This window comes from Syzygium oleosum, unplaced genomic scaffold (assembly GCF_021117445.2).
Source record: "Syzygium oleosum isolate NSW1041296 unplaced genomic scaffold, Sole_v2.1 Sole_v2.02, whole genome shotgun sequence".
NCBI lineage: Eukaryota > Viridiplantae > Streptophyta > Magnoliopsida > Myrtales > Myrtaceae > Syzygium > Syzygium oleosum.
The window spans coordinates 9,927,790-9,998,792 of record NW_026607486.1 but is presented as its reverse complement, the minus strand read 5'-3'; the positions used below and the strand labels follow the sequence as shown (position 1 = coordinate 9,998,792).

General features: G+C 39.8%; 5 protein-coding genes and 1 pseudogene across 9 annotated transcripts; 3 read left to right on the top strand and 3 right to left on the bottom strand.

The window, feature by feature from the left end:
- Window positions 1-15,402: 15,402 nt before the first annotated feature.
- Window positions 15,403-18,981, top strand: LOC115689182 (probable ribosome-binding factor A, chloroplastic). Of its 2 annotated transcripts, none has more exons than XM_056308766.1 (4): window positions 15,403-15,780; window positions 16,963-17,136; window positions 17,711-17,917; window positions 18,637-18,981. In XM_056308766.1, the coding sequence occupies exons 1-3, from the start codon at window positions 15,430-15,432 to the stop codon at window positions 17,855-17,857; spliced, it is 672 nt and encodes a 223-aa protein (XP_056164741.1). In that variant the 5' UTR covers window positions 15,403-15,429; the 3' UTR covers window positions 17,858-17,917; window positions 18,637-18,981. The 2 variants fall into 2 exon arrangements, with proteins under 2 accessions (XP_056164741.1, XP_056164740.1); XM_056308765.1 differs by having other exon boundaries at window positions 18,601-18,981.
- Window positions 18,982-19,984: 1,003 nt separating this feature from the next.
- LOC115689781 (uncharacterized) lies at window positions 19,985-22,933 on the bottom strand. Of its 2 annotated transcripts, XM_056308767.1 has the most exons (4): window positions 22,773-22,933; window positions 22,540-22,605; window positions 22,349-22,449; window positions 19,985-20,385 (listed from the first exon to the last, which is right to left on the bottom strand). In XM_056308767.1, the coding sequence occupies exons 1-3, from the start codon at window positions 22,818-22,820 to the stop codon at window positions 22,396-22,398; spliced, it is 168 nt and encodes a 55-aa protein (XP_056164742.1). In that variant the 5' UTR covers window positions 22,821-22,933; the 3' UTR covers window positions 19,985-20,385; window positions 22,349-22,395. The 2 variants fall into 2 exon arrangements, with proteins under 2 accessions (XP_056164742.1, XP_030471794.1); XM_030615934.2 differs by lacking the exon at window positions 22,349-22,449 and having other exon boundaries at window positions 22,773-22,931.
- A 10,221-nt stretch (window positions 22,934-33,154) lies between these two features.
- Window positions 33,155-35,366, top strand: LOC115690025 (amidophosphoribosyltransferase, chloroplastic-like). Its single transcript, XM_030616249.2, has one exon. It carries the CDS (start codon window positions 33,243-33,245, stop codon window positions 35,013-35,015), a length of 1,773 nt encoding a protein of 590 aa, XP_030472109.1. The 5' UTR covers window positions 33,155-33,242; the 3' UTR covers window positions 35,016-35,366.
- Window positions 35,367-36,127: 761 nt separating this feature from the next.
- On the bottom strand, window positions 36,128-40,932 carry LOC115689728 (tRNA-dihydrouridine(47) synthase [NAD(P)(+)]-like). Its single transcript, XM_030615874.2, has 10 exons — window positions 40,548-40,932; window positions 39,586-39,702; window positions 39,254-39,490; window positions 38,816-39,077; window positions 38,471-38,727; window positions 37,716-37,988; window positions 37,215-37,496; window positions 36,948-37,068; window positions 36,633-36,802; window positions 36,128-36,532 (listed from the first exon to the last, which is right to left on the bottom strand). Exons 1-10 carry the CDS (start codon window positions 40,821-40,823, stop codon window positions 36,434-36,436), a joined length of 2,094 nt encoding a protein of 697 aa, XP_030471734.1. The 5' UTR covers window positions 40,824-40,932; the 3' UTR covers window positions 36,128-36,433.
- An 8,427-nt stretch (window positions 40,933-49,359) lies between these two features.
- LOC115690336 (polyprenol reductase 2-like) lies at window positions 49,360-54,504 on the top strand. Of its 3 annotated transcripts, XR_008814755.1 has the most exons (7): window positions 49,362-49,816; window positions 51,201-51,550; window positions 52,354-52,588; window positions 52,923-53,021; window positions 53,192-53,263; window positions 53,371-53,528; window positions 54,377-54,504. XR_008814755.1 is itself a non-coding variant. In XM_056304176.1 (6 exons), the coding sequence occupies exons 1-6, from the start codon at window positions 49,696-49,698 to the stop codon at window positions 53,473-53,475; spliced, it is 921 nt and encodes a 306-aa protein (XP_056160151.1). In that variant the 5' UTR covers window positions 49,360-49,695; the 3' UTR covers window positions 53,476-53,646. The 3 variants fall into 3 exon arrangements, 2 of the variants coding, with proteins under 2 accessions (XP_056160151.1, XP_030472528.1); XM_056304176.1 differs by lacking the exon at window positions 54,377-54,504 and having other exon boundaries at window positions 49,360-49,816; window positions 51,262-51,550; window positions 53,371-53,646; XM_030616668.2 differs by lacking the exon at window positions 54,377-54,504 and having other exon boundaries at window positions 49,363-49,816; window positions 53,371-53,646.
- Window positions 54,505-54,630: 126 nt separating this feature from the next.
- On the bottom strand, window positions 54,631-58,132 carry LOC115690345 (NADP-dependent D-sorbitol-6-phosphate dehydrogenase-like; annotated as a pseudogene).
- Between the last annotated feature and the right edge of the window lie 12,871 nt (window positions 58,133-71,003).

Here is a 71,003-nt window from a genome sequence, read left to right as displayed (position 1 = left end):
ATACGCGATCACACTTAATTATACGTACGCCATACGCATGCTCATACTCATTAGTGCCTGCCTCACATACGAGTCACCGATACGCACATGCTTGCACAACTGCCAATGCACTCTTGCATATTGCCAATTTCCAATTAAGAGTTCGACCCGCGTAAAACGCATCAGGTCTATAACAATTCCAACACTTCCTGGCCCGCGTAAAATGCATCAGGCCCAGTGTCTCTAGCCCGCGTAAAACGCATCATGCGCAACACCAATCTCCATATACGGACCAAAACCCGCGTAAAACACATCAGGTTGGCCGTCTTCCGGTAGAACCGGGCATCGTCCCGCGTAAAACGCATCATGACTCATAATGATCACATGCTCATGTCAGGCACGCATACTCGCACGAGTCTCGTCTCAAGCCAATGCTCAGCATGCGAAATGCGTGGCCATGCAATCTGGCACTCGGGCAACAATGCAACTCACAATGAGCACACAATTCCAATCATAGGCACATAATCAAATCATGCCAAGTCATGCTCAAACAATGCCACGGCTAACTTGCCCACTTAATCCAATAATTCAATTCAGCCAATTCAATACCATTCGGCACAACACACAATTGGCACTCACAATTCATATACTTGGTCAATGGAATTCACCCCAATTATTGGCCAATCATACATCATACCTTTCGGCCACATAAATCACACGGCATGGCATAATCACATTGACCACAATCAAGCACAATTAACCACCACATCAACCAAACAAGGCACACCCGGGAATTTCCATAATTAAACCCTAAACTACTCGAACTTAGGCCAACTAAACACAACATGGCAGCCACCCATTTAAGATCAAATTAGGCTATAATCAACTTCAAAATATTCCATTAAGCTCCCCAATTAATCACCAAATCAGCCACCAATCAACATGCCACTAATCAACCTTCAAATACCTTAATGAACCCTTAATTAACCCTAATCCTATCTAGAAATGCTTAATTAGCCTAATTAGGGTTTATGGACTAATACTCACTTAATCCTAAGCTCCAAAGAGTGGATGAACCGGTGGGGGAACGGCAGACCGAGCGATTCACGGCGGCGCAAGCGGCAGCGACGAGCAGCGGCCGGCGGCAACAGGCGGTTCAACGGCGACAAGGGGTGCTGGTCGGTGGTGATGGAGGACAGGGGAGAGAGAGAATGGTGGTCGGGTGGTGGTGGCGACGGCTCACACGGACGGCAGCGGCGATCGGCCTTGGCGAGCGGCGGTCCGGTGAGCGGCGGCGGTGGCTCTTCCCACGCGACCGAGGGAAAGGAAAGAAGGAGAGAGAATCGGCGAGAGGGTGAGGGAGAGGAGAGGGGAAGTGGCCGAAGGTGGTGAGGAATGAAGGAGAGAGAGTGAGTAGAGAGATAATTATTGGTCTTAGGGGGGTTTGACCAAACTTTCCAATTTGCCCATCTTACCCTTCACTCAAGGGTTGAGATAATCCAAAACCAAAATATCCAAGAGTGAATTAGTCCCAAAATTCTGAATTATTGGGGCGATATTATCCAATTAAATCCCCAAAATAACTTCCAATAATTTTCCCAAAATTCGGAATACTAAAAATAGACTTAGGGGCAAAATCGTAATTTTCCGATTCCGGGCCGAATTTCCATTTTTCGACCGAATTGATCCCAAATATAGTTGGCCACACTAAAATGATGTCGTCCTCACAAAATAGTCGTGCACGCCCATGAAATTCGACGTCCAAGTCCGGATCCAATTTCGCGATCAAATTTGCTCAATTACAATTTTAGGGTCTCTCACTAACGGGCGGCTGTTTAGGGGTTACGCGTATCGACCTAGGGTTACTCAAATCACGACGGTCTCGATTACCGGGAGAACGTGAGGAATTATCGCTAGTTCCGGAGGTCGCGATCGTTCCGATTAAGTTCGGGATTTGTTTGCCACGCATACTCTCGGTCATGCGGAATCACCCGCGATCCGATCATACGTCATTGGCCAAACTAAAGGCGTCACCTTCCTAGCATCGGCCCACATTGGCCCAAAATATTTCCTCGTCATTTCTCGGAATCGGTGCCCGATTCGCGATCGGGTCCCTAATCCACATACCGTTTTCCTAGTTAGCCATTCCCTATCGGTTAGTATCCCGAGAGTGATGAGTTCCGGGCGAGACTTACTAAAATTAAATGAGAAATAATATCTATTTCATTGATTCCGAAAATGGGTCGAAATTCAGGATGTTACACCTTTGTAGTATAATGTAATATAGAGATAGGTGATCTTGACCTACCCAGACTTGTGTTTTTATGATCAATAACGTAGTTGTAAATTTGATACTTAATATAAATAAAGATAATATCCATGTTTAACTCGTGCGATTTTCTTGTATGGGATTTTGTTGGAGAAATTTTATTGAGCTTCTGCATGCTATTACTAAATAAAGTATATAATTAAAAAGGACACATGTCGCGTGTGACATTCTAGGGCGTCACAAATCTGTATGTGCTTAAGGCTTAATGATGTGCAAAGGTGTCCGAATAAATGGTGATTATGGAGTGGGCATAATGATGAACGAATCCGTCAATAACTACGTCGTTATTGATGAATCCGATTCCTAATTTCATAGAATTCATGGATGACTTTTATGAGGTCAAAACTAGTTATCTATAAAAATGCTTTTAAAAGGATTCACAAAAATTCATTGGCATCCTACGATTGCAAGATGATGGGGTTTGCCATGTATGGCCTTGGGAAAAGAGGCTATTTGTCTACTAAGAAATGCATGTGTTCATTCGAATCTCTTCATGGTTAATCTTGTTTATTTGTGCCTCTAAATTGTGTTCATGTCGCTTTACTAGTAGATGGCAACTAAGGTATTTTGGAGCTCGAAAGATGTAGAAACCTTTTGTAAGTTGTGTATTGAACAAATTGAAAAAGATAATCGTCCTGAAAACAACGAAAGGGATGGATGGACAGTCATTATTAGCACGTTTGAAGAGCTAAAAGGTAAAAAATATGATAAAAATAAAATGAAGAGTAAGTGGAGTAATCTTAAGGAAGAATGGAAAAGATGGAGGACATTGGCAGTGAAACAGAATTAGGATGGGATTCAAAGAAGAAAATCGTTGATGCAAGTGATGAATGATAAGAGAAAAAAAAACTCAGGTTTGTATCTCTTTCTCTTTTACTTTTGTGTCTAGTTTATCTTCAATTATACAACTTAAGAAAATGCCACATAATAACAAGCCAATCCTAAGCTTAAGGTTTTTAGGGTGAAAGGCATATATCCTGATCTTACAATTTTGTTAGATAGGATGTTCAAAGATGTTGACATCTGATTTTTTGCTCATTTTTTAAATTTTCCTAAAAATTACAAAATTAGGATTAGGAACCTTGGCCATCCTTAGGAACCTATTTCTAGAACCAAAAATAAATTTTTAGAATTTTCGTGAATTTTTCCTTATTTTCTTTTGGCCAAAATGAGTGAAAAATCAAGAAAAATACCAAATGGAACTAAAAAATTCCACAAAAATATCCATTGGCCTTATTTTAATTCCAATTTTATCACTACAGCTTCAATTTTATAAAATTTCCGCTGGGGATATGTTTTCTCAAAATTGGGTAAATTCATACCCTAATTGAACCAAAAATTCAATTGAGTCATTTTTAGTCATTTTTAGGCCATAGTGTCTTCACAAAAATTGATTCTAGGACCTTGAATTGCATATTGGTCGGTCCAATTTCACAATTTAACAAAATAATTGAAAAGCCCCAAAAATTAATTGAAAATTAGGGATTTTAAGACCCAAATTGAGGATCTTATTCAATTTGAGATTTTCAATCAAGACCCATACCTTCCCTAGGGTTAATAAGTCATGGGTAATTCAATTTTGGCCTCAATTTTTCCTAATTAGGTCATTTGGACATTGAATTAAACAAAAGCCCAATTGATCCGAATTCAAAATTTGGGAATTTTAGGTCTAATTGAAATAAAAATTCAAATTGATGTCATATTTTGATGTAAAGTGTATCAAGGAGTCGAAATTCGGGGTCAAAATTGAAAATTTGGTTCAAAATGGGGCTTAATTTGCAAGTTTAGACCAACCCGGGTCTGCCGAGTTGGTCATCTTCTTCACCCGGCCAAGCTGCACACGCGAGAAAGGAAAAAATCTGACTTATTCCGCTACTTTGCCGACTCAAATCTCGATTTCCATCACGTGTTAAACAAGATGGACAGCTAGAGAATCTCCAGCTGTCCATCCTCATCCATTCTAATCGATTAGGAAGTCGGTTAGAGGCCGGAACCGACTCGAGGGAGAGGATAAAAATCATAAAAAGTTGTTATCCAATTATACAACACATGCTCGACCAAATGCCTAAGAGAGAGAGAGAGAGAAATTGAGTGAAACAAAAGAGAGAAAACTAGAGAGAGAGGGTCAAAGGTCCCTTCTCAAGCGTCCGGCGCCGCCTTAGACGACGGAGCATCGGCAAATCATGAATTGGCCGAGACCTCCCTTCCTCATTTTAGCAGAATCGACTGACCGTGAGGGCCTGAAATCGAAGCCTTTCCGGCCGACCGGGGACCTTCCCGATGAGATGAGCACCACCAGCTTGAAGAGGGTGTGACGGTGAACCATCTCGTAGCCTGCGTTCAGCTCGGAATTTCCAGTTCGACCTCCATTGAAGAAGGTAAACATCCTTGTTACTTGCATGTTAACTATTTGACAAACTGTCCAAGTGATTGCTTAGAGTTTTCCGAGTGTATTTCGACAATTTTCTTGATATATTTGTGATTGTTACTCTCTCTTATATGTTTCTGATCAATCATTTGTTCAAACGATCAATTTTTTATCGATGAAACAAACCTTGCATTGAGTCGGCTTCGACAAATACCCACACCGGAGCTTCCAGACCCTACCGGAGTGTTCTCGATGGCCAATGGTCATTTCAAGTTAGTTTTCCTTATTCTCCGATTGCTTTGATTGTTGTGTGAGTGCCAGAAACTGCTAGGACAATCTGCGTGCTGATCTGGATATTAGAAAAGCTTATTAGATTAGTTGCAGATTAGTGTTTTTGGATTGGTTTTTCGCCGGCCAATGGTAATCTGGCGACGAACTAATTAGGCCAGAAGATTAGAGAATGATAAGAGGTTAGCATAGAAGTCAAAATCATCGTCGGAAACTCACCAGAAGGTTGCCGGAGCTTGGTCCGAAGTCGCAGCCTTGAAAACGCAAAACAAGAAATCACGCTCACCAGGTGTTCGGCGCCATTTTGGTGTTGTGCTCGTTGGATCATTGGCCGGCTCCGATGCCGGCCGGTCCGACCAAATCGGACCGGTCTGAACCAGTTCGGCCCGATCTGATTTCCAACGAGAAAATTCAAAAAAATAAAAAAAAATCATAAAAAAAAATTCAGAAAATTAGGAAATTCATAAAAAATCAAAAAATTCCAAAAAAATATTTAAAAATTAGAAAATTACAGAAAAATTATAATAAAAAAATAGCAAAATCATAAAAAAAATCAATAAAAAAATCAGAAAGTCATAAAAAATCGAAAAATTTAGAAAACCTCTAAAAAATTGGAAATTCTAGAAAATCCATAAAAAATATAATAAAATTTCAGAAAATGTAAAAAATAGATTTCGGGAAAGTGAAAATACTCAGAAAAATTTTTCTAAAAAAAAGAATTCACATAATGGCTTAGAAACCCCGTGGCCATCCAATTTGAGTGAAATTTGAATTTTTTGAAGTGCATAAGTGGTATTTTTAGGAGCTCCTTAGTTTAGGAGTTAAAATGGGTCATATCCCCTAAAAAACCCTAAAAGGGGTTTAACCCCCAAAAGGATTCTCAACCCATAAAAAACCCTAAAAGGGGTTTAACGCAATTCATTGAATAAATAAGCCTTTAGGGCTTTACTAGAGTTTAGGTGTTTTGACTGATTTTCATTTTAGAGACCATTTTAGGAAAGTTGTGTTTGATTGAAATTGATTGCGCATTTTCTTACTAATTGATTGATTTCTCTTGATTAGAATGGTAAGAATTAGTGTATAGGCCTTGCGAACTCGCGTGACACGTTAGACACTTCGTATCGTTTTAGGTACCGAAAGGGCGTTAGAGATCTCGATTTGAGATCATTAGTATAACCAAGTCCCATTACTCATGTAATCTCTAGTTCGTAGAATCATGGTATTTCTCCCATACCTCAATTAGGTTTCTAGTCAACCTACCAATAGTAACTAGTGGCGACTCCAAATTAAAACTTAGGCTAAATAGAAAAGATTAAAAAACAAATACCCACTGTCTCGTGAGGTATGGTCTGGGAAAGACCCTCGTTTGTCTAGTGATGGGATGTCTTTGGGATGTTTGGGCGAAATATCCGTTTCAAACCTTAGTAGCCCATTCAGGGGCAGTTTCCTCATTCGTGACGAATGAAAGTACCTCTTCAGCTCGCGAAAGCGCGGCGTGACAAGAGATACAGTTGCTAATAGAGGAATCACATGGAATCCTAGACAAGGTTTATGTATTGATGAGGATATTGTTGAGGCCACACAACCTAGTATCGATGATGGCGTGGGATCTACTAATGAAAATTTGGAGTGTCATGTGAGTGAAACCATTGTTGAATCAATTGGAACTCAGAGCCATAAAAGAGCAGCGCAAACTTCAATGAGGCAAGCTTGAGGAAAGAAAGAGAAGAGATTGACCATGGCAGAGTAGCTTGGAACGCAAATTGGTTATCAAGCAATGTACCTTTGCAAAAAACCTTACATGACCTCATTATATACAGGTTATGCATAGTTAAGAGAGTTGATAGGCGAAGATGTTCATCCAATAAGGTGTTATCATATGTTTAGAATGCACATGGATGTATTAAATAATTTAACGCATGACTTTATAACAAGCTATGGTCTTCAAGGATCTAGGAATACTGATGTTATAGAAATGCTCGGTATGTTTCTTCATATTTTGGAACATGGTCTATGTAATAGGTTAGTACAAAGACACTTCCAGTGCTCTGGGAAAACTATAAGTAGGCAGTTTAGCTTAGTTTTAGATAAAGTGTGTGATATAGGAAAAGATTTGATCTAACCGACTAATCGGCAATTTAAGGAAGTTCTAGAGAAGATCAAGAAAGATCAATGATTTTAACCACATTTTAAGGTAAGTTACGATTATATAATATAAAGAAAAAACTAAATGTAAATCACATAATATTTCGTTCTTTGTTTTTAGGATTGTATTGGAGCTATGCATGGTACACATATCCCAGTAGTGGTACCCACATACGATCAAATTCGTTTTATTAGTCGAAAAGGAATAGCAACTCAAAATGTGTTAGCCGTATGTAATTTTAACATGGAATTTATCTATACTTGCACCGATTGGGAGGGACAAGCTCATAATACCCGTATCTTCTACAAAGCCACTAGAAGACATGATGCACAATTTCCTCATCCTCTTCGAGGTTCGTTAATTAAATGTTTAGATACATCCATATGTATCTATGTGGCATATGTTGATTAATTTACATTATATTTGTAGGTAAATATTATTTAGTAGATGTTAGATATCCAAATCTCACAGATTATTTGGGGCCATATAAAGATGTTAGATATCATTTGCTAGAATTTCGACAAGGTCCTACACTTACGGGTTATCGAGAAGTGTTTAATCGTGCTCATTCCTTCCTATGCTCGGTAATTGAGCGAGCCTTTGGCCTATTAAAAAATAAGTGGAAGATTCTTACAAATATGTCAAGTTATCCATATGAAAAGCATGTGCAAATTGTCATAGCGACAATGGCTTTGCACAATTATATATGAAGAAATGCCGTGATCAATACGGATTTTAAAAGTGCAGAATTGGATCCTGATTATGGATATTCGGTTGATCATGATGATGTAAATGAGGGGATGAGTGATTTAAATGATAATGTATCTTCTGACATGATACATTACGTGATCAAATAGACATGAGTTTATAAAGTTGTTAAGGATGTTTGTAATATTTAAGAATAATGTGTTTTATTCTTACGGACATGTGATCATATGTATTATAATGAAATGACTCTTTTTTCAAAAAGCAATTTGTTAATATATTTCTATTACATTATTCTCAACGCGTAAATATAAAGGTAACCATCATTGTTTTTTTTAATTTTAATTTCAAACAATTAGAATTAAAAAACTTAAATTGGTCACGCCAAAGGACTTTCCATAAATATGTTCACCAAATAGCTTGTATTTCTCCAAAGCACTTGTCAATTACAGTTTTCCAAACAATCTTGCATTTTGCATTTCCCCAAAGTCCTTTATGCTAAATGCTTTTACATTTGGCCAAAGACTTTTTCCAAATGCCAAACCAAACGAGCCTATTGTCAACACCGGCCAGGACTTGAGACCCAGAACAAGCATCTATTCAAACATAGCTACTATTCTCTCTACTTCTATTGGCAATAGAATTTCTTATTGGAGATCAACGGCCATGGTGGAAGGAATATTGACGGAACAGAAAGAAAGGAGCGTGCATTTGCGTACCATTGTGAAACTCATTTGAGTCCTCAAACAAATGAGCAATCTACACCCTAAATTGGCAAATAATATAAAGTCTCCGTGCCTAGCAATTAGTTACCTTTTGCATTTTTACACGCATGTTAATGTTCACATTGATACTACAATAGAGTCTTGAATAATATAATGTGGGATGCCAACGTGGTTAGTCAATCACATTTTGGAATTGTCGAGAGGATATAGTATCTTCCACGATCAACTTAAATCAAAGAATGTATTTGGTCAACGGCCACCCCAATCTATGACACAACAATTTTCAAATATTGCCTTAAGGGTTTGGGATTGTGTTACCAAACACCTTAACTTTGTAAGTGTTTTCTTTCTTTGTTCTTTGTCTACTCATTCCCCTTTTTACTTATGATGGAACCTCGTCACACTCGAGCCAGTGACCACGGTACCATATTTGGCTCTTCAGGGTAGAGCGAGATGTCGCTCCACGAGCAGCTAATCATAAGGGTCAGCATGGTCCGGGTTGGGCCGGTCCTGCACCTAACCTTGGGACCAACCCACATAGTGTTGGTCCTTAATTTTTGGGACCGAGGACCGACCCAAGCTCAACCCAAGACCAACCGATTATTTTTTTTGTTTCATTTTTTGTATTCCTTGAAAGTACAAGCATACTTTGCAAATTTTATATCCATCAACAATGCAACATTGAGTAACCAGACTATGAACACCGGTACGTATCAAATATAAATCTAAGATAAGATAACAACAAAAATCTCTATTTGCTAAAAGCAACAAACTATAAAAAACGAACACGTGAAAGCGAGGCCAAGGCGCGCAAAGAGGCGAGAGGCGAGCAACATGAGCGAATAGAGCTAAGAGCGAGACGAGCGATGTGAGGTGAGGAATAGGGTTTCCCAAGCAAGCGGCGAACAAACAAAGCAAGACAACAAGCGAGGAAGAGGGTTTCTATTTTTTTTGGTCAAATCAAGGCTTGGTTAACCGGTTAAGTAGGCTTCTTTTGACTAAAAAAAAAGTGGGTTTCTACTTTCTAATTTACAATTGTACACGGCAGAACCGTATAAGAAACAGAAATAACAAAGGCAGAGTTGCTGGGGTAGGGTTTAAAGTAAACAAAAAAATATAATATATTATATGATATATAATAATTATATAATATATACGGGGTTGGTCTTGGTTAGACCAACCCTAAAGTCTCAAGACCAAGAATCAACCCGTATAGTGCAAGGTCCAGGGGTCTCAGGACCAAGGACAGACCCAGTCCCCCTGGGAACTGGACCAGGACCAGCTGGGTTGAGCCAGTCTAAGGTCGGTCTAGGGTCAACCCCTAGCCGATCATCGTTAACGGCAGAGAGAGGGGGGGACAATGGTCATGTGTCATGCCCCGAACCCACAAGCGCGTAAACATCCTTCATTGGTCAAGGAAATGCGACGTCCCAGGATGCGTCACCGACTCATTCTTTTCATCTTTCAATTAAACACATGCAGAAGCGTACTCAAACTCCCCAATAACAATCAACAAAGTGGGATAGCAAGGAAAACGCTTTGAGATACGAACAACTAAGCTATTTTATAAACATTTCGTTAACCCTAGGAATATTCATAATTACAAGCCTATATACCTAGGCTACTTCCTGGAAGACCACACATACAAAAAGGGATTCGATGGTCGGGTTAACCTAACTTAGGCTAGGGCGGTCAAAAAGATGGGACATCCAAATCCATCACCAAAGCTAATGGTATCCAGGCGGCGTCTCCGGATCAAACTCCATGTCATCCGAATCGGTCTCCGGATTAGAAACAGTTCCATCCGGAGGGTCGAGATCCATAGGGTCCTAAACCTCCTCTCCAACTCCACCATTAGGGGGTCCGTCAAAACCTCTAATTAGACCACACAGCTCATCTCCTTCTCTTGTGAACCAAGCAAGAAATTCGTGTGGTTTCCACGTAACTAACTCCTCATCAACCCAGATGGTTGTCGAATGCTTCTGATACACTTTATCCAGTCCAACTGGATACTCCGCTACTATCGTGCCCATGTCCATTGGCACCCCGAACCGTGTAGGAGGTCGATTCATAATCGGGGCTCTGAAAACGGTTAACAAATAATAATGAGAATAACTCAGCAAATAAACTCCCTAAACCTCGTTTGAGAGAATACGTTGCCTCCGGATCGCCCTATTCTAGCATCGATGGAAGTTCAATAGCAAGCGGTCATCGCTTCGCATTAGCTACGCACAAGTTCAAGCAACTCAAACCAGCATGAACAACAAGCCGTCAAGCAACCACAAGCATCCTTACCTCACCTTGGCACACACACCTTGCACAATATAACTCAGTACATGCCACAGCAATGCGATCATGCGTGTTCCGATTATTACAACCTCATAGGCCACGACACAACCCGCATAAAACGCATCAGGTTGGCGGTCTTCCAGCATGACCGGGCATCGTCCCGCCCTATCGGGCATGGCAACATCCCGCGTTAAACGCATCAAGATGGCATTCCATAAGGAGCATTGGTCCGGCCTCTACCGCGGCTCGACATCTAGATACTCTCCAGGCATCCGATAAATCGAGCATCGTCCCACGTAAAATGCATCAGGACATATTCAATCCCCGCTTAAAACGCATCAGGATATTATGTGATCATACAAGCACAACCACCACATAATTCATTATCATCTCCGCATTTAGTCAAATATAAACGTGGTTCGTACTCACACAACAAAGTACTGCAACTTTCGCACGTAAAAATATAGTAATAAATTCATACATGATCACATACACACAATGAACCCATTAAACTTTGCAAGCTTCCATCTTCAAACACCTTTGCCCCATTCGACTCACGAAAATGGACATTTAAACCCAACATCTCGAGGTTTTCACTTATATATCCATAAAACCCTTGTAAAAATTTGCAAACAAGGTTTATAAATTGGGTAACCAATTTCCATAGTATAATAAGCTCCAAAGCACATAAAGCATGCACAACTCATCCTTATACACATGAAGAATTAAACCTTATCATATGATAACCTATCACCGTATAAAACAAGTGTGTATGATAAGTTATCACTCAATTTAAGATAAGCTATCAACCAACTAATGATCAGCTATCAACTAACTCATCATAAGCTATCAACCAAAACGTGGTAAGCTATCGACTAATCCACCTATAATCACCCCAATCAGCCCCTAAACCAAGTCCATTAACAACCTCTCATGCTAACCAAGGTTTAGAGAGTAACTTACTCTTAAACCAAAGAAAAACTAAGCAACGGCGGCGGCGGCAAACAGCTGCGGCGGCGAACGGTTGCGACAGTAGCAAACAGCTGCGGCGGCAAACGGTCGCAGCGGCGAAGTGGTGGACGGCTTGGCAACAATGGTCACGGCGGTGGACGGCGACGACGGTGGCTAGTGGCGACGGTGATGGTGGCCGGCGGTGGTCGACCGAACAAGGATAGTTAGGGAAAGTGGGCATGAGAGAGAGAGAGAGAGAGAGAGAGAGAGAGAGAGAGAAAACAAAGGAAGAGAGTGAAAGAAAAACAAAAGTGAGAGAGAGAGTGTGTGTGTGTGTGTCCTTGGCAAGACACACCCAAGATGGATAGCCAAGATCACTTCTTACCCAACAAGCCAAGATCAATGGCTATGATTAAATCTTGTAAAACAAGCTTCACAAATATCTAAGGGTAAAAATGGAATAAAGATAAGATGAGAGGTGCAATTTCGTAAATTCAGCCCTTGACACTATGCACAGCACTATTCACCTGGGCTTGGGCCAACAAACTTGGACTTAGGCTTGAACGGGCCCAATTGGAAGAGAAAGGGCTTGAAAGGCTTAATGGGCTTACAAATGGGCTAAGCCCATTTTCTTTCTCCTCATGGCTTAATTTCCTCGTGGCTTCTCAATTTCGATCCGAATTTCACTTTTTCAAGAATTTCGAGCAAATCGATAAATAGATGGTTTAATGAGGCAACATCCAATAGATTAATCTTGAAATCCTTGAAAGTTCGATACCCAAATTCGGATTCTAATTCATGATCAAAATCGATCAATTGCAACTTTAGTATATCTCAAACTAACGAGCGGCCTTTAGAAGTTACGCGTATTCAACCCGTGGTTGGTTCAATATTAACCTACGTTTAAGCTTTCTTGAGTCATGGGTGACCTCGGTTGTCATGTAATTGCGAGGGTCAATCGCTAGTTCCGAAGTACACGATTATTAGGAATTGGTTTAGGGTAGTTCGCAATCCATACAATAGTCAGGTAGAATCACCCGCGATCCGATTGTATACTATTGGCGAATCATTTTGTAACCATTCCTTGATCGGTCTATAATGGCTTAAAATTGTCCCTCGTCAATCCTTATGGTCGAATTGTCAATCCATGGTCGAGTTCTCAGGTCGTGCGTACTTAATTCCTCAATAACCTTTCCCCATTGGTTAATCCTCTCATGAGTGATCAATTCAAAGCGAGATTTAACTAACATCGCATCGATGAAATAATCATTTCATATATCTTGAAAAGGCTCGAATTTTAGGATGTCACATCATGTCTTGGTGACTAGGTTGCGCGCGGCAACTTTCTATTGATAAATAGAACACGTCAGTAGACAAAAGAGCATGACTCATTTCACTAGTCTATTTAATAATTTTGATTGGTTAATTATTTCTGACATGGAGCAACTATCAACGAAAATAATGACCTAAATGTGAATATTGATAAATGATTAATGAATACATTTTTATGAATTATGTGGAGTAATTCTGAATTTATAATATCGCTATTGAAAACCAGGTTTTTTTAGTGTTAAGATATCTAAACAACTTACTTCGAGAATTAAATAAATCAATTTGGGATTTGCGCTTGTATTTATTATATCACATGAAACGAGCTCTTTACTTGTATACTGTCTATATAAAAAATACCAAATGAAGACCACAACTAGACGTTAAGTAGTGAGATTTTCGATTATGAACATCTGTATGATGACTTTTATTAGTTGAGACAGATATGTCAGATTCAATTACTCGAATTTGGAATCGGAGAGACTTTATTAAAAAGGTTATGCAAAACCAAAAACTCAATTAAAAGGAAGTAAAATTTTAAGGATTTGATTGGAAAAAGAGTGCATAAGCTCAAGAAAAAATGTCCAAGTATACCTTGAACTATCTAATAAAAAGTTACTTATCGACTTTTCTGCTAAAATCTAAAAGTATTAGATAACCAAAATTATTTTTAAAAAAATAGTTCATTTCATTGCCAAAGGTCCGTAAATACAAATTCCATAAATGTATACCAACAATCATCGTATATCTCACTTTGTCAATTCTTTCAAATTTGTCGACCAAAAAAAAAATTCTTTGAAATTTTACTCCTACATATAGAGAAAAGTGGATTAGAGGTTCATGTTTAAAAAGTGAATTGATTACTTCTCAAAATTTCAAAATTTACCCACACTTAAAGAGGGTTACATATCAGACGAAGGTTTTTGTCTGTGCTTTTTTTTTGGGACAACTACCTTAATATATATTTTAGCAACATTCAGAATTTCACTATAGTTGTTGGATATTTTTGTAGTTTTGAAATATTATAATAGCTCTAATAGAAGTTATGACCGCCATGAATGCCATTATTTTTTTAACGGTTTTGCAACGGCCCTATAACGGATTTTTAATATTTGATTTATTTCTTCGTAAACTCTTCATTATTTTATAACAGCTATATAACGGTCATATTCTTCTTTAATTACCAATTGATTTATAAAGTTTTCTAAACAACTTTCTCTTTCTTTTACCTATAAATAGTTACTTTGAATATAATTGAAAAGTGATATCGATATATTAAAACAAGAATATTCTTGGGAGGATAGTCACTAAAGCCTTATGCATAACATTGTTCATGTTTCTTCTAATATTTGGTGTGAGGTATAGAAGAAGGTTTGTTGTATCTTGGGAGGATAGCCGTTAGAGCCTTACGCACTGAGTTTCGTACTCCGAGAAGCGAAATTATCCTTTAGGTCAGTGCTTGCATGCCTCAAACAATTAATTTTATATTTCTCATCTTTTCCAATAGATTTCCAACAATTGTTATTTTTGCATGTTATCTAACAAATTTTCCAACAAAAATACCCTTAAAATTGCAATATAGCGTAACTTGATCGAATAATTAAGAAGCAATCTCACACATATTCATGAAAAATGTTCTCGAATTCACATGATGGCAATTTGAGTGAGGATGGAATCCAAGGGATGGAAAAGGTAATAAAGAAAAAAGAAAAAAATACTTTGATTATCGTGTTCCAAGGCGTGTTAAAGTAAAAAAGATAATTATACAAATGGTCATTGAACTCTAGTCTAATATATAATGTTATCCCTAAAATTTTAATTTTTTTTTTTGTCACTGAACTTTAGCCTAATCTATAATGTCATTTCTGAATTTTTTATTTATTCAATTTGGTCCCCAAACTTTTGGTATACGTTTAATCTAATCCATAAACTATATTAGAATGTTCAATATTATCCCTGAACTTAAATTAATTGAAGGATGACATTGAATATTTTCATATAATTCATAAAATAAATTAACCATGTATCAAAGTTTCAGAGATCATATTGAACAAATTAATAATTCGGATTTGGCTTTGCACTTTGGACTAAAGTGGAGAAACTACATTGAACAAATTTAAAAGTTCAAAAACGATATTGCACATTAAAATTCAAGGATCATTGATGTCATTTTCTCAAACAAAAAAGGGAAGTAAACTAATAAGTAAAAATAAAAGGTCGTAAAAAGAAAATAAACGTGTGAATAGACTAAAACGACCTTCTTCGTCTTCTTCATAATCAATCCTCAGCCATCACCGTCCCCCGGAAACGGTCGCCAGCGATGCCAAGCCTCATCCTCCACCATGCGCCGCCCATCGGCCGTCCGCCCCCGCCGGCCGTCTCCCGCCTCGCCGCGGCGTCCCCTCCGCACGTCCGCCTAGCCAGGCCGCACGGTGGGCCGCCTCCCGCGAGCGCGTTCCCGGCCGCGAGGGTGGCTCCGGCGGTGAAGTGCATGGCGAACCCGAGGAGGGTGAAGATGGTGGCGAAGCAGATAAGGAGGGAGCTCTCGGACATGCTGCTCACGGACAAGGTGCTGCAGTATGCGATTCTGCCCGAGGCCGCCCTGGGCGCTGATCGCTACCTGTCGTCGCTCACCACCATCAGCGACGTCGAGGTCTCTTCCGATTTGCAGGTGAAGCGTGGGTGGAACAAGTTTTGACTTTTTGAATGCCTAGTTGATTCTTAGCTGCAATGAGCCCTGATTAGCTTATGGTGTTAGTCATTATCCTGTAATGAAACGAAATAGAGAACTAGCGTTCCTGAGATTTGCCAGATGATTGATGTTTTGCTCCTTCCAGAGGGGTCATTAGCCTATAGGCTGCTGATCAGTGTGGAGTAATGGAATCAGTTTCAGAGTTGATTGTTCTAGCAATTTCATGTAATGCTTTGTAAAGATGGAGTATAGGGGTTGCGATGAGGGCATGGAGAGGCGGAAATAGCAGTGCTTGGTTTGTTCTCCACCTCAATCTTCCTTTGCGGTGAACTGGGTTGGTGGATTGTCCTTTGGATTCTGCTCCTGCCTTTTTATTGTAGAAGCTGGATGAGTCAGAATTCTAAATTAGCTACTAATCACTGGTCTTTTGGTTCTTTTTGGCCGGTTCGTGCACCTTGGAGAGATGGAATATCGAAAGATAAAATGCTGGCTAGTGGCTTGTCTTACCCTGCAGTCTTTTGTTGTTGTAGGATCGTGTGACTTGGTTCGTAATGCAAGCTCGTTTTTGTACTTGATTTGTCTGATTGTCAGTCTAATTTTGTAGAATGCTGCATAGTATTGGCATTTAAGATATCTGCAGACTTGTCTAGAGAGCTGATTTGCGTTCTTGATGTTTAGGCTGAGAATGACCACCTATGTCGCATCTAACTCTGTAAATGCATTGTTGACCTTCATTTTAACCTGCTTCAAAGGATTTTCTTTGCACAGTTTTGTGCATCTATTGACCTATCCTACTGGATCAATCAGATGAGTTCATAGTTCTTTGAGTTTCCCTCCCTTCATTGAGGATACGTTATACTATCTTAGACAATGTATATCATGCAACTTGTGCATACTTTACTTATGTGTATGTCATGAGTTACATGAGGGCACTATACTATATCTCATCTTTCCACTATCGTTCTTCTAATTATATCATATGGGAGGGGTTTTCATCAGAACACTGGCTGCCACCCACTCAAGGTGAAACTTTGGCTTAAATTTGAGAGAGTTAACATTTTTATTAGGTTAACATCATTGTACTGCTTGTGTCTCCATTTCTTAATACAATTAAGATCCGGAAGCCTCTGAATTCTTCCCTTTGTTTCGTGACTCATACAGGTGGTTAAAGTGTATGTATCAGTCTTTGGTGATGAAAGAGGAAGAGAAATTGCAATTGCTGGATTGAAATCAAAAGCTAAATATGTTCGTAGTGAGCTGGGAAGACGTATGAAGTTACGTCTCACTCCTGAAATACGTTTCATAGAAGATGAATCCCTAGAAAGGGGAAGCAGGGTAAGAATTGCTTTTTATTTTTAATTCTATGTTCTTCTTGGTTTGTGAACGCAGATTTTACTTATGTAAGCTCTTTATTCATTTCTATAGGAGGCTTGAACTATCTACAATCAGGCTTCTTTTTACTTGTTTTGATGTGTGAAAACATTAAGACGAGCAGAAGCCCTCTTGTTTTTTTGCAATATTAATAATTTAGAACATGATCCGCTATCACAATTCCCACACCCAGATTGGCAACTTAAGCCCTAGTTTGCATATATGGTAGGTGGTTTCTCAGCAGGATTACACTGCCTTCTGACGGTTCTCTTGAAATGTCTCCTGAGAAACAAGATTTAGGGGATCTTGCAATTTCAGAAAACTTCTTTTAATTTCTTTTGTGACATAGTGTTACAAGGCAGCAATAGGAAATAGTACAGTTTCTTATTGATTTCCTCATCTATAGTGATCTCAATGCTACGATTCTCCTGGTATATGTTTTCTTGAATGATATCATCTAGCAAATTCCCTCATGAAGTTGAAGGTTCATACATCTGCTTTTAAATTGTTAACAGTCCATTTAATTATATTTCTTCAGGTTATTGCTATACTAGATAAAATAAAGGCCGAGAAAAAGACAGCAGAAGGTCAGGATGAAGAGCAATTTGAGGCATCAGATCATCCTCAAGATGAAAGAGATTGGGAAGGCGAGGACCCTGATGGAGACATTATTTATGTGGAGTAGGTCTAACTGCTGCATATCAACAGATTATGTTGCTGGACTGAGCATATTGCTGCTTCACCGGTTAGTTTTGAGTTGTCTTTGTAAGGAAGAGAATTCTTTTTCTTCTCTTTAATAAAATACAATAGCAATTGTATTATAGGTGTAGCTCAGCCATATTCTAGATCTTGTTGGAACAAGTTGTTTATGTACTATACTTCCATAAGATTGTATATATTTTTTAAATGAGTCTACTAAAGGAATTGCCAATGTGCCTAAATTACTTGCCACTGTATCTAAATTATTTGCCACTCTACTCAACACTGCCCAATTGGGGTTAAGAATCTTCAGCTCATATTGATGTGACCATCTTCTTTTGCCGGCCTGAAATAGGAAAAAATTACCAGCCATTTGATTCTCTAGTTAAATGCTAAAACCAATAGACAAGCTGAATCCTGCTGTTGAGGCTGTCTGCAATACATGCAGTCCAGGTCATAGAACACTTATAAGTGTGTTCATGCTGTCGTAATTGGTAAATCTAAATCTCAAGCATCTAACTAAGAAAACGGTGATTTTTGACATCTTCCACTAGTTTACGGCACAATGAACGCATTTGCTAGTGTTTACTTGTCCCAGGAATAGATACATTCACCGAAGCATCATACGCATGCTCTTGTTGGGTTTTACCTTTCAAGTTGTTCTTTCAATGATGCTAGTTGTTATTTCCAGAATGACGCTAACTGAAAAGTCAGTCTCTCTTCATGCAGGTTTAAGGCAGTAACGATAAACCGCACTTTGTGCAGGAATGGAGGTTTTATAACATCATCTGGACTTGAAATATATCATGCCGATCTTCATTGCAACTCTCACAGTTTTGTCCTTGCATTTGCCGACCGCACGCCATGGCAAGCTATATTGAGCATGTACTGTGGATCTGAGCATGTGGCCGTAACTTCTTGAGAAGAGCGGATAGCAACCTTAAAGAAGGTAAGAGCCTGATTCGAATCCCGTCGGTTGAGAATTGCCTGTGTTGAAAATTTTATTCATGTATAACCAACTGTTTTTATTTGGTGAGGATACTATTGTCTTTGACTTGGCAAAACAAAACTCTCTTAAAGCATAGGGATATCCCCGCCTGTTTTCTTTGATCTGGGTCATTAGTTCTCTTTTGATCGATTGGCCTTTTCAACTTCTTTCAAGCACAAGTTCAAATTACAATAGGATCGAGCAAGTCTCTTATGCGCATGTATGTCCAGTGTGTATATTCATCTCATTGACAATGAAAACGGATACTACTATAGTTCTTGGACGGTGGACAGATTTTGCTGACATGGACCAATCCACGTCAACCATTTCTTTTTTTGAAGTTGACGTGGACTCTCTCTCTCTCTCTCTCTCTCTCTCTCTCTCTCTCTCTCTCTCTCTCTCTCTCTCTCTCTGCGCGCAAATTAATTAGAGAACCATCATCTGCCACTTGCGGCGTACGACAATCGGGATGTGGTCACAACACTGGCAGCCTAGATATGAAGCACCAGACCTTGCGGGTGACCATGGCAGACTCCGTGGTGATCAAAACCATAGCAGGACACGATCAATGGCTACCACAGCACAGTGGTCACCAGCACACTCTCTCTCTAAAACATATACACATCCACAGTCGGCTCTCGAATATGAGATTTGAGAGTGCGACAACCACCTCACAGTGGCCGCTCAAGGAATGCAGTCGCAGGGAGGCGATTGAGGCCTCAGGCGATGGCGGCCGTCTCTCGCTTTTGTGTTTTTACATTTCTGATGTTGTTTGCACCATGTAACTCACATTAGTACAATCCCAATGCGTGCCAACGAGACTGTGACATGTTCTCAATTTGTCCAACTCAGCACTCCGACCTCCACCTCGGCACTCTAGTGAGCGAGGGATTTTGATAGAGGGGGCCAACGGCAACACTTTTTAAAAAACAATACAAGGACCATTTTGAGTAAAAAGAAGAATAGAAGTACGATGTTGACTTACGAGCAAAAGTACCACGGTCACTGGTAGAATTAGCCGCCAACGAAAAACTAATCTTTTAGATCATCTTATTGTGACAATATCTGCATTGAGGTGCCAGAGAATGGGCTTCGGAATCTGGGCACAAGCCGTGCACCGTAAGATAAAAAAAATACTGGGCGCACCAGCACGATGAATCAATACTTAGCCAGTAATGCAAACTAAGTAAGCAAATTATCCCAGCATTCTAAGTGGGAAACAACTTCTCCCAAGTCCCAAAATTTCTAAGCAAGAGCAATTATTTTCCAAGGGAATGGACTAACATGTCTGTCGGGACAATTTGGCAAGCCGTGAAAGGTGGAATGCCGTGACAATAGCCGAACCAAGGTTCAAGTAAATTTCACGAAACATGTAGATTGTTGGAGACGCAGCGAATGCTCATGGTAAAATCTACCAGCGGATTATTCAATCCCTAATTCTAGAAATTGAGACTTCCAATCGAAAGGAGCTGTAACAGTCAATGATGAGCCTTGGCCTCGGCTTTCCTTTGGGACTTGGCCTTCGCCTGGAAAAACAACAACAGGTTTAGTTACCAAAACAGATGCTTACGTTGCTGGAGAGGGTATTAAAATCTCTGAGGGAAACACTTAAAGAATGTCGATGAGCATCACTCTCTAGAGTGAAAAGTTCTACAGCGTCCTTCGTCATTAATATGTTCTACATATCATTAATATAAAGGTGAGTTTTTGCCTTCTGCTAAATTCTTCCCAATTTATACTGAAACTTGAAACCTAACAGAAACCATGATATGAGGTTGAGCACATCACAGGTCAAGCACCACATCTGAGAACCATTTTTCACATGTCCCCTATGTCATAGGCTGATTTAGTTATATGTCACGATTCCCCTTTCACTTACTTCAACACTAACGCCAGTTCTAGTTAAATAGCAGCACCTTCCCTTCATTGGAAACACTCCAGAGCCAAAGAAATGGTGTCCCTTGCATACAAAAGCTACTTCTACATTCAAAATCATATAGTTTTGAGACTAACATCCACAAGGAACAATATCACGATGAATAAAACGTAACCAGGACTTTGCGGAGATCTGATTCTGCTTTTGTAATTACAATATTATCCTGAAACTTAAACTTTAGCAATTCACTAAGACATCTGGCGTTCTTCAAACCCCACAGTAAAATGAGGAGAAAAGTATTGTCCGAGTCCTAAAAACTATTTTATCTACTAAACTCAATTATTAACTCCCAAAACTTTTTAAAGATGGCTCAATGAACTATCTCCAGCAATTTATCTCGCTGGAAAATTCTCCATGACATTATTTTAATAATAAATGTCCTACGAGTCATTTTTTTTGTTGAATTCATCCTTATGCGAGTACTTTCTTTACCAGAAAGAGAAGATCAGAAAAATCAAGTGTCGCGACCCGCTGAAAAAATTTATAATTAATTTTGGGCAAAATTAAAAATTAGGTGTCAACATTAAGGAAAAGAAATCATCCCAGCATGCCATCTTCTCCACCAACCACCACCATTTCTACATTGTTGGCACCACCATCGCATTTTCCATCATTTTCAGAAAAGCCATTTTATCTCCAAAAGGCAAGCACCAAGAACACCAAAAGAAGTTGAGCAGCGAAAACCAGGAAGAAATTTCGGCATTTCTACATGAAGGGTGAAGGGTGAAAATCCCAGAGCAATTTTGTTTCACTTGTCACCTATGAACTGGAATTCACTGGACTTTTAGGATGCTCGGTCAAGAGTTTTGGCTTTGAGCCTTTGAATAGTGTTAATGTGAACATTTAATTACAGTGAAAAGTAAGTGTTCCTTCACTCCCACTTCTCTCATTTAATTCTTCAAAGACAATGCAATGCTTAGTTTCCTTCCTTATTTTTTCTTTCCTCAAAAGTTCAGCACACCCTCATCTGACCTATGTGGTGGCTCACGAGTGCTCGATTTTCAAAATATAAGGACAGACTTCAAAATGGGTTAATAGGAGTGTGTTAGGAGTTATTCCACCACCATCTAAAGTGTGGCAGGTGTCATTCATCGCCCGGTAGCTTGCTGGTAGTTGTGTTTTAAGCTTGTGGCGGGGCTATAGATGGTAGTGAAGGAAAACACGGACGAAAAAGGTAAAGCAAAAGTTCTAGAAAAATGCCAAACTATATAAATTCCATTTTCTATCCCTTCAGGAGAGAGAGGAGTTCCAATTTGAAGCCATTGGAAGCTTCTAAAATGTAAAGCACATCTACTACAACATAAATCACTTTCCACAAACAATAAATTCCATTCACAAACAGCCTCAAGATTCAGTGAGAACTACTTCTCCGGCAAAAGAAAAAAATCAAAGCATGAGAGACCAAAAACACGAGCACAGCCATATAGATCATCCCGCCACGGTCATTTTGCAAGCAATGCAGTAATCTTAGGCTCATGTTTTGGTTGCGCAACACTACGAGGAATAAATAACGAAGCAATATAAACAAGGATCCTTCAATTAGAATCCACTACCTCACTAAAAGGAGAATAAATTCCAGACCCAGTCCAGAAAATCCACACTAACAGTCATTTCCACAAGCTACTCGTGCGCTCCCTAAACACCCATGAAAGCACTGACCCACCAACCATCAAACCATCATAGCTAAAATTCATACCACTCTATACTCGAAAATGCACAGCAGAGAGTCCAAGTTTTTCCATACCTTGAGATACTTCAACTTGACGCTTCCATAGACAGCTCCGAAAGAAAAGGCCGAAACACGAGCCACCTACCCATCAGCCCCATCAAACACAAACAGCCCAGATCAGTCAAAGTGCAGATCGATTTCTTGTTTTTTATTTTTTCCCTCCCCTCTTTCCCTTTCCCTTTCCCCCTTCCCCTGTTGCATTCGCAGAGAAAATGAATCAAACACAAAGGGAGGCGAATTGGGTTTACCAGGGCGAGAGTGCTGGTCCCGGAGAATGGTCCTGGAGGCGGCGCCATTGGAGATGCCCCGTGCTCGGTAAACGGAAGCGCGTCGCTTTGCGAGGTCGATCGGAGGAAGAAGAGGAGGGTAGAGAGAGAGGAGAGAGAGAGAGAGAGAATACTTTGCTTCGTGAAATGCCACGGGCGGGCCGGATACCCGAAACCCGAATTTGACCCGGTACGAGGAGTGGAAACGGGCCGGGTTTGAGACCGTCGAATGTGACTAAACCCAAAGTCCACTTCTCCCCGGTGATATAAGCCAAGCCCGTCCCAAATCTAAGATGAGTTTTGTAAATTTCTTCCCCAAATCCTTTTTTTTTTTTAAGCCCATAGATTTTCAAATTAGCTAAACTAAAGGATATAATTACCAGACTAAATAGCTTGAATGTTTTGTAACGGTAAAATAACACAAACAGTCCATGAACTTTGGCTCTATGTGCAATTCGGTCCCTGAACTTTTAATTTGTTTATCGTAGTCCATGAACTTTAGTCTAATGTTTAATATGGTCTCTAAACTTTTAATTTGTTCAATGTAGTCCATGAACTTTTGGTATATGTTCAATTTAGTCCCTAAACTATATGAAAATGTTCAATATAATCCTTCTATTAATTCAAGTTCAGAGACTACATTGAGCATTTTCATATAGTTCAGGGACTAAATTGAACATGTACCAAAAGTCTAGGGACCATATTAAATAAATTAAAAGTTCATGGACCACATTAAACATTAGGCTAAAGTTCAAGGACTATATTGAACAAATTAAAAGTTCATGAACAGAATTGCACATTAGATCAAAGTTCAGGGATTGTTTGCGTCATTATCCCTTTTGTAAAAGTAACGATAATTTAGTAATTTGATTAGCTAACTGGGCTTAGATTTTAAAATGGGTCTTGTTGACGAGGTTAACTAGAAATATAAATGATATTGTTCAAGGCGCCTTTGAGAATGAAAGAAATGCGTGTTATAATAAATTAGCTTATTTAAAAGAAAAAAAATTTATATATCAAAAACACATTTAATAATACTTAACAAGTGTTTTAATGATACTCTTTAACATTTTCGTTTATGAAATATTCACAGATTCAATCATCCTCCAAGGCTTTCCTGATTGATCAGAGAGGTTGCCTGAGACGAACTATTAGCTGCACGGATTTTGCCGGCTTCTAAAGTCGCAATTGCAATGTTTTCCAAGGCACGATACTGCATGAGCTAGGACTTAGCCTTGGAATCGAACTGAACTGGCTAGTTCTAGACGGTTCTCAGTTTTCAAAATTTGGAACCGGTGATACTCGGTCCAAAACTTGGTTCCAAGTGTGGATTGGACTGCCCGGACCAGACCGATAGTTTTTTTTTATTTCTTATTATTACAAAACATTTCTTGAAAGATGATTGGAAGGTGGTACGTGAAATTTCGCATTCCCTTTGAACCAAAACCCTAATTTCCCATTCTCGCCGCTCAGTCCCTCGGCTCTCACTCAATCTCACAACTCTCACTTCTCAATCTCATGCGGTCACGCCTCCCTCGGTAGCTGTCGCTCGACACCTCCCTCTCGCTCGACGCCATGTAATATCTTGCAAACTCAAACTGTACAAAGGTATTCTCGTGATCGCAACAAGAAATAGATAGGAAGGAATATATTTTACATCCACAACTTCGAGTCTTTTTGGGAGTGCTAGGTCAGGGCTGACGATTTTAGAAGCAGAAACGTGTAGTCGGAAGTTTCCCAGTGGTTCTGATTCCATTTGCTTTATCTTTGGCCTTCAGCTCTTCATTCCTTTGCCTTTCCTCTGCCTATGCTCTTGCTCCGACCGCGATCTGTTCAATCCTCCCCATGTCGGCCGCATATGTTTGCAATGTTTTGGCTTTTTTCCTCCCCAGTTCACACTGGCAATCTTGCAGGGAATAGGGAAAAAAAAAAAAAAGGAAAGAGAGAAATCTCACCAATCGGTCCGGTTCTAGGACCAAGTGGACCGGTTCCCGATTTCACAAACGGGGAACTGACCTTATCGATACGATTTCCGATTCCAAGATGAGAACCGACCCACCTTGAAATCGATTACCCCAACACGAGCGACAATCACGGCCAAGAGGCCGAGAAAGAGAAGAGAGAGATTTGTGGTTAGTGTTTACGAGTACACGCGTGCGCGCAACGCAATTTTTCTATTAGCGTGCGACATTTTGGTAAGGTAAAATTCCCCCCCACGTCTCTAAAATTTTCAAACGTTAGAAAAGAGGGATTCCCAACTTCTCAAGGCCGAAAAAGTCAAAGTCGTCTCGTTGAGACCCCCACTAACTCCCTCTTTAAAAACTCCACACGTCGCTCTCCAAACTCAAAACGCTAGATTTACGTAAGGGCAGGGTCACGAGCCGATGATGCCTCGAGACCTTAAAAAATCGCAAGAAAATAATAATGTCGCAACTTTCGAATACTCTGATGGGAAGAAGAGATAACGGGGAGCGATGATGGGTGGTGGCGGATGTGGAGTTTTATAGGTCCCTCCTCTTCTTTTTAATCCCCCCTTTTTTTTTTATGTTAATACCTAGAAAAACCCCAAATCGATATACACGTGACAAATTTATCCCAAATTGATTTTTTGACCCTCAAAAATCCCAAACTGGTACATCTGTGACAATTTTACCCTCCGTTAGTTTCCGTTAATACCTCGAAAAACCCCAAACCGGTACACATGTGATAAATTTATCCAAAATTAATTTTGTGACCCTCAAAAACCCCAAACTGGTACACCTGTGATAATTTTACCCTCTATTAGTTTCCGTTAAATTTTACTATCAAATTTCTGAGTTGGATGACACGTGACAGCTGACGGATCTACCGGTTTAGGGTTTTTACCTTCCGTTTGTCACACGTGTACCGATTTGTGATTTTTCGCGGTATTAATTCAATTTAACGGGGGGTAAATTTATCACACGTGTATCAGTTTGGGGTTTTTTGTGATCAAAAAATTAATTTAGGATAAAATGATCACAGGTGTATCAGTTTGGAGTTTTTCGTGGTATTAATTTTTTTCCTTAAAAGTGATTTCTTTTGGGTCTTTTTGACTTGTAAAAAGCGTTACAGCTAAACGACAAGATTGCTAGATGATGTGGAATAATTTTGTGTTTTTCTGGGGGGTCAAAGATTACATGGAATAATAAACAAAGGTTTCCCCCCCACCCAAATTCTCCGCGGTCCGTACGAATATTAGCCGTTCCTCTTGGCGCTCCGTGGCTCGGCACTCACTTTCGAGAGAAAAAGAAGAAAGAAAGGGAAAGGGAAAGGCAAAGGGAATCTATGGAAAATTAGCTTTATCCTGTTGAAATTCTAAGAAGTGGGAACAAAACGACTGAGAAGTTGACACGTACGCGATGGGAATTTAATTTAGGACGATATATACAACGTTTTTTTCTCTTATAATGCATGGGCATGGACACAGCTATCCAGAAATTTTTGAATTTCCAAGTTAATTGTGGTACCGGAATAATATTTTAGCTTTGTGTGTACTTAAAATAAAGAAATCTCATTAAATAAATCCGAATCGGCTGAAAGTGCCAGACCCGACAAAAAAAAATCAGCTGAAAATGCCCACAAGAAATGCCTTCTTTTCATAATTTTATTTTAAAAAAAGAGGGTTTATTATAATTTGATTTTCATAATTTTTTTTTATGTTACGTCTATTAAGGGAGATAGGTTGATAATTCTATTTATATAGAGTTTATTTATTATTTTAACTTAATACTTGCTTAGTTTTAATTGAATTTGATGCCTACTTTATTTATTTTAATTAATTTTTGTAGGTAATTGAAGTTAAAGGAAGCTTAGGGACTAATTATGTAATTTGCCGGCTTTCCACGCGTTTTGTCCTCCTAAGCTGCGTGAAAGTATCCAAAACAATCCAATTATTCCTAAATCGTGTAGAAGCTTCCCAAATTGGAGATCAAAGCTATGCAAATCTGAAATCAAGAATAATCAAGCCTATTTTGTGAAGAAAATCAAAGTCCAAGCTAAAAAAAGAGTTTTATTATTGAGAGGAGTCATAATTTGGAGGAACCTTCAATTGCAATCCTATTGTGATTAAGGTTTCTTCAAAAGCAAGAGGAGGTAAAAAACGTGACTTCAGAAGAGAGAAAAAGAAGAAGAAGAAGAAGGAGGCGACTTAAAAATCAAGCATTTTGATTATTCTTGGTGAATCTGTTCTAGTTCTTCATCATGTTTAGTTTAGTTATTGTTTTTAGTTTAATGTTCATTATGTTCTAGACTACTTGTTGTTAAAGCTACGATGTAGCTTAACTATGATTGATTAATTTTCAAGACTTGTTGATGCAATTCTAGATCTCGTATGTGTGAGTTATATATCATGTTCTTAATGCTTTGAAGTGCTTGATCACCACTTGCATGATTTTTATTGCATGATGAAACCGAAAGGAGATTCTATGCAAGTGCTTTATGATATATAGCCATGAATTTAACTTAGATAGAGATATACTAGGTTGTTTGTGTGGTTTCGGTAGTAAGTAAATCGAGGGTGGTTTATTGAATCCGGGAACATTCATAGATTTTAATGCACTTAGGTTTACTTAAATTCACATGGACCAAGTGTGGGTTGCTAAATCTAAGTAGGGCTGCTATACCGGACTAAGGATAGTAATTTAAATTAGGAAGTTCTACCATCACACTATGATTTCAATTTGATTGCATGACGAGCTTGGTTAATTAATCTTGATTGGTTAAGTGAAATCGGATGCTCTAACGTTTTTAATTCTTGATCAAAGTCCTTTGCTTCTTGCTTCTTTATGTTCGAAATTTCTAGGTTTAGTTTGTGAATTTCTATTTTCGATTTTGGTTTGCTGCCTTGGTTAATTTAGCTTTTGGAAATTTCAATCTTAATAGGTTAATTTAGTTTTCTTTAGAATTTTGATTGTTTTATTAAATCTTTAATTGGTTAGATAAAGTTGAGAATTGTTCACCTTTAGTAAGTAATTTGATTGATTTGTCTACAATCTCCGTGGGAACGATACTTTAATTCATCACTTTATTACTTGTTCGATACGTACACTTGCGTTGCTAATTTAGAGAACATAGATTCTCTGTTGCGTAATGATTTATTTGATTTTGTTATAGGATAAAAAAGGGAAATAATAAGAACTTCCACTAACCTATTATCTTATTCTTGGTTACCGTCATCAACTACTTCTTAAAACTCACATCCACATCGTTTCTCTTCATGATCCATCATGTTTAATTTTTTAAAAAATATATAATTTTCGTATATAGCAATTGTTGGAATGCCAGGAACACACGTATAATGCGGGTTTTATGCCGGTATTATTTGTGAAAAGACGGGATAAAAAAAAAACAAACAACTTTGGGTTTGTATCTGGACTCTCCTATTTTTCCAATCTACTAAATGTGCTTATGTATAACATACTTCATAGAAGAAGTCAAATTTTTGTCTCTCCATATTATAAAGTAACGAGAAAATACATAAAAAAATCCTAAATAATGCTTATTGTAATATTAATACCCCAATATTTTTTGTGTCGCCAAAACTTCAAAACTTATACCAATGTGACAAAAATACTCTCTATATACAACAAAAAATCATAAACTTGGCTCTCTGTGATATTTATATCCCAAACTTTTTCTCTCGTGTTACCTATACCCTAAACTTGTATTGGTTTGACAAAAAATTACTATTTTTTGTCATATCGTTACAAGTTCTAAGGTTTTGGTGACACAAGAAAAATTTTGAATACTGGTGTAACAGTAGATATAGTTTATGATTTTTTTGTAACACATTGGGGTGTTGCAATTACAGTGCTTTTTGTTTAAAAAATTTTGAGGTATTAACCCTTTAGTAAATGTCGACCGCATATTCTTATTTGAAAATCCGTTAATTCAAAAATTGTATCGTGAAAGAAGGCACATAATTCTTAGCTTGCCAAAGGTTAATTTCACTCCGACCAAAAATAAAAAGAAGAAGAAGTTAACTTCATTCCTAGATTAGAAAAATAAATCACAAATCTAAAGAGAAGAGAAAAAAGGGAATTAATAAGAAGACACAAATTTAAAAATATCTTTTAAATCTTAAGTTTTCCGTGAAACAAATTAATATAATTTAACTTTAGTGGGGTTCAAAACCAAGATTTTTGTGGGTTCAAATTGCTAAATTAAGAGAACCTTAATTAATGGTGCGATAAAAAGAAATTATGGGAGTGGGCTCGACAACAAGCTGTAGAGTCACCGCTGCCACCGAACGTGATGGATCCCACTAATTCCAAAGGTGTAGATCGGTCTAACAATTCTTAGAGGCACGCCATAATCGTGATTAGCATTCGTGTTGGTATGTGTTAGCATAAGATGTCGTGCTTTTGATTTTGTGTGCCTGCCAAATAACTGAATAACGATGTAAACGTGTTTAATTCGTGTCGACCTATGGAATTAAGCATCCCATCGTATTTGAATTTTCTAGGGAAAATTGTCCAAAAAAGTCCTAAACCTATTGCACACCGACCAATTCAGTCTTAAACCTTTCAACTGTGTCAATTTAATCTTAAACATTTTGATGATTTGTCAATCTAGTCATTCCAGTCAATTTCGGTCGACAATTGTTGAGGTGGATGCCAACCGTCCCACGTGACACGGCTAGCGCTGACATGGATAATGTTTTGCAATTTTTTATTCTGCCTTTTCTTTTCTTTCATTTTCTTTCTTTTTTCCTTCTTCCTTTGCCAATCGCCATGGTCGGCGAGGTCAAAACTTAGTTGAAGCAGTCGAGGTTCAACTCTCGACAATGGGCGGGGGAAGAAAGGTAAAAAAAAGAAAGAGAAGAAAAGGAAAAAAATAAATAAAAAAAATTCCACACCAGCAACTGCCAGCTTTCACGTCAGGGATTGCTGGCCAAAGTTGACAAATCATTAAAAGATTTAAGAATAAATTAGCTAAATTAAAAGTTTTAAATACTGAATTCACATCCGTACAATATATTTATGACTTTTTTTTATAATTTAAACGAATTTTCTCTCTAGAATTTGTGTTTTGCCTCGTTCTTTGTTCATATCATGCAAGCGAGTCTATGTCCGACATTGCCAGCTTAAGTATATGGAGGGATGAGATCCTCTATCTCCGCCGGTGTCGTCATTCGGCATCTCGTCAATCCAATCCATTAATCCAAGCTAGCAAGGGTAGTTGTGAAATTTTATTATTAATACATCAACGGTTAAGATCTATTGGGATATTAATACAACTACCGAGCGAGCGGGATAGAGTATCCTCATCCTAAGTATATACGTATTTTAATACCAATTCAATACTCCCGCAATACTTTCTCACGTACAGTTAGCAGTTGCAATTGAGGAAAGTGAGATGCTCAAGTCACTATCACGATGGCCTATGGCTCCTTCTATCTGATTTCCTGGAACCTTCGACCGGTCAAGAAGTGCAACTTAAATACTGCGTGATTGACGGTCCATGTACGGCGATGGTCGCCATCCTTTCGATCAGCTTCCATGCTTTATTCGGACTGAAAATTAAATGATTCTTATAATTTTCATATCCACTCCCAACTTGTTTGTATGACTTTTAGGGCGGTGATGACCATTATTTATTAAAAAAACGAATACTGACACAAACAATACATGAACTTTGATCAAATGTGTAATTTGGCCCATAAACTTTTAATTTGTTTTAATGTAGTCCATGAACTTTAGCCTAATGTTCAATTTGGTCCATGGACTTATAACTTGTTCAAAGTGATCCTTAAATTTTTGGTACGTGATCAATTTAGTCCATGAACTATATAATAATATTAAATATAGTCCTTCCATTAATTCAAGTTCATGGGCTATATTGAACAAATTAAAAGCTCATTGACCATTTAAACATTGGGTAACAGTTCAGGTACTGTTTGTGTCATTTTTCCTTAAAAAAAATCATATATGTCTTTTTTCGAATTTTGCTACTATAATAATTTGATTTTTTTAAATATGAAATTCCCGAGACCTTTGAAAGTATATGATTACGCCTTGTAGTATTATACATGTTTTTTTTTTTTAGTTTTCAAAAATTTTAAAATATTATTTTCGTTCTTAAACTATTGGAGAGAAAGAAACATATAGTTTGTTTCTACTATCTAGGAGGTCCAATGAAGACTATCAGTAAGAAACTTATCATTGAGACATGAATTCTATCTCTATACATAACTTTTTCAATATAACGTCACATATATTGTGCAAGGACTATAGTTTATTTAAAGGAACAAAAAATAAATAAAAATTGTCAAAATTTTTCTTGAAATCTTTTTAATTATTTATCAAGCGTATTAATTCCGTGCAACCCATGGATTTCCATCTAGTTATGTTGTATAACGTAATTGTATTTTATGTTAAATGCATAAGTAGTTTACCTTTTGGAGGTATATTTTCATTTGATAATTCATTAGAAATTATATTCCCTCAAAGTTACCTAAAATGTACTCGTAATTACTATTTTGGAATCACCCGTTCTTCAATTAATGGTAGCATTATTTCTACCTTCTATATGGCTAAATACACTCGTTTTATACAAGATAGACGAAATTTCCCTCGATGGATTCTACATTTATACAATTTTCCTCAATTTAGTCTTTTTCTAATGTGGGTTCCCTTCAAATTTAAACCCTTTGTTGTTAAAAAGGAAAAATGGACATTTTCTTTGCCAAATCCAAATTGAATGAAATCAAGCTTTCATTAACATATTTCTTTTACTTTAGGCAGAGTTTTGATTTAACTTAATTTTATCTTTCAAGTTTCCGTTGTACTGTGAAAAGGTTTTCTGGTATTGTCTTTAAAGGGGCTCTGCAGTAAAATTTTATCTTTCATTAACATTGTCGGGACTTTGTAGTAAAATTTTTAAAGGGGCTTCTTTTTGTGTTATTCCATTTTACTTATATAAAATCAACAAATTAAAATTTTCGGGTATTTTTCTATATTACAAACATCGTTTGCATTCAGATTTTTCTTATATAGAAGAAAACTGATAAGAAAGGGTTTGATGGTGATATGCACAATAAAAGTGAAAAATTGTAAACAAGTGATCATGTTAAAAGATTTTCCATATATATTTTTTTTCTAAATTCTATTTGACAATTTATCCTTAAATTTGCTTGACAAAGTAAAAAAAAAAAACTAGGTTTCTTGGAAATTTGTTTTTTTCGAAAAAAAACTAATTTTTATGAAAGTAAAATCTAACAATGAAAAAAAAACACATAGTGCCTGTAATATGTCCGAGATATCTACAATAAAGAAAAACTAAACACGTGAAATTTTTTATTATGGTAACTAGATCCTGTACATAAATAAACAAAATAAAAAAAGGAAAGTTAATAAATGTGGGGCCGCCACTTAAATTGCAATGCAATGATGTGAGGTAATTTTGTCTTTTTTATGAAAATTGGGTGAATTTAGTTATACAAGAGATGAATATAGCCCTGCCCTTACCTGTCATGTGACAAAATCTAAGTAATTTCTCTACTGGGCAAAATTATCAACATGCATGGAGGAGTAAAAAATGAAGGAAAGATAGGCTTACGATATATATGGTAATATCCACTTAAATATGTTATTCTTGGATATGGTAACCATATCCTACATAAGGAAGAAAGTATGTAAACGTGATTCACTACTTTAAAGTTTCAATTCATTAAATAAAAAGGAAAACTCCATCTCTTTAAAGAAAATCGGGTGGAAATACAAGGTGGGAAGATAAAACTTTCCTCTTTTGAAAGTGTTCAACTCAGTCCAAAAGTTCCATTTTATTCGTGGCATAATGACATAAACAGTTTCTGAACTTTGGCTCGATGCACAATGTGGTCTCCGAACTTTTAATCCATTCAATACGGTACCTGAACTTTAGCCTAATGTTTAATGTGATCCTTGAACTTTTAATTTATTCAATGTGGTCCATGAACTTTTGGTGCATGTTCAATATAGTCCTCGAACTATATGAAATTATTCAATATAGTCCATGCATTGAAATTAATGGAAGGACTACATTTAACATCTTGATATAGTTCAGGGATTAAATTGAGCGTATATCAAAAGTTCAGGAATTACATTACAAATTGGATTACAATTCAGGGATCATATTGAACAAATTAAAAGTTCAGGGGCGATATTACGTATCGAATTAAAGTTCAAAGATCATTTGTGTCAGTTTCCGTATATTCATAGATGTTTTTTGGGGTAATTCCGCCCAATCTCACCGGCAGGAAATCCAATTTTTCTCCCACCTTCTTTGATATTATTTTGTGATATTTTCTTCCCTCGACAAAAATAATAAAAGAACTATTCCTTAAAAACCTAGACGAGCCAACTTTCTCCCCTTAGGCTCGAGCAAGTCGTCGTCGTCGTCGGCTTCTTCTTCTTCGTCTTCCTCGCTCTCTCTGCGAAACCACCCCCTCACATGGCTTCCGCCGCCCCAGCCCCGGCCTCCCCGGCCCCGGCCCGCCGCTCCCCTCTCTCTTCCAAGCCCTCCGCCTCCGCCTCCGCCTCCGCCGCCCTCTCCCTCCGCCTCCGCGCCCGCCTCCCCCCGACAACCCTCTCTAAACCCCTCTTCCCCCTCAAGCCATCCCTCGCTCCCCACACCCACAGGCTTCCCTCCTCCGCCGCCGCAGGGAGCCCTCTCTCCGGCTTCTTCTCCCCCGGCGGCGACCGCCCCCTCCACGACGACGACGCCCTCCGCGACGAGTCCGACGACAAGCCCCGCGAGGAGTGCGGCGTCGTGGGCATCTACGGCGACCCGGAGGCGTCGCGGCTCTGCTACCTGGCCCTCCACGCGCTCCAGCACCGCGGCCAGGAGGGCGCCGGCATCGTGGCCGTCCACGACAACGTTCTCCAGTCCATAACGGGCGTCGGGCTCGTGTCCGAGGTGTTCAACCAGCCGAAGCTCGACCAGCTGCCGGGGAGCTCCGCGATCGGGCACGTGCGGTACTCCACCGCCGGCTCCTCCATGCTCAAGAACGTCCAGCCCTTCGTCGCCGGCTACCGGTTCGGCTCCGTCGGGGTCGCCCACAACGGCAACCTGGTGAACTACCGGGCCCTGCGCGCGCAGCTCGAGGAGAGCGGGTCCATCTTCAACACCAGCTCGGACACGGAGGTGGTGCTCCACCTGATAGCAATCTCGAAGGCGAGGCCCTTCTTCGTGCGCATCATCGAGGCCTGCGAGAAGCTCAAAGGTGCGTACTCCATGGTGTTCTTGACTGAGGATAAGCTCGTCGCTGTTAGGGACCCACATGGGTTTAGGCCATTGGTGATGGGTAGGAGGAGCAATGGTGCTTACGTTTTCGCCTCCGAGACTTGTGCTCTCGATCTGATTGAGGCCACTTATGTGAGGGAAGTGAACCCTGGGGAGGTTGTGGTGATTGATAAGGATGGGGAGCATAATCTCTGCTTGATGCCGCACCCCGAGCCGAAGCAGTGCATCTTCGAGCATATCTACTTTTCGCTGCCGAATTCCATTGTGTTCGGTAGGTCTGTCTACGAGTCGAGGTCTAAGTACGGGGAGATTCTGGCCACTGAGTCCCCGGCCGAGTGCGATGTCGTGATCGCGGTGCCGGACTCCGGCGTGGTGGCCGCTCTTGGTTACGCCGCGAAGATTGGCGTGCCATTCCAGCAGGGGTTGATTAGGTCTCACTATGTGGGAAGGACTTTCATTGAGCCTAACCAGAGCATTAGGGATTTCGGGGTGAAGCTTAAGCTCGCCCCGGTCCGGGGAGTGCTAGAGGGTAAGAGAGTTGTCGTCGTGGATGACTCGATCGTGAGGGGAACCACGTCATCAAAGATTGTGCGGTTGATCAGAGAGGCAGGGGCCAAGGAGGTCCACATGAGGATCGCGAGTCCACCCATAATTGCTTCCTGTTACTATGGAGTGGACACGCCGAGCTCGGAGGAGTTGATTTCTAACAGGATGACTGTGGAGGAGATACGGGAGTTCATTGGGTCGGATTCACTCGCATTCCTGTCTTTCGATAGCTTGAAGAAGTATCTGAGCAGTGACTCGCCAAACTTCTGCTATGCTTGCTTCTCGGGGAATTACCCTGTCAAGCCCACCGAGGTCAAGGTGAAGAGGGTTGGCGATTTTCTGGATGATGGCCTGAATGGAAGCATAGAGTCCATTGATGGGGGTTGGGTTAAAGCTCGGACCGAGAAAGAAGAGAAGGTTGAGCACCCAGTTTAGATGCCATCCTTCGTCTCCGGTGGTGTGACAACGACGAAGCTTCGTGTGATTCCTGATTTGGAGTAAGGGGTATAGGAATGATCCAATTGCTTTTGTGATGGATGGGCCTGCCTTGGGGGAAATTCGGCTTCCGAAAATCCAAAGCCTCGGTATATCGGTCCCGTCTCCAGTTTTGAGAAACTAAAAAATGGGTAGGAGTTGTTGTTTCCGTGATCTTGAGGGTGGGATAAGAAGATTGAGTTTCGTTCTGATGATTATTTTTGTTAACCTCAAGTATTGCATTGTATACCAGCTTTTGCTTGACTGCTTCATATTTACTTGATGAAAGAAATAGATGAAGAATTAGATGGAGTTCTCTTCCCTTTTTTATCGTTCTCGCTGTTCATATAATCTCATATGCTTCAAGAACTCAGATTCGCGCTCAGCTTCTTGTCGCCGCATTTCGATTGCGAAGTATTGAGCTCCATGACCATACGTAGTACATTTTGCTCCGTCTGTAGTTTCCCCAGAAAGAGATCTGGCTTCTTTCGTTACTTTCTGCAGTTGCTAGGGGATTAGAAGCTCTCTTTGGTAGCTAAAAGCAATTCATATGCTTCTCTTGGAGCTTCTAACGATGAGCAAAATCTCAGTCGTTTCTTGCTTTTTTATCGACTCATGGCTGTCCAATTTGCGCACTTCACTCGCTCTGTTCAATGGTTATGTAACACCGTAGGAAACACCAGTTTGCTTGTTGAAGTTTGCTTGCTTGCGTTATAAGCTTGGATGGATTCATGGGCAGTCGCCCTCCGGCAAAGGAAGTACCTGTCGTGACGAGATTTTGTATTTCTGGCCATTGTAGATTTGGTGCTCAGATCTCAGAGATCCAATTTTTGACTAGACCAGGTTTTGTGAACTCAAACATCAAAAGATCTTTAACATAAGTCACCGCGTTCGCATGAATCAAGTTCAACTCAAACTCGATATTCCGATCTCGAAGAGTCTTTAAGCAGTGAAGTGAAGCTTTGAAACACTGGCAGGGAAAAAATAACAATAGAAACTTGCTTATGCTTGTTGCTAGTACCTGCTCAGAACCCCCAGATGAAACTGGAAAGCAACTATGCGAAACAAAAAGGTTGTCCAAATTCTAAAATTTTTTATGCTTTATTGAATACAAGGTAAAAGCAGACATGTCGAGATGGATAAATTATGATCTCACGGTTGTTGAAGTAATACATTGCTTTGACAATGCCCGCGCAGCGACCTAGCCGTCCTGTTTATAGCCATTTCCAGACGCTGCATGGGTAATTTCCGGAGGCTCGTCCTAAGACAAGATTCACAGCCTCAAGGCATATATCAGTATAATTGCCACACGAAGACATCGCGGGACCAAAATCACTACACCAAAAGAATGGTGTCATATCATGCAAAACTCTTCATAATTAGCCATTCTCTGCTCTGTCATAAGCATTTGATTTATGCTTTGGCGCAAAAGTGAAGCCATCTGGAACTTTACCAAGAAGCATTTCTGAGATCCGAACCTGCAGGGGTAGGAAATTTATATCAGCACTTATAAGCTTTTACTGCTCACGGTATCTTTCCACATAAATTTTGGGTTCGGAACAAAGGAGAAAATCATACCCAGTCAGCTGCAGAATCAGATGCCATTAGTGTCTCCAGGTCATCCCGACCATAGTAGGAGGGCGGACGCCAATTCAGTTGCTGAGGGACGACTTCCAAAAGCCCAACTGGTACATATCTATACGTGTAGCTCAGCCATTCCAACAAGAAATGTCTAGTTGTCTCCACTCCTATGTAAGAAAGAGGTATTACTATTTTCATCATTTTACTCACAATAGAAGAAAAAAGGCTAGTCCTTCCTCATCTCTTCATGGCAATAACTTGTGTTCTCATCATTCAGTTATCTAAAGAGACGGTGAGCAAAAATGACAATACCTTTTCTGTCGGAACCCCAATGCTCAAGTCCAAAGCGAACATAATCCTTCAAAATGTTCATCCGCTCCCCAGAAGTAATATCCCAGTGTCTCTGTTCCTTGATTTCAGTGAATAACCAAGGCTGGGAAAAAGATGACGAATATCACTGTCTAAACTTAGTATAATAAAACCATGAAAACGTGATGAACTTAACAATCAGGATAATGTCACAATATAAATATTGAAAGCAAAGAAAGAAAGAGATAACAACATGCTTGAGTTCCAAACCTTAAGTAATGCCCCTCGAGCAATCATGCACGTAGAAAGGCTGGGGCAGTCAGACTTGTGCTTGTTCCAGTCAACATAAGAAAAGATGTCCCCGTTCCCCAGGACTTGCAGAGAATCAGGGGCTCTTGCAGCACACTGATATATGTAGTCCCAATCAGCAAGCTTACTATAACGCTGCTGACGTGATCGGCCATGAATGGTAACTGCACTTGAGCCCCAGTAACCAATATCCGCAATCAGTGAGTCAATGCGATTTTTCCCTTCAAAATAAGCTGTCCTCACCTACCAATCAAATAATTCGGAAGATAAGTTTGAAAGAAAAATTCCCAACCAACCAAGGAAATGCAAAGAAGCTCGAGTACACAACATGACAAAGCATGTCAATTTGAGGCCAAAGAAACAAATCATAGACACAATTTCCAATTTGATTAGATGTTACCGACTGAGTTCATTGTTTTTAGTCCACACAGCCTGTTACGACTAGACTGATCATTCATATACCTTGACAGTGATGGGTGTGTCTACTGTGCCAGAAGCTGCTTCTATGATGGCTTTCATCCGCATTGGCTTAGTAAGAAGAGCTGATCCAGCACCCTTGTTAACAACTAGATCTATCGGGCAGCCCATGTTAATGTCAATGAAATCTACCGTACACTCTTGATCTATTAGTTCAACAGTCCGTGTTACAGTGTCTGGATATGCCCCACATATCTGTACACCAAATATATCCTCAGATGAATGTCGCCTCAGCAAAGCCCACTCCGAAGCTTGACCCTGTTCAACCATTGAGTGGTACATAAGAAACGAGATGTTTATACTTGGAAAATAGTGAATCCAGGGAGAAGAATGCTAATGCAACTGATGATGGTATCCAGGATGTTAATTCTGGTGTCAAGATCAATACATCCATCAAGGAACTATAACCGTGAAGTGTACATAGAGGCGTTCGATATAATCTGCACCACTAGTTTACAACATTACTCCTACCAAAGGGAAGATATAAAAACCAAGTAACATATTCAAAGCTCGAATTTGTCTAATATCTTCCTACTAATGAGATTCTTGAAATTGGAGATATAACAGCCCCAAAAACAATGCTTGTTAATTCAATTGAATAGCATGTGACACAAACCCAAAGGGAAAAAACTCCATGGTTGCATGAAAGCAAAAGTACATAATGTTCACTGATAAAAGCTCCAGAATGCTAGAGCAAAAACATGAGTGCATAGAACATACACATATGCATTTACATGTACCTGCAATAGATTTGTACCCATAGCCATTTCACCACATGTTACATCAGCTCCCAAGGATTTGCAAACCCTTCGGAAAGGTAGATTTCCAACAGTGGTCAGAGGGGCAAGGTACAGCTTATCCCTCAAATCAATGAGCTTTTTCTCACGTGGGTGCAATTTAAGACTTCTATCATTCTCTGTCATCATATTATCAGTTGAGGCTTCTTGTTCAGTTATCGTGTAGCTTTCTTTAGAGGCAATCTGCAGGATATGGGTTCCTGTTGCAACATAATCAATAAGTTCCAGATTCATGGAAGAACAAGAAGCTGTGCAATGAAGATTCACCGCGACACTAAGAAAAATGACCATTCTCGGTTTCGCTAGTGGAGTTCTCCTCTTCAAGAACATTTTTCTGCTTTTTGGGGGGTCGGAGTTCATCAGCAACTGTATCATTGATGGCGACGGCACTATCCTCTTCGGCAACTTCCCGTGGATGGTCCAAGTTACTAGTCATTTTGCTAGGAACCGCATCTTTACAGCCATTTCCATTAGCAACACTACAGTCCTTTGAAGCAGGTTGTTTACTTTCCACTTCTTCCAAAATCTTCTTCACTGACTTATTGTGAACCTGAAGAAAAGAAAACAAGATTGACATATTAACATCTAGTTCTTTTAAGCAAAGTACACAGTAAATCAGTAAAAATAGTAAACAAGATGGAGAAAGATTCAAGAGACACATGAATAGGACTTGATCTGAATCCATCCAAAGTGAGAATATAACTATAGGAGCCATAGTATACTTACCAGAAGGCCAAGAGTTTTAAGACGGGCTTCAGACTTAGGGAGTCGCATTTTGTTCTTCCACAGTAGTTTCTGTACATCTTTTTTCAGCGTATTCATTTCGAAACTTTGCTTGTGGGAACTCGGAGTAGAGGCAGAAGCAGCATCTTTGTGTGTACCAAAAAATCTACAGGCTAAACCAAAAGGGCATGGCTCCTCAACACCCAAGAAAGGGCACTCTCCCTCCAAATCAGTTGGTTTCTTCATTTAAAAGACCAAAGGATGAATGATAGATGTATCCAAAATAACCCTAAGATAACAGCGAATATATCGTCAGCAGATTACTAGTTAAGTACCTGAGTGTTAAATGCTTCCAGGTCATGGCTAAAGCGGCACTTATCTTGGTAACGACACGAACTTATGTCACCAGTTTTTGCAATCTCAGGACAGAGATTTAAAGCAGATTTCTTTTCCTAAACAATTAGAAACGGACATATCATGGTCAGAAACTAAATGCGAGGGAGCAAATAGATTTTTTAGAATCAGAGCACTTAGAACTGGAGTAGCATCAAAGGAATAGGCTAGCACAATCAGATTTCTCAGAGTAAGAAGCGACAATCCTACAAATCAGTATATCTACTTAAAACCACACAATTTATTCGAAAGTCATGGTTTCAGAACTCCTGCCTTCTCTACATAAGCAGGTGACAAAAGCTGTTAATCTTAACTATGTCCTTTCATCAATCATAATACTTGAATTTAGCAACAGAAGACAGATAAATATCCCATAAGTGCCAAAGACTCATTCTTCCCATTCCTTTCCAACTTCAAAAGAGCTTCCTCTCAGCATCACAATATTAACAAATGAATAAGAAAGCTTTGCAAACCATACTCCTAAGATCGTACCGACACAACACCAAACACAAAATCATCAACTAGCTCCTCAGCCTACTCATAAACACATCATCCTTATAGGTAAAGTTCAAGACAAACCCACGACTTTTAGCAATCATATGGGATCATTAACCATCAAAGTGGCTCTTACCAGTGCACAAGATCATGTTTTCATGTCTAGACCCTCATCTTACTCAGGACAAGATTCAGTTTTTACGCGATGGCTTTGAGATAAGTCGACAGCAACTACATAAGAGAGCAGGAGACCATGCGTTCTTACATTCAATTTACTTTACACAACGAGACAAAAGCGAATCAATGTCCCGAGCAAGTGCTCGAGATGTTTGAACAGTGAACTGAGCATTTCTCGAGGCAAAGACACGTACACGCTCAAAGACATCGCGAGGAGAGAGAGAGGAGAGACCTGCTGGCGTTCGCGCTTCAGCTGGCGTTTCGACTTCTTCTCCTTGACCAGCCCCGACTGCGGAGCGCCCCCTCTGGCCTCCGGGGCGGCGTTGCTCTGGCCGGAGGAGTAGGGCCTGACCGGAGGAGGCCGGAGGAACTCGCCCTTCACCGGAGCTATGGCTTTGGCGATGAGCTCTTCCGGCGTTCGATGGGCTCCGCTCGCGTTCGACGAGGGGGCGTCCCCAGCCGTGTCCGGCGCAGGGAGTTCGCCGTGCTCCGCCGTGGGCTCGGCCATGGGCGGCGAGCTTCAGTGAGGAGCCTCGTGTGCTCGGTTCAGTGTTGTCGGAGTTCGGCGTAGGGTTTTGTAGGTAGTAGAAGTAACTGCCCCCCAACCAACAACGTTACGGCTGGTTTTGCATATATACCACATATTACGAAAAACAATTGTAAGTTTTCAATATATCGATTGTACATGATTCGGACTAGGGTTGTGCAATGGCGAACTAAACCGAACCGGTCATGGAAACAAGTGTGGTTTCCGTTCTAAAAATTTGGAGCCGGTATTGTGTGGATAGGTGTAGAGTTCTGGGTGTTGAACCCACCCATCTAGCTAGGAACCGATTAAAATCTGTTTTATGGAGTCGGAAAAAGATGATATATCTTTTTTAAATGAACTTAACTTCTTTATCGCTTTATATTTCTATTTGTTTTGTATTGATATTATTGTTCATACTATTTTGCTGTAACTGCTATTTATCTTGGTTTTTTTTTTAAATGAGCAAAGGAAAAAAGAAACCGGTTCTCGGGTAGACCTTGGAACTGGACCAGACGATAGAGTGGGTTTTAAGGCAAACAGAGTAGATTCTAGATGCCAAAAATTGAGAAACGTGTTCCAAGTCTGGAAACAATCCATTTTGAAACCGATCCCCCCTAGTACAAACAAGAAAATGCATTGAAAACGACAATATTTGTTTATTTCGCTGTTCAACAAGATCTGTAAAACTTTTAACTTTGCTTATTATAAAAGTAAACTCTCATTTTAAATTCTCCGCTTCAATTTATTTTTCTCATCAAAAAACATTTTCACAAGCTAAACTTGTAATATCATAAACACGGGATAAGTACACTAGGAGTGCCATAACTTTCGTATGGCGTTCACTTGAGTGCCATAACTTTTTTTTCGCTCACTTGAATGATATAAATTTGAAAAAACGATCATTAAGTGCCATCAGCGATTTGCCTCGCCGGAAAATTCGACGTGGATGTTAGTCGTTTTATATGGTATCGCCGGCGCTGACGTAAATATTTAATAAAAAATTTCAAAAAGAAAAATTTCACATCGGAATGGAAAATTAATAAAAAAAATTCACATAAGACGATTCGCTGGGAATGGCATTCAAATGATCGATTTTACTCCGATGTGGTACTCAAGTGAGCCCATACGAAAGTTATGACACTCCTGTTGTCCTTATTCTAAACATTTTTATTTATAAGTGAAAAGGTTGGGGAATGCCAATCAATGCAGTTATCCCTCTGAATTTATCATAAGGTTCCCACGTAGACAAATTGCCTTGCTTTAATTAATTATTTATAAGACATATTAATAGAAGTGGGTACTATATATATAAAACTAGGTATTTCTCATGAATGAGGCCTATTGCTTATAAAATCCAAAATATTTTAATTTAACTTTTAACAAAGATCAAAATTAAAATATCATCAAAAAAATTATAATGTGCTAATACATAAGTAGTATTGAGGGACAAAATTTAGTAACCATTAATTAGACTTGCCAAATGAGTCATAGACCCATTTATTAACCCATATATGATGGGTTGAGTTGTTATATGAGTTATTTATATTAAATAAATGAGTCATAAATGGGTAAGCATGGTTCCAGAGTAGAACCTGGAACCTAAGAACCGTGGGAACCTATTTGGTTCCAGGTTCTAAGATATGCAGGGTAGGTTCCACGTTCCAAAAATTAGGAAATTTATTTTGACGGGTAGGTTCTAGGTTCTAGGTAGGTGCTTGGTACCTGTAACCTGTAATAAGTTTGTGTTTTTCTTTGTCTGTATCTTTGTGTGATCCTGCGATATTTCATGGCGTTCGATGATAAGTGTATAATCTGTAATCACTAATCTGCGGTTCCATTTTATGATCGAGACTTTTACTTTGTTAATGTTTTATATTATTCGTGTGTCTAACTATAAGTTGTGGTAAGTAGATTGTAGTAGCAAATGATGGTTATTAAAGATGATGATTCACTGCAATCGTTCAATTAATAATATAGGTGGAACATGAGTAGACCTTAGAACTGACCCTAGAACCTGTGACAGGTAGGTTCCAGGTTCCAAGATATGCAGGGTAGGTTCCAGGTTCCAAAAAATGAAGAACCTGTTCCAACCGATAGGTTTTCGGTTTCAGGTGGAACTTGTACGGAACATGGAACCGCTCACCCCTAATTATATGGGTGTTAAATTGGTTCACAACTTATTTAGACCAATCTCACCTCCTATGACTCTCTCCTTCATTCTCTCTAAATCTTACTTGATCTCACGCTTGCTCACTCCGCGTTCTAACCTCAATTTGGATATAAGTTTTCCTACATTGGATTAAACATTATTGGAAATATGGTTTGATATCATCGAAGATATGAATCGATTCCAATTGAGATACCAATTTTGATTCTAAACTGATTGATTTAATTAATCCGTGATTGATGTGTACAAGGTAGGAAAATGTAATCTTGAATATCTTTTCCTATTTTTCACCTTGCTTTCTAGCATTATAAATAGAGCAATGTACATGTACACAAGATATAGCAATACAATTACATTCTTCTCCAATATCCTTTCAATTCCTTTCATGGTATCAGAGTAGTCCATTTAGGTCTAGCTTCTGCAATCCTAGAATTGCCTTCGGTTTATTTTCTGACTTCTTGTTGCAATCTCAATCCTACAAAACAAGCTAGAACACTGAGTAGGAATTCAAAATTTTTTGTTGATACCAGCAATCCTTTAATGGAAGAAATCACCAACTCACCAAAACACCAAGCCTCATACTCAGTTGATCCAAATGAAGAAGAACCGTCTACTATTCAACAATCTGCCGGATCTGCTCCTACTCCAGTTCATATTCCCGGCCTAATCCAGTGGCCAACAGTTCATTGGTATCCAGTTCAAAATCAATGAGCCACCGGACCGAGTCAGACATCTACCCAACATAGCCCACAAGGAGAGGATAGCAATCCAGGCCTTGGAACCAACCCGGATGGAGGTGGGTCGGTTCCCCTTCAGCATGGAACCAACCTGAATGGAGGACCGGGTTGGACAACTTTGGGTTATGCATCCGGATCCATTCCACCGGGTCTAGGGACGAATCCCTACCCGGCTCTCCAACCCGAAATCCTACCCTATGCGTTTCCCGTCAGTGGCGGCTGTCTCAAACCTGGCGACCCACTCTACACGTTGCCAGCCGACAGACCTAAGCTGCGGCTCATCAACCTACAACTTGCCGGACCGCACAACTACAATGCTTGGGCTCGAGACTTCCGACGAGCATTTGTAACAAAAGAAGGATGGCTTTCTCGACGAAGTTGTTCCTTTTTCGACCGACGAACGTCTCCGGCGGCAATGGCAGAAGTGTAACCAGTTGGTTCTCACTTGGATTGGAAATTGTCTCAACCTCGACGTCGCAGCCGAACTCCCACCACCTGAGGACTCGAAGAAAATGTGGTAAAATATCCGCGAGATGTATGGGCGGCTCGATCGAGCGAAACTGTTCACAATCACTCAAGCCTTGTCGGAATTGAAGCAAGGGAACCTCTCTATTACCGCTTGCTTCAACCGGCTTTCGACTATATGGAATGAGCTCGAGGCGGCCAAGGAACAGCTCGAAGGACCCGAGAGGACGCTCCGACAGTACCGAACGATGAAGAAAGGGAAAAAGTAACTCATTTTTTGCTAATCTTGAATGAGATGTACTCACCTTTTCGGTCACAAATCTTGGCGATGGAGCCAATGCCGACGCTTAGCCGGATTTACCAGCTGGTCGTCCAAGAGGAAAGTCAGCGGCTAGCCACTGCTGAGCATGTGAGATTTACCAGCTCCGGCCAAATCGCTACACGGCGTCCATAGAGGGCTCGAGAGCGTTGAGCATCCACGAGTAGTGGCTGCAAGGACCGACGGAGATGGAAACCCTAAAGGGTTTCGAATAGACGGCTGTGATCAGAAAGGATCAGACGGCTCTTATTCTTTCATCCATCTGCCCCGATCCAACGGCCCTTATCATGCCACGTCGGCACCAGCATATAGGCCATCTAACGGCCCACGAAATTCCACGTGGACATAGAAATCTAATGGGAAAAATTCAAAAACCAAAGGTAAATATTGTGAATATTGCAAACGTCCACGTCATAACATTGATACATGCTGGAAGCTACATGGAAAGCTGAACGATAAAGACAAAAAGGACAAAGAATTTTCTGCTTACCAAGTTTCTGCGTAAAGGACTGATGGGGCATTCCAAACAATTATCCAAGATCAGTACCAAAATATTATGGAGGCCCTGAGTCGATTAACAACTAGTAACAAGACCGGAAGTTTTTCGGGTACTTTTCTTTGCAGGATGAATTCAATATCAGTTGATGCATGAATAATTGATTCAGATGCCAGTGACCACATAATTTGCAATGAGAAATTATTTTCCGATGTTCAAAAGAAACCATACTCTTCCATGCCAGTACGTCTTCCAAATGGGAACATCACTTACGTCACCAAAATTGGCATTGTTCATCTCAGTTCAAATATTATCCTCAGAAATGTCCTATATATTCCTGATTTTGAATTCAATCTCTTATCCGTTTCAAAAGGTTGCAAGGATAATCTTGTCGTCCCATATTCAATTCCAAAAATTGCTTCTTTCATGGACTGGCAGATTGATGGGCTTGGGTAGTGTTGCACAAGGGCTATATATTTTGACCAGTTTCACAAAAGATTTTGAGTTATTAAGTAAAAGCATTTACTGTAATGCAATTGCTAGTAATAAAAATTTTATTTCTCATTAGCGCTTGGGTCATAGTGTGCGTTTTCCTCATCCCAAATGTCCAATCTGTCCTTTGGCAAGACAATCTCGGGCACAATTCCCAATTAGCACATCTCGAGCCGCTAGTGCCTTCTCATTACTTCATATGGATATCTAGGGTCTTTACCATACCCCTCATCGTGACGGCTCACGATTTTTCCTCACCATTGTTGATGATTATAATCGAGCTACTTGGGTTTTCCTTATGCAATCCAAGAGTCAAACCTTTTCTCATCTGTCGAATTTCATCTGTCTAGTCAAAAATCAATTCCGCAAATCTGCCCAACGAATTCGTATAGACAATGAACGCGAGTTCTTTACTGCTAAATGCATGTCTTTCCTATCCTCCAAAGGAATACTCCATGAAAGCTCTTGCACATACACTTTTCAACAAAATGGGATTGTTGAGCGCAAACATCGACATCTCTTGGAAGTAGCTCGAGCTCTCAAATAACAAGCTTCGAGCCCTAAAATTTTGTGGGAAGATTGTGTGGTCACGGTAGCCTATTTGATTAATTGCATGCCAACTCGAATTCTTGATGGGCGAACTCCTTTTGAGTTGCTTTATAGAAAACAACCAAGGATTGATCATCTTAGAGTGGTTGGCTATTTATGCTATGCAACAACTGTGGGCCCTCGAGATAAAATGGAACCTCATGCCAAACGGTGTATTTTAATGTGATATCCTTCTTTGCAGAAAGGTTATCGTGTTATGGAGATTTCTACGGGGCAATTCTTTGTAAGCAGAGTCGTTGTCTTTCATGAAGACATTTTTCCATTTGAAGAAATTACATCTTCGTCACAATCCTCTACCTCGGCATCCGACCATCATTATTTTTTGTCAGAAGAAGACTTATCTGTGGGTTCTCAATATATAATGATTGCGCTTAAGCCACACGTACCAATCATGACGGAATCCTTAAACCAAGGGGTTGAATTGCTGGTCTCATCATATGAGGATATCCACTCACTTAATCCATCGGCGACTTCTCCACCGTGGATTCATCATGAGTCGTCTTCTCCAACTCCTGAACAGACTAGAACTATACAACCTCGACGTTTTGGGCGTCATACTCGTCCTCCCACACAGACTAAAGACTACGTATGTCCAACATTGAATTCTCTAGGTACACAATACCCTGTGTCCTCATATGTTTCATTTAGTCGACTATCACCAGAACATATGTGTTGTATTAGTCGCATTTCCAAAGAACAGGAACCATCTTCTTACAATGAAGCGGTATGTGACCCCCAATGGCAAAATGCAATGGAGGCTAAACTAAATGACCTCATGGAAAGCCATACTTGGGATATTGTTCAATTGCCACCACATCGAAATGCGATTGGCTACAAATGAGTATATAAGATTAAATTCAAGGCAGATGGCTCAGTTGAACAATACAAGGCTCGATTAGTTGCGAAGGGATTCACGCAACGGGAATGTTTTGACTGTCATGAAACTTTTTCTCTAGTGGCTAAAGAAGTTGCTGTTCGCTCTTTCTTATCCATTGCTGCTTTTCGCAATTGGTCATTACATCAGATGGATGTTCATAATGCTTTTCTACATTGAGATCTAGATGAAGAGATCTATATGGAGCTTCCACAGGGTTTAACGCAAACAGGAGGAGTCTCGAGTATGTCATCTACGTAAATCCCTATATGGGCTTACATAGGCTTCTAGGCAATGGTACGCCAAATTTACTACGGCACTAACCAATGCGGGATTCCATCACTCCAAACATGACTATGCTTTATTCACATGGAATGAATGTACTTCATCAATTTATTTATTGATATATGTTGATGATATACTCATCATGGGGAATAATGAGTCTGCTATGGCAAGTTTCAAAAAATATCTTCACTCTACTTTCCACATTAAGGATTTGGGGCCTCTCAAATATTTCCTTGGGATTGAAATAGCTCGATATGACAAAAGAATTTGCCTCAGTCAGCGTAAATTCGTTTTGGAAATTGTTTTAGAAGTAGGATTATCATGATGTAAACCGGCTGTTATACCGATTGAACATAATATGCAGCTGACAACACGTGAATATGATATGAGCTCATCTTCATCTGTCGAAGATCCATTACTTGAAGATCCATCGGGATATCAATGGCTTGTTGGAAAATTAATATATCTCACCATGACGAGACCTGATTTATCTTATGCAGTACAAATACTAAGCCAATTCATCCATAATCCAAAACAATCTCAAATGAACGCAACACTGAAAGTTGTAAAGTATTTCAAGGGATGCCCAGGACTTGGTATTTTTCTGTCTCGTGATTGTAACATGAAGATGACAGCTTACTGTGATATAGATTATGCTACTTGTCCAATGACCAGAAGATCCATCACTAGTTTCTGTATCAAGTTGGGAAGATCACTCATTTTATGGAAAACGAAGAAGCATTTGATTGTCTCATTATTGTTAGCCGAATCAAATTATCGAGCCATGTTGAAAACTACTTGCGAAATGGTTAGGTTACGAGGTCAACTCTCAGACCTTGGAGTACAAATTGATGGACCCAGTAAATTGTTTTGCGATAATGATGCCGCACTAAAATTAGCGGCAAATCCAATTTTTCATGAAAGGACTAAACATATAGAAGTTGATTGTCATTTCACTCGAGACAAGATACGAGAAGGAATTATCACGACAAGAGGAATTGGAACTACAGAGCAACCTGCAGACGTTCTTACCAAACCATTATGTCAAAGATAACATGCATACCTATTGAGCAAGCTAGGCGTCCTCGACATATACAGGCCACCAGCTTGAAGGGGAGTATTAGAAATATGGTTTGACATCATCAAAGATATGAATCGATTCCAATTGAGATACCAATTCTGATTCTGAACTGATTGATTCAGTCAATCTGTGATTGATGTGTACAAGATAGGAAAATGTAATCTTGAACATTTTTTTCTATTGTTCACCTTGCTTTCTAGCATTATAAATAGAGCAATGTACATGTACACAAGATATAGTAATACAATTACATTCTTCTCCAATATCCTTTCAATTCATTTCAAACATTAAAGTGTTTTAGCAATATGGGTTGGGTCAGGATGTGTTGGGTATGAGTTGGGTCAAGTGAGAGTCATTACATTTGTATTGCATGGCAATAGATCAATTTGAGTCGTACTATTTTCAATCTGACCTATATATTTGATGGGTTTATCGTTAACATCATTTTTCCGATTTTTATTATAATAACATAATTATCTATCTCCCTAGTCTCTTAAAAAACGGGTTATTGTTACAAAACCCTAAACTGGTACACATGTGACAATTTTATCCCAAACTAATTTTTTAACCACAAAAAATCCCAAATTGGTACACCTATGACAATTTCACCATGCGTTGATTTTCGTTTAATTTTACTATTAAATTGCTTTGTTAAATGACACCTGGTAGTCATATACTAGTTTTGGATTTTGCCCTCTCTTTATCACAGGTATACCAGTTTGTGATTTTTTTTGCATTAATATAATTTAACTGAAATTAATGGAGGGTAAATTTGTCACAAATGTACCAGTTTTGGGGTTTTTTGTGATAAAAAAAATAGTTTGTGGTAAATTATCACATGTGTACTAATTTGATTTTTTTGGTGATTAAAAAATTAATTTAGAGTAAATTTGTCAAGTTTAGAGTTTTTGGTAGTATTAATTAAAAAAAAAAAAGGCTGCAATTGTCCGTTAGGCTTCTCCTTCGGGTAACTCGGTTCCACTTACCAAGCAAAAAGGGGCAAAAAAAGCACGAACCGGTCGCGGGCACTCCTTCCCTGTCCAGCGAGCTGTGAATTACAGACACGTCACGCTTGGTATCACTTTTCTTGAACGTGTCGCACTCCCGCGATTCCATCGCTTGCTCACGGTTCCCACCCCCGTGTATAAGCTCCTGCAACCATCCTCCACCTTCTTCTTCATTCTCTCCGCAGTTCAAGAAAATGGTCGCCTGAACCCCGGGTTCTTCTGGGCATCGAACGAAACGAATCCTTCTGGTTTTGATAAGGAAAACCGGAAGACGGCGAGAAAAGATGGAGTTTGGACTGGTCGGGCTTCTGCGAGCGGCATGGGTTGCTGGGATCTTGCCTTTGTTGGTCGCTTCCTTGCCTTTTCCGAGACTCGGTTGGCTTCACGAAGCCGTGATGGGGCTCGCCAAGAGGGGCAAGATCATGCAGTCCTCTTTGTGTGTAAGTAATGGGGACGCTTCCTGTTGCTTCCTTCGCGTTTTCCTTTGTTTCTCTTTTGCCCTTCGGGGGTCTGTTTGGAATGCACGGTTTCGTGGGAGTTCAGTTCAAGTATTTGATTTGAATTCTTGCTTGAGTTGTGCTTGGAAGCTATTTTCAGTCAGACTTGGATTCTTTCATCCTAGACTTGGTGTACCGAGAAAATCATGTTGGCTGTAATAAGGGAGGGAGGGTAACGAATATGTAGTTAGTACCAGTGCTTCTGGTAAACGTGGCCGTGGGTGCTCCCATGAGTTTGTCGGAGTCGAGAAAATTATGAGAGAGAGAGAGAGAGAGAGAGAGAGAGAGAGAGAGAGAGAGAGAGAGAGAGAGAAATCTAGTTAGTATCAGTGGCTTCTGGTAAATGTGGCCGTTGGGGCTTCCGGGAGCTTACACGAGTTTTCATCTTGTTGGTTGTTTGATGGGCTTAGAAGGAAATTGTGACATTTCTTTCTTTTTCGAGATCAGTAAAAGGCGAATGTGGGTTTAATAGGGCATCAAGAAATAACATGATTAACTTGAGGAGCTAGAGGATTTATGAACAGAAAGTACATGGGTTTCATCTCGAGGATTTATTTCCGGTTTTTATGAGATAGACATTGCAAATTGATATTTCTTGTCCGACTTTATTAGATACCTCAGTGGAAACGACCTAATTACTTGAGTACTCAAGGTTGGATGCAAATGGTCTATTTAGCAGTTGCTTCTTCTCTTCTTTCCCTTTTTATTTTTGGCACCGATTCAAAACCTCCAGATTCAATTACTTGTATTGGTACTGTATATGGAAGACGTCCTTTCACTGGTGAAAGAAGTTGGTTAACCTTCTGTTTCTTAACTTTCATGATGCACCAGTACTAATTTGAGAAGATAGTGGTGAAAAGTGCATCGATCGCAATCCAACAGCTTAACTTGTGAACTTTTTACAGCCCACTGAAAGAGAGATGTATGCAAATTCCTTTTTTTCCAGTTTCCTTGACAAGATAATTATGTAAACAACTTTGATTTTAATTAAGCCTTTTCTCTTTCTGGAATTCAATTACTATTGTTATTACATCACTAGCCCAAGTTGCTTTGGTTTGGTTATTATCTTTTCTTTGCGCTAAGGTTCTTCGTTTGTGATGAATTGACATGCTGTCTGGCTTTTCTGCTGAAATGAATGTTGTGTACACCTTAGTGGGCTCAAGAGTTCTTGCCTTAAGCTGTGCTGCCTTTTTAATGTAAGTTCCAAAGAAATAAACATCAGATGTCCTGTTCAATTTGCATGCTTAGTAGTCTGCAATTTTTCTTGCGGAACATGGAACTCTTCCCTAGTGAGTATTAAATATTCAATTTTGTGTGTTAATTGCAGATATTTACTGTCCCTCAAAGGTTCTTCACTCATTTTTACGCGCTAGCTGTCATATGGACAGGGCTTCTGCTTGCTGCAACATGGCTATACGCATATGAAATGGCACCTATTGCCTCAGAGCCCTTTCTTTATTCCTCTATTGCCGGCCACTTGACAGGTGGCTCGCATCTTTTTACATTGCATAGATATCGTTCAACTCCGCTAAAGCATAGATACATGGTTTGGAAGTCTGTGTTTCTGCTTCTGTTAATGGAGATCCAAGTTTTGAGGCGCCTCTATGAGAACATATATGTTTTTAACTACAGCCCATCAGCTCAGATGCACATATTTGCCTATCTAACTGGACTTTTGTAAGTTTTCTAATAACTTTCAAGCATGCCATTGCCTTCCTTTTAATAGTGCATTTTGCTGGGCCAGAGAACATTCACACTTTAGTTCAAGACTTATAGATGACTCTGTAAGCATTTATGACAATATATATGTCTTCATTGTAATTGTTTGTTGCATATGATTTGATGTATGGGAAATCAGTGTTGCTACTGAAGCTACAGTGGTATCTTTGATCTAGTGGGCTTGTCTACGGTGTTTTGTTTTGTTCATTGCATGTGTATTGCCTGTTAATGAGAAGTTCGTTCACCATGATATGGTTATTGAAGCTGATGTTCCATCTGTTATGGATTGAAGGCATGGTAGTTTAGTTTTTTGTGGATGCTGTCATGTACACTGTGAAACATCTCATGTTTGGGCTGGGCCTAACGTCCTGGTGCTAGTGTGTTCCAATATTTGAACTATTACATACGTTCTCTTTATCAGTTCTCATGTGGTGTCTTGCTGGTAAGAAGCTGGTGACCTGCTAGTCAGGACCCCTGTATCTTCTGGAGTAGTTACTTATATCTGAAGTTCCTTGGTTTTATTGAACCACAAGTATAAGTTTATGCTTAACTGGATGTGTTTCCGGTATGCCATGAATGAGTAGTCTTCTTTGTGAGATTCACGGTCAGGCACTACTGTTGATCACCTAGGTGCAGGTGGTTTATCATTACAATGCCTTGATGTGATTTATTTTTGTGCAAATATGTTTGGCTTTCAATTCTATTATGTGACATGCTTCTATCTCTTCTCATTGATGATTTCTTTTCTTCACTGTGGCAAGTTTCTACACCACTGCGCCATTGTCACTTTGCAGCAATTTTGCAGCGGAAGTATATGAATTTTCAGCCAATCGAGTGTCTGAGTTCATTGTTAGAGGCAAAGATCAGATGGCCTCCAGCGAATTTGATTTGTTGGAGTTTGTCAATCCTCTTATGAAGCTTGGATGGCGTCACTGGATTGGTGCTATTATCTTTTTCTGGGGTTGGATTCATCAGCATCAGTGTCATAGAATCCTTGTATGTGTAGCTCTACCATTAATGGGATTAGTTTCTCATTGACACTATCTTATCTCTGAACACTTAGGTGCATTTGAAGAGCTTCTAGGATGTGATTAACCTGCACGATATCTTTTCTTAATCAAAATTTTCATATTTTCTGCATTGTTTAATTATGTGATATTCATCATACTTAACCTAGAAAGGGAGAATAACGTTTTAAAGGATCTCTCTCTTTGACTATCTCACTTATTTTACTAGATGATGAGAGGAATGCCTCAACAAGCATCGATAAGACGGATGTTCTCATATTAATATGTTGCTCTTGACTGTCCATTTTTCCTGATATTCTTAGGGCTCACTACGTGAACGCAGAGAAGAAAGTCATGAATATGTAGTCCCTCATGGCAATTGGTTTGAACGTGTGTCGTGTCCTCACTATTTGGCTGAGATAGTAACTCTCTCTCTCTCTCTCTCTCTCTCTCTCTCTCTCTCTCTCTCTCTCTCTGTGGTGTTCCAGTCCCTGAATTTGACCTAGGAGATTGAGAAGAAAAACTTAAAAAATTCTGGTTTTGACTAGCTTTGCTTTTTTATGGTTCTAACTGCCACTTCTGATGATGAAAGGTTATATATGCGGGACTAGTGGTTGCAAGTGGAGGATCAGACCTGACAATCTGGTTGCTGTTTGGTTTTGTGGTATGCGCTTTTCGTCCTATCATATATAAGAATATCATCCTGCACTTGCAGCTTCTTTTGTTATAATTTTCCATCTGAGTAGAAGGGTTGGTTATTTGTGATGGCAGGTGGCGAATTTGGTCTTCGTGGCAGCAGAAACACATAGGTGGTATCATAGTAAATTCGACAACTATCCATGGGACCGCTTTGCTATCATCCCATTAATTTACTAATGTGTGTGGCCTATATACAAGTTTGTACAGAAGAGGCTGCAAATTGTTAATAGGTGAGTTAGGATCATAGGTTTCTTAATCCCAGCTGTTGTTTAATCTGGGTGTTTGTTGTATATGACCGTAGGACGAGTTACTCCCATGCAGTTATAAGAATGACCAAGTTGATATAAAGATGGAAGACTGATCTTTTTTTTTTCCAATTGGTTTGCTAGCAAAAAAGAGTGAAAGGCATGAGAAGCTCTTGCATTATCCTGACTAGGCATACTTATTGCTGCTAATTAACATTCTCACTGGATCAAAATTGGCGGAATGTATGACGAATACATAGAGTTGTTCAACCCACCAGAGGATAGAAGTTTTTTCTCTTCATTAAGAACTCTCAGTTTCATTGGTGGACTTTTTGACCAAATAATATCAACTGGACAAGCCTCCCAGTGGAAGGTGAAAAGGGGAAATTACACAGTTTAAATTCTTAAACATCTTACATTGACTACCTGTCTTTTAAGTCAGATGTAAGTAATGTCTAGTAATCGGTTTGTCTCGATGAATTATCATTAGGCATTGCTTTCCTCTAGTTTGCTTTTATAGTGTTTGTCTTATAGAAAGTAAATAATGTTTCTGTCGTAGATTTTTTCTTTGTTTTTCTTTTGTGCATTCTCCATTAAAATGGAATGAAGAGTTTAACTTTATGTTAAACCAAAATCTGCACATAGCTGGTACTTCGTATTCACTGTTTTAACTATGAGTTGGTTTAGTAAAATCTGGATGTTCCATGGGAAGCGAGATTGTAATTTTCCCTTGAAAGTTATAGATGTTAGTTTTTCTCATGATCAGATTTATGATTTCTTAGAGTTTTTAGCAGCGGTCTTTTGATGGGTGCTATGCTTGGTGTCTCAATCAGTCTCAACCATTGATGCACGTGAATGAGGTATAGTTGAGATTGATTAAAAATCCAAGGAAAGCACATCGCAAGGCAGAGGATCCATGCGCGCGGTTTTCCATTGGATCACAAAAAGTTCAGGTAAGTAGGAGACAATAACTTTGAGATGCATGGAAGAGTAAGGAGTTTGCATATTGTGCACCGTTGTCTTTCCGTGCACATTTTCTTGATAAGAATAGAAGACTCTGTTATTCCTTATCTTTTGCTGAGACCAGTTGAAGTGAATAATATTTCAGCCCAACATTGTAGAACTTCTAGAGGCACTCTGTTACAAAATGCAGCAGATGTCCAATTGTTCCCAAGTTTTTTCCTTGCTCTCTTTCCAAACAGGCTCGAAACTCATGCATATATATCAACACCCCAGTACTTTGCAGGTTGATTTGTCCGGTAGTTCTGGTCCAAGCTCCTTATCAGGTCCATGTCTTCTTTTTCCAACTCAAAATCGAAAACTTGAAGTTCTCCTCCAACCTCTTGGGTTTCGATGTCTTTGGGATGACCACTGTGTTACGTTGAATGCTTCACCATAGCACGATCTGAGCTACCGTCTTCCTATACTTTTTTGCCAGACCCTAAAGCCAAGGAAACAAACAGAAAAGATCAAGGGTACTGGTTAGTATTGGTTCACATGTCCACGCATTTTCTTTTTTGGCTAGGCCAATGATATGTCCTCTCTTGCTAAGATTGCAACTGCGTGGTGTTACTGTGGATTTTCTATCCTTCACAGGGCTTCCATGGTGTTTCAACATATTTTAATTGTCGAGGCATACTTTATTTACATGTATCAACAGTTGAGAAAATTAAGCAAGACGCCAACGAGAGCACCATATAGGGTAAAGGATTTTATCCACACTTTCACATTTCCCTCTGTCAAAAAGTTTGAATTATTGGGGAGTGTCGGTTGGTCGCTAACCCAATGGACCAATGATACAACATCGATCTAGTTACCTTTAGAATCGAGTTGTCCAAACACGAGACCGACCCGAACATAATGGTGTTGGCCGTGGCGCCTCCTAGGGGCGTGTGCGCTGTGACGCAGACACTGTGCCTCTGGCAGAAGTTGACGAGGGAATCGCGTTGGAAGTAGGGGTGCAACTCGATTTGGTTCACAGCAGGCCTTATCTTGGAGTATGCCAAACATGCCCTTGTCTGGAGGAGGCTGTAGTTGCTGGAAAAGGAGTAGAAAGAAAACGAATCATCGCTTTTACCGTTTTCTGCGATTTTAAGATAGAGTGCAAAAGTGAGTTTCTTGAGAACAAATAGTTCATTGCTGTACTACCCCTTTCATGTTTTTGCTGGGAAAAAAGAAAACATCAATACAGGAATTGCACATAATGTTCGAACAGGCATACAGGCATACTTCGTAAAGACAGGAGAGCGAACCTGATGCCGATGCTGCGAACTAAGCCCATGGAAACTAAATCCACCATGCCGCGCCAGGCCGCTTCCAAGGTTATGGTGGTGTTGATGTCCAGCACTCCGTTCTCGTCCAACACGCTCGTGCACGCTCCAATGCCTTACATGATAAACTCAAATGTCAAAATTTACTAACGTTTGCCCTGAATCAATGAATAGTATTGGGGACCGAGGCGCTTTAGGGACTTAAGCCTCAAAATCACAACTTCTCTGTTTTTTGGCACCCATGTGACCACTCGGAGCCACTCCTGTGGGGGACAGTGCAGTGGATTTCTATCAGGTTCGAACAGTAGAAGCATAACTTTAGGTGGGACCAATAGATGTGTCGAGAGAGAGAGTGGCTAAGAGGTTGTCACATTTTTGGTTTCTTATGTGCACTTGTGACTTGCATAGCAATGGAGGTTTTCGTTGTAAGTGAAGCTTCATGTTGTCGGCAACCCCGGGCCTCACAATCTGAAAATCTAAAGCAATTTGAAAGGTGGTCCTTTTTATGGTCTGTCGATTGTGAGTTCGTTTTGTCGTAATTCCTATACGGAGTGTCATATACTCCACAAGCGCTCTGAATATTCCGATAAACGGCCATTCATGATGTATGCCGCCTTGCACGGAATCATGAAAAATATATTAGGTTGGATGAGTTGCAATGGGAATCGATCCCTCCAGAGTGCACAGAATAAATCGGGCTGACTTGGAGATGAAGTCTAACCTAAGGGAAGACACTAGATTTTACTGGGTGCCTTTGTTTCCTGTAAAAGTAATGATTTGGAAAAACATTTTATTGAAAATGATACATTGTATCACTTACAAAGATGCAAGAATAAAAAAACATTTTCACCATCAACGAGAATGTTTACACAGATTATTGTTGATAACGATAATATCTCCGGCTGACTAATTTTTCTAAGCGTACAGACAACTATATTTATAAAGATAATTTCCAAATCGCTTCATTTTCCATCAAGCAATTCCCTCTTCCTGACTCAATAGTCTAGTGACAGCGAGTTTAACAAAATTGCAGCTTCGTATAATGCAATGACAAGAGGGATAACTTAAATAAGGCAATTGGGGAAAAGTACCAGCATGCTTGGTGGCCACAGGGAAGTGAACCAGGTAGAGATCCAAGTAGTCCAGCTGAAGCTTCTTTAAACTGTCTTTGCATGCCTCAATCACATGCCCGTGGTCCGAGTTCCACAACTGCAATTGTTAGCTTTTCTCCTATCAGTACATAGCTAGATTCATCATTTTCTCCAAACCAATATAGAGTATGCACACATCTTAAGCTAGACACATATGACAATCCCCCGACACGATAACCGTATCGAAATTATGAACCTTTGTGGCTATGAAAATTTCCTCCCTCCTGACTAGCCCGGAGCGAAACGCTTCGGGCAATGCTTCTCCAACTTCTACTTCGTTCTTGTACTTGGCTGCAAAAAATTAAAAAAACAGAGAAAATTAATTTCTTTAGTTCATGAAAGTTTTCTTGATATCTCAAGTTTAACATGTGGATTCATGAACATGTTTTTTCCTTAGAAGTCAAATGCTTCCTTATTCCAATGAATCTATACTAAAGATTAGAAATCAAAAAGGAAAAGAGTAAAGTAAGTAGATTTGGCTCATTGAATCAGACTATATCCACATGCAATATCAGACTTCTTGTGTACTGTTTTTTTCTTATAATCCTTTCCTTTTCAGACTTCAAGGAATTCATGTGCAATTTTGTTTGGTTCATGTCTTTTCACTGGATTTCCCGTACAATAATGTACTTGTTTGAGCATTATTAACTCCTTATGCAACCACTTTACATGGGGTGGAACAATAGATGATTGGAGTTCTGGTCACTTTCAGTCTCTTTCTTAAATCTTGCAAGTCGAGAGAGAGAGAGAGAGAGAGAGAGAGAGAGAGAGAGAGAGAGAGAGAGAGAGAGAGAGAGAGAGAGAGAGAGAGAGAGAGATTCTCTCTATTGAATTCCATGAGAGTGTGCTTCAAATGAAATGCATTATTCATTAAGGAAAAGCTTCTTGATTCTCCTGCAAACGCAAAGCATCAGTTACCAAAACACACGCACACAGAGAAACAGAGACAATATGTAGTACCTGCACAGTCGAAATGGCGATAGCAAATCTTGATGGCATGAAAGAGGAGATCTTTAAGGTCCTTGCCTTCCATGCGGAAGAGGCCGAGACCGACTGTCGGCATGGTGAAGCCATTGTTCAGGGTAATCTCCTTTGAGAAATCACAGCTGGGGGCCACTGGCATTGAGAAGCGATTGCTGAGAGTGGGTGCCATTTTCTCTCTTCTAGCTTCAACCCCACTCTTCAGCTACCAGGAAGGCTTCTCTCTTATTTGCAGTTGCAGATGGCTAAAACTACCTCTACATATATATAAGCACGATGGAACTGTATAAGCCCCACTCGGCAAAGAAAGTACTGATACAGGTATCGTTTTCGACTTGAGTGACATGTTGACATGGTGTCACTTAACCAATCCAAGTGTTATTGTTTGTAAAGCATTTTTAAGATCATCAAATGTAAAAATACTTACTTGGCCATTCAATTCTATTTTAGAGCACAACTCTGGTTGATTAAGTACCAGAATTTATGATCCTATATTGGTGTAGTCTCTATTCACCAAAAAAATTAAGTTTGATTCTAATATGGGTTAAGTTTTTTACTTCCATCCTCAATATAAAGAAAAGTCCTTACATGATTGGTCATATTTGCAAAAATTCCAATTAGAGGTCAAGCTTGAGTCAGTTTCCTCCAATAAGTTTCTGCAATCAGGAATGAAAAGAGAATATAATTATTATAATATATGGTCTCAAAAGCCAAAGTTTCATTTTTTCACTTCCCATTCAGTATGTCATTACGCAGATAATTTCTTGTTTATTTTTTTCTCCATTCCTTACGCAGATAATTTCTTGTTTATTTTATTCTCCATTCCTTACCTCCACGTGTTTCATGTGATGAAAGGATTTCATAAAGGATTCATTCCATATTTCATTACGTAGATAATTCTTATTTATTGCATTCTTTAATTCCTTACATCCACGTGTTCATGTGATGAAAGGATTTGATTCTGATTTGCCTCTAATGATTTTTTTTTTTTATAATTTAAGGGCATCAGTGAAGAGGCCCTGCTCGAATCCGTGGAACACCATGCAAGCTCCACAAATCAAGTAAGTCTACGTCTTTAGTCCATATAGATTGTTCAAACTCGAAATAACTTGCACCCGGTTGTCGGGATAACAATATGGCCTTTAACAATTTCAATCCGCCACATAAAATAATTGCTATATGTATGGATTTCTAATGAACTTTTTCATAAGTACCATCTTGAAAAACATTTGATTGAATATCCAGAGTGGAGGCCTATCATTGTGCTTCTGTTTTCATCTCCAGCGCTGGTCGTCGACACCGTCGGACATTGACACAAGTATGCATTGCGTTTGACCACTAAACACGAACTCCACACCGCCGCCCCCCTCCGCCCTCCACCGCCACCGCTGTCCCAACCCTTTGCCGTCACCTCCCGGAGCAAGTGAGGTGGTTTTTTCTGTAGGCTTAGTGGTCGAGCGGACATATGATGCCCGCCGGGGGGGTAGGAGAGCTGGCGATCCTCCCTCGATGAAAACCAAAGAATCACATGAAGGATGATGGGCCAACTCTGATCCGACCACGTGACATTATTGAATTGCGAGGGGCCAGCAATTACGCCGATGATGCCAAGAGAAGGTTGTTCATGTTGGGAGGTGGAGGACGAAGCGACAGAATCGATGGTGTTTGCCAGGGGAGAGTATCTTCATCATCGAGGGGTGAAGGGTGTACGACTCCTGAATGCGTTCGTCCTTTTCTAAGGTGAAAAAGAGAAAAGCCACGTGATTATTGCAATGAGTGAAACCAAATTATTGAGCGTGGGAAGGCCATTTATGGAATAGGGTTTGTCTCGTTGGAAATCTCGAAGGACCTTCATTTAGATATCGAAGGTGCTCTTTTTCTTTTCCTTTTTCTTTTTGTTTTAAGTATTGCCGAGTCTCTGCGTTCGTACTGTCGACTCAAAGAGAATGAAAAAATTACAAAAATCGTTCCCGTAGTATTAGTCAAATTCGATTTTGGTCCTTGTGCTATATATCGTCATAATTCAGTCTCCCAAATTATTTCTGGCAATAATTTTAAGAACAGACTTCATTATTTCGCCATAATAGAGCCTGAATATGCTGAGTCAACACGGGCAAATCGACATGCGAGGCCTACATATAGAAGTTTCTAAACAAATTACACTATTAATCCGCGTGCTTTTGGAAATTTTCAACTTTAGTCCTTATACTTTGTTTTAGGGACAGAACTAGTTCTCGTATTTTTTTCAACAAAAACTCAATTTCTTTCATCACATTTTAATCCAAAATCTTAAGGAAATATCAAATTATAACCAAGTATTCGTTGGCAACTTTTACAATTACTAGTTTGCCCAATCTGATTGAAAGTTTTTTGAAAATATGTGTCATCGTATGTGAGTCCTTACAATCTATATGATGTGGAGTTGCTGATATTACTATGAGAAAAAGACACCACAAGTATCATCATTTTTATACAGCATTCACTTGAGTGCCATTACATTTTTTTTTTCGATGACTTGAGTGTCATGACTTTTGCACGACGCTTACTTGAGTGCCATAACCTTTTTTTCCAATCACTTGAGTGTCATACTTTTGTACGACGCTCACTTGAGTGCCATAACTTTTTTTTTTATCACTTGAGTAATACATAACTTTCCAATCGATTTATGACCAAAACAAAAAACTTTTCAGTCGATCACTTAAGTGTCATAATTCTTTAAAAACATTCACAACAGTGTCATGCAATGTTGAATTTCCGACACTTTGGCGAACATTTTTAAAAGTTACGGACTAATGTGATGGATTGAAAGTTATGGTATTCAAGTGAACTTTTTTTTTTATAAGTCACCGCACTCAAGTGATCGATAAAAAGTTATAGCACTCACACTACAAAAAAACACCGGATTAGCGACGAAATTTGCGACGGAAAATTTGCAAAAATCCGTCGCAAATCGAATTTGCGACGAATTTTGCGACAGAAAAAATTCCGTCGCTACTAGGTCGTCGCAAAATTTTGCGACGGAAAATTTAAAAGTTCGTCGCAAAATTAGTCGCAAATTAGCCACGAATACAATCCGTCGCAAAATTCGTCGCAAATATTTCGTTGCAAATTTGCGACGAACGCTATCCGTCGCAAAATCCGTCGCAAATTTCGTCTCAAATTTCGTCGCAATTTCGTCGCAAATTTCGTCTCAAATTTCGTCGCAAATTTCGTCTCAAATTCGTCGCAAAATTTCGTCGCAAATTCATCGCAGATTCGTCGCAAATTTCGTCGCAAATTCGTCGCAAAATTCATCGCAAAATTAGCCGCGAATACAATCCGTTGCAAATATTTCGTCGCAAATTTGCGACGAACCGTCGCAAAATTCATCACAAAATTCGTCGCTAATTTCATCGCAAATTTCGTCGCAAAATTCGTTGCAAAATGTATTCGTCGCAAATTAGCGACGAACTGTAATGATCGCAAAATTCGGCTTAAAATATTCGTCGCTATTTTTACATCATTTCGGCCATAAATTCTTGTCCATATCAAACAAAGGAGACAATGACATATAATTGAAACAGAAAAACGAACAAACCATAGATTCTGACAAACCAGCCACAATGACATATAATTGAAACAAATAACTGAAGGAAAGTTGCAGAGTCTGACATGATGCTATTTGATATCCAATCTTACAATACATTCAAAACATGAACTAAGAGACGGGACAACCATAGAAGACGCAGAAAAACCATACACAAGAAGACGCGGCTTTGGTACGATGGCAGGACACCAAAAGTAGTCACTTTTGTCGAGATCTGAGGAAATGTCGCTACATAAATCAGTCCAGAATATAAAAGAAGCGTTTATGCATGGATGTGGAACTAGGTGTAAAATAACAAGAGGGTTAAAAAAAATACGTTTCAGGACGAACATAAATGTTCTTACATATGAATATGAGTGAAATTATGAAAAACCAAGATTATGAAGCAAGCTTACCCCCGATTTTGAGAATTTTAACTAGAAAGTCTGGAGAAAATCATCATCATCATCATCATCATCAGCATTCTCGGCATCAATGTGTTGGTCATCATTGTGCCCATCACCTATTGGATTGGCTGGAGGTACAGGAGGATCGTCATAGCGATTGAGGTTAAGGTGTCGCATAACGAGTCTCATTTGTTGTTCCAAGTTATTTATTTGTTCGTCCTTCTGAACAAGTAAATTATTCAGACGATGCACTTCTTGGGTCAATTGCTCGTCTTGTCGTGACTTCCTTCGACCAGTCGCAGTGGATGATGAACTTCCAGGATTATTCGGCATGTACATCCTTGACAACGATCCCATCCCAAATATTTTCCCTTTTTTCACCCCACCCGTTGCCTCCATCCATAATGCCATATTATCAACTGATGGCCCGGACTCAGGACAATCATCACTACCACTAGCACTGCTCATTAAAAGTTGATCATATTTTTCCTACATTAACAATGTAGATGAAAATAAAATCACTATATATATATCTACCATAAATATTGAAAGCATTCACGGTTTTCATTATAGTTTACATATAAGCCAAAGTATAACCTTACATACCTTAACAGCTTTTGCTCGATCGCCAGTTTATGTCTTATCTTTCTTTTGAAATGTGCGTTCAAATGTAGCTGCAAATGTCGGTTCCGTCCCCAATTCTTGTGCCTACAAAATATAAACATGAATAATTGAATTAAATTAACTTATAACTCATTTAACAGACTTACCAGTCATTTGCGATGCTCCGCAATGTTGATAGAGCCCCCAGCATATGTGGCTGACCCATCACTAGAACTAGAAGATCGATTCTTCTTATTCTGCTCACAGAGTTGCCGACTCTGTTCAGATGCCCAAAATCTGTTAATTGCCGCCCAAATGTCAAAAGAAAGACGGCTTCACTTGCTTGATCTTCGCTCTATTCATGACATTTCGCATAAAATCACCGTTTTTCTTATCGAAAATTCTTCTCACTTCATTGTCTTCCGCTTCCTCCCATTTGAACTTCCGCTGCAATGAATAAAAACACAAATTGAAAGTTATTATGATGATCACATATTCATAACCATACACCAGACAAATATAGACAGATTTTGTGAAGTTCATGTCGAGGAAAATATCTGGTCCTTTAGGTATCGAAAACTACAGAGTTGTTTTGGTCCCTTTACATCATTCTTGACCATCAATATACTACACCAAACTTAATTAGTGAGAAAATAAAATATGTAAAACTTATCTTGAACTCATTCCATTACATTTCTTTCACTTCTTGTGGAACACTTCTGTAAGTAATATACTCTCCCATCCAAAAGTTTCTTACTATTTTGTTCAATTCCCTCACAACAGACGGAGCATCCGTGAATCTGCAATCATACGGATATTATGCAACATCGACAATTCAGTTGACATCAATATCTAAAGCCCTAAATATTACATATACTAAAATAAAAATGAAGTACTTACGAATCTTTAAATGGGCATATGAAGAATCGGTTATCTTCTTGACCTGTGTTTCCGTCAATATTCGATTGTTCCGCCGAATAATGGGGTGGAACGGAAGGAGAGGGAGCTAAAGGAGATTGAACTGGAGGAGATTCGGTTCGCATATGGCCAAGTCCCGTAACATGTTGTTGAGTGTTGGAGGAAGGGCCAATGTGTCCATATTGTGACGGACCATATTGTGGTTGAGGGTTAGATGACGGGACAGGGGAAGAGGAAAGGGCCGGGGACGAGGACGAGGAAGAGGCTTGTCTTCTATACGAATGACCTCCACGTTTATACTGACAAGTAGGAAGGTTATGCGAATATGTAAAGAACTATTGACACGTATTACAGACACATAATGATGTACATGACGAAGCTTACCATTTTGATGGAAAGACTGAGAAAATGTTTCCTTGAAATGAGCCAATGTCGAGTGCTTGTGACGTGCAATTTCCTACGAACAAATATACTATGAATCCCATTCATTTTGATATGAAACATCAATATATGAGCACGATATGGGTGGCCAAAGGTATCAAACATCACTATATCAATCGCATTCATTTTGATGAAATTGTTTTTGACCACGTACAAAAATTTAAAGTTCACTGAAAGTGGGTGGCCACAGGTATTCTAAGTCATTCTGTAAAGTTTTGTAAGAGAAAAATTGTTATTATTGTTAAATTTTTTTTGGGACCTAAAAAAAAAATTTCACTAAAAGTTGGTGGCCACTGATATTCTAAGACATTCTGTAAAGTTGTGAAATTTAAAAATTTTTAGAATTTTTAAATTATTTTTTTTAATATAAAATTTTTCCCGTGAAATAAAAAAAATTTTCCATACTAAAATTGGGTGGCCACAGGTAGTATAAGCTATTAGGTAAAGTTTCCAAAATTTTTGTCCTTTTTTATTTTAATAATTTTTAGGGCACGTTAAAAAAATTAAATATAACTAAAAGTGGGTGGCCACAGGTATTATAAGCCATTCCGTGAAGTTTTGAAAATTTTTAAATTCTAATTTTTTTTGGCCACCTAAAAAAATTTAAATTTCACTGCAAGTTGATGGCCACATGTTTTCTAGGCAATTCTATGCAGTTTTGAAATTTTATATTTTTTTAATTTTTCTCTTCACCCAAAAAAAATAAAAATTTCCCTCACAATGGGTGACCACATTTATTTTAAGCCATTTTATAAGGTTATGAAAATTTTTAATATTTTAATATTTTTTGTCCCGGAACGTTAAAAAATCTAAATTTCACTCAAAATGGGTGGTCTCTATTAATTTTTGCCATTTTGTGATATTATGAAATTTTAATTTTTTAAAAATTTTAAAAAAATTTTACGGTCAAATTTCATATTTGTTGTCAACATATACCGTTTTTTTTTAATTTTTCGTAATTTTCCATGATTTTTTATAGAATTGTTCAATTTTCAAGCATTTTCTGTGAAAACGCTTAATCAATCACCCTATCGTCATTTAACGCTTAATCATCAACATAATAGACAAATTAACCAGTTGACCATCGATCAAAGCTACATGCAATCTTAAAATCGACCCGTAACTTAGCCAACGAAAAGTGATCCTAAATAATCCCTAAACAAGTCCGACTAATTACCTAATTATACTAACTAGGGTTTAGGGAGTTGCTTACTTGGTTCAAGGACAACAAAAACCGGCCGATCGAACAGTGGCGGTCCCGGAGCGGGCGTGGGCCCAAATGGTGACTAGTCGGCCAGGTGCTCGGCCACGACTGGACAAACGACGGTGGAGCTCGGCGGCGACGGTGTCGGTCGGCGGCGACAGCGTCGGGCGGCGGCGACGGCGTCGGCCGGCGACTAGGAGGCGGGTGGCCGGCTGGCGGCGGTGGAGGCGGCGCCGCGGGCCGGGCGGCGGCAACGGTGACGACGGCGTCGGGCGGAGGCCGGCCTTGGCGGCGACGGCGGGCCGTGCCCCTGCGAGGGGGGCAACCGCGGGGTCAAGCCCGGGCGAGAGCCTCGTACGGCCGATGGTAGGTGGCGACGGCGGCGGCCGCGGGCCGACGGCGTGGGGCGGCCTGGCGGCGGGCGAGGGCGGCGAGGCCGGGCGGCGACGGCGTCGGTCTGCTGGTCGGCGGCGGTGAGGCTTGGCCGGCCGCTTCGGACGCGGCGAGGGCGGCGAGGCGGGCCGGGCGAGGGCGCGACCGGGCGGGGGGCGGGCGACGGGCGGGCGGGGCAGGGCGGCTGGCCCGCGACCGCGATGGGCGGGGGGCACTGGGCGACGGGCGACGGGCGGGGAGCCGCGGGGCGGCGCGAGGCCGGGCGGCGACGGCGATGGCAACCGGCTGCGACGGCGAGGGCGCGACGGTCGGGGGGGCGGCGACGGGCGCTAGGGCTCGGGGGCGGCTGGCCGGGCGACCGCCGACAAGGCGGGGGCTGCGGGGCGACCAGCGACGGGCGGGGGAGCATCGGGGCGGCTGCGAGGCTGGGCGGCGACGGCGACGGCTGTGGCGGCGATGGCAACGGCTGTGACGGTGACGGCAGCGGGGGAGCAGCGCAGATCGGGCTTGGGCGGCGTCGGGAAAAGGGGGGGGAGGGGGTAATAATGTCGCAAATTTGCGACGGAAGGGGGAGTTCCGTCGCAAATTTGCGACGGACTTTCTATGTCCGTCGCAAATTTTCGACCGACAAAAAATTTCCGATGGAAATAAAAATCCGTCGCAAATTTACAACGTAAAAAAAAATCCGTTGCAAATTTGCGACGGAAATAAAAATTCGTCGCAAATTTGCGACGGATTAAATTATCCGTCGCAAATTTCGAACGGAAAAAATTCCCTCGCAAAATTTGCGACGGACCACTATAATCCGTTGCAAATTTGCGACGGACAGGTTGAGTCCCTCGCAAAATTTGCGACGGATCGGTTTAGTTTCGTCTCAAATTTGCGACGGAACTCCACTTTCCGTCGCAAATTTGCGACGGATTAAATTATGTCCGTCGCAAATTTTCAACTGACAAAACATTTACGACAGAAATAAAAATCCGTCGCAAATTTGCGACGTAAAAAAAATCCGTCGCAAATTTCGAATGGTAAAAATTGCCTCGCAAAATTTGCAAAAATTTGCGACGAGTATAGAACGTCCGTCGCAAATTTGCGACGGAAGCAAATTTGCGACGGAACACCACTTTTCGTCGCAAATTTGCGACGGACGTTCTATGTCCGTCGCAAATTTTCGACCTACAAAAAATTTCCGACGGAAATAAAAATCCGTTGCAAATTTGCGCCGTAAAAAAAAATCAGTTGCAAATTTGCGACGGAAATAAAAATCCGTCGCAAATTTGCGACGGACATGTTGAGTCCGTTGGCAAATTTGCGACAGACTATACTGGTCCGTCGCAAATATGGACATACTACATGATCGTTGTAAATTTGTGACGTCTTTTTTTCGGTCAAAAATTTAGCATCTCATTTATTTGGGTCCTAAATTTGCTACGTCTTTTTTTCAGTCCAAAATTTTGGCATCTCAAAGTTTGCAATGGAAATTAGAATATCGGAAATGTTAGGGCACGTTAATAATATTTGACTTGTCGGCATTTAGGGACAAAATTTCGGACGATCAATTAAAATAAAAAGAATAATCGACAATAACAATAATAAAAAAGCACAATAACAATAATAACAAGAACAATAATGATAACAACCAAAATAACACTTGTAGCATTAATAATTACACATCTATAGTGTTTTGTGACAAAAATTTTAATCTTCATCTTCGTCTTCGTCTTCGTCCCCATCTTCGTCTTCGTCCTCATCTTCGTCATCTATCTGAAAATCAGATTCTGAACATTCTTGTACATTTAATTCGCAAATTTCAGTTGGATCCACATCTATCATTGCTCCACACGGATCTCGTAAAGTTGGTATGTTATATTCCTTAATTTCAACCGTGTTACACACTTTCTCTTGTTGGTAGGCTCTATCCTTCCAGTGTTCCTCGATTTTCCTCCGTGCTTTGATTTTACATACAGCCCACCAATCAGCTTTGTCACGTTTCAAACTAGGATATGATGCATAACATACTTGAATTGCTTGTTGTGCCAAGACAAATGGTTTATACTTCATATACCTTTTCTTGTGATTTATTTCAACCAAATTGAACTTCGTATGCACCTTCATTCCTTTGACGGGGTCGAACCACGTGCACTTAAATAACACAACCCGCATCATTAATGGTCCAGGTTACTCTATCTCTATGATTTCATCCAACAAGCCATAAAAATCATCTTATGAACTGTTATCATTGGATGACCGAACACACACACCACTATTCATTGTGGATTTTCCCATTCCATATTCTTGAGTATGAAAATTATATCCATTTATGAAATATGCTGGCCAACTTCGAACTCTTAACTGTGGACCCCATGACAGATGATATAGCAATCCTTGCCCTCCAATTTCATCATAATTACTGTGAACCTAAGGTTACACATGCAAAGTCAATAATATATATTATACTAAATGATGTATATAATTTTAATAACTTGATTTTGGTCCATAGGCAACTTACATATGTCTTGAACCATGCTGCAAATTGTTCATCGCACAAACGGTCAAACTCATTTGGTTGTAGTCCAAACATTTCAATTTGGAAAATCCTAATATTAAAAACCATATAAATATTAGCAAATATTTGACACACAAAACATATATTTGCAAATTTACACTTACTTGAAGTATGGCTCGACTTCTGGGCAGTTCAGTAAAATATAAGTACGGGCTGCATGAAATTCTTCGCCTGATAAGTAACGAAACTGACATGCGCCGCTTGGTCGACCCAGATAATTGAAAATAGAGAATGCTGTGCAATTGGGATCAATGGGGCCCTCATCATTTATGCCTGCTCTCCGCCTCTTGCACTGAACGTGCGGCTCAAAATAGTATGATGCAAATGTTGTCACTTCTTCCACAATATATGCATTACAAATTAAAGCTTCAACACGTGCCTTATTCTTCGCTTTTTTCTTCAAATGATATAAGAATCTAGTTGAAATAGAAAGAAGCTTATCGGAACATATTATATAATAAACTAATTTGAACTGTATTTTAAAAAAAACATTACCTCTCAAATGGATACATCCATCGAAATTGGACGAGACCTGCAACTTTGGCCTCATAAGGCAAGTGAACTAAGAGATGCTCCATCGAATCAAAAAAAGTTGAAGGAAATATCCTTTCTAAGTTGCAAAGAATAATTGGAATATCTCTCTCTAGTTTTTCCATGTGCGATGCTTTTAACACTGACGAGCAATTATCATGGAAGAAATTGCTTAACTCTGTAATGGCGCCCCATACAAAGTTCGGTAGAACTTCCTTCAAAGCTATTGGAATTAGTCTTTCCATCAGGATGTGACAATCATGACTCTTCAAACCTGTGAACTTGCATTCATTCAAATCGACACATCTCCCGAGGTTCGAAGAATATCCATCAGGAAACCGCACAGATTTCAACCATTGACAAACAACTCGCCTATGCTCCTTATCCAATGTATAAACTGCTTTCGGTTTTGGTCCCTTGCTGCTTGCATCCACAGCTAGTATTGGCCGATCGCAAATATCTCTCATATCTTTTCTTGCGTTCAAGTTGTCTTTTGTTTTTCCGGCGACATCCATCACAGTATTTATGACATTGTCGAAAACATTCTTTTCTATGTGCATGACGTCAAGATCATGGCTCGCACAAGGTTGCATGGCAAGTAGTATGCTCACCTAAAAGGGAAGGAGGATTAGGATTGCCTAATTTGAACTTATGGAACAAAGTATTGCTAGGTCGCATGCTGTGGAATCTTATCAATCTTCCATCCTCCTCCCTTTGGAGTACTTGGGTCCACAACACCAAATGCAGAGGCACCCCAATTATGCAGCTCGACATCAAGGGCAGTATGGCTTGGAGCTGGAGATGTCTCCTCAAACTACGACCCGTTCTAACATCGATTATACAGAGCCCAAAATACTGTTGCCAAGATATATATGATGAACTCAGACACGTGAGACCAGCTGTGGAGTGGTATAACCTAATTTGGACCAGCGGCATTAGCAAACACAATTTTATTGGTTGGCTAGTTTGCAGAGATAGACTACCTACAGCAAGAATCGTCGCACAATGGATACCTTCAGTTGATATTCAGTGTAATTTCTGTAGGGCTGGTATTGAAGACAGAACACATTTATTCTTCGAGTGTGAATGGACAAACAACATATGGCGTTGTATCCTAGCACAACATGGGATCAGGCGCCTTTTAGGAGGATGGAATGAAGAACTCCAATGGATAATTAGGGCAACAAAAGGCAAAGACTTGGCAGCAAGACTCCTCAAGTTGTCCTTTCTAGCAACCATATATTGCATTTGGATGGAGCGCAACAGCAGACGGTTTCAAAACAAGTCAACTGACTTTCATATTATTTTGGCTAAGGTTCGTAAAAATGTCAGAGGTAGAGCTTCGCTCTACCAAAAAATTAGACCTTCCCAGACAAATGTTGTATTAGCTACTATATGGAGACTTCCTACCTCCATCTTTTTGAATCATTAGCTCTTTTTTGTATTGCTGGGGGATGCCCCTAAGCTGCTGTACTTCATCTGGTTTATAATACTTACATTCACACCAAAAAAAAAAAAGATTATAATGAATAAGATGGGCCTTCCAATATGGTAGATCCCAAAATATACTGCGTTTTGTCCACTTATGTGTACTTCCGTACGCAAAAGTCGTGCCGTGCAGGTTCTCAACAACAGTTGGAAAGTCCTGCACACGCTCCCAAATTTCATCGCCGGTCAACCTCAATGGTGGACGCGTTCTTTCAGTCCTATTCTTGGTGAACTCTTTCTTATTCCTTCTGAAAGGATGACTTGGCGGTAAAAATTGTCTGTGACAGTCAAAATAGCTGGGCTTCTTTCCAAGTTTTAATCTAAATGACTTTAACCTCTCCAAACATATCGGACATCCTAAGATCCCAGCTGTACTCCATCCAGATAACATTCCGTAAGCTGGAAAGTCATTTATCGTCCAAAGAAGGGCAGCCTTCTTTACAAATGTTTGATCGGTAGAAACGTCATACGTAGGGACACCTTCAACCCATAGCCGTTGTAACTCCTCAATCAATGGTTGCATATAAACATCTATCAACTTTTTCGGATTTTGCGGCCCTGTCACGATCAATCTCAAAAACATATAAGGTGTCTTCATGCACATACCAGGTGGAAGATTGTACGGCGTTAAGATAACTGGCCAACATGAATAACTTTTTCCTATTTTCCCAAATGGAGCAAATCCATCGGCACAGAGACCTAACCTGATGTTCCGAGGCTCCATCGCAAACTCAGGGTATGTTCTATCAAAATGTTGCCATGCCTCCGCATCTGAAGGATGACACATTAGACCCTCTTCTGTTTCATGATTTGCATGCCAAGTCATGTGTTCAGCAGTGGCTTTAGACGCATAAAGCCTTTGCAATCTGGGGATTAAGGGCAGATAAAACATTTGCTTGCATGGTCTACGCTTCTAATTACGACCCGGCCTCCTGTTAATCT

Excerpts from the sequence above, each read along its gene's own strand:
- LOC115689182 (XM_056308766.1), top strand. The coding sequence starts at position 15,430 with ATGCCAAGCCTCATCCTCCACCATGCGCCGCCCATCGGCCGTCCGCCC. Across the intron at positions 15,781-16,962 it reads AGGTCTCTTCCGATTTGCAG|GTGGTTAAAGTGTATGTATC; the intron begins GTGAAGCGTGGG and ends TGACTCATACAG. Across the intron at positions 17,137-17,710 it reads CCCTAGAAAGGGGAAGCAGG|GTTATTGCTATACTAGATAA; the intron begins GTAAGAATTGCT and ends ATATTTCTTCAG.
- LOC115689781 (XM_056308767.1), bottom strand. The coding sequence starts at position 22,820 with ATGGCGCCGCCTCCAGGACCATTCTCCGGGACCAGCACTCTCGCCCTG. Across the intron at positions 22,606-22,772 it reads GGACCAGCACTCTCGCCCTG|GTGGCTCGTGTTTCGGCCTT; the intron begins GTAAACCCAATT and ends GCTGATGGGTAG. Across the intron at positions 22,450-22,539 it reads TCAAGTTGAAGTATCTCAAG|TGCTTTCATGGGTGTTTAGG; the intron begins GTATGGAAAAAC and ends TTGGTGGGTCAG.
- LOC115690025 (XM_030616249.2), top strand. The coding sequence starts at position 33,243 with ATGGCTTCCGCCGCCCCAGCCCCGGCCTCCCCGGCCCCGGCCCGCCGC.
- LOC115689728 (XM_030615874.2), bottom strand. The coding sequence starts at position 40,823 with ATGGCCGAGCCCACGGCGGAGCACGGCGAACTCCCTGCGCCGGACACG. Across the intron at positions 39,703-40,547 it reads TGAAGCGCGAACGCCAGCAG|GAAAAGAAATCTGCTTTAAA; the intron begins GTCTCTCCTCTC and ends CTAATTGTTTAG. Across the intron at positions 38,728-38,815 it reads CACTAGCGAAACCGAGAATG|GAACCCATATCCTGCAGATT; the intron begins GTCATTTTTCTT and ends ATGTTGCAACAG.
- LOC115690336 (XM_030616668.2), top strand. The coding sequence starts at position 49,661 with ATGGAGTTTGGACTGGTCGGGCTTCTGCGAGCGGCATGGGTTGCTGGG. Across the intron at positions 51,551-52,353 it reads GCCTATCTAACTGGACTTTT|TTTCTACACCACTGCGCCAT; the intron begins GTAAGTTTTCTA and ends CACTGTGGCAAG. Across the intron at positions 53,022-53,191 it reads CTCACTATTTGGCTGAGATA|GTTATATATGCGGGACTAGT; the intron begins GTAACTCTCTCT and ends TGATGATGAAAG.